The following is a 71332-nucleotide window of genomic DNA, read 5'->3' on the forward strand; positions in this document are numbered from 1 at the left end:
TTTGATGATCGCTTTTTGTATATTGCCCAGTAACAAAATTAGGTTTAGCTCAATGCCACATTTTTTCCCATAATTATCATTTTCATCAATGTCATATGCCATTTTTCCTAAAATCAGTGCATTTGAGTGTAAATGAATGATTCATTAATTAGCAGGCAATTTTACAAGATGCTAAATGATCTAATCAACATTCTTAACAACATAAAGTAACAAGGTAGTGGAGTAACACACCAAGATCCTGCACAATAATGTATATGCTTTAAGCTTTTATACATTTTTCTCGAGTAGATGTATGGTATTGTGTATTATACTAGTACATGTATAGTGACCAAATCTCATGGTCCCAATAAATACCTGCCTCAAAATGAATTTAAAATTCAGATGTTTATGTACACTGAAATTGCAGTGCCAGATCAATTATGTAAAAAGGGAAAATGAATGAAGCAGATAAACAAGAACCTTGTTTGACCCCGTAATAGAAATCTATTGACATATGCAGGCAGGGATTTTAAATAAATCAACAACACATTAAAAGTAGAAGTACAATAAAGTGTGTTAACTTCCTCTGTTAGTGTGAAGGTCAGCAGCAGCAGAAACAAAATAATCCATACTTTACTCCTTTAGCTAAATAACGCTTTAATATGCCGTGTCATCTAACAATATTCAATAACCCAGATTACACATAATAATCTGTTTAGTTTTAAAGTTTAAACCTGTCATATCTTTGTTAATTTATTTAATCCTAAACATGAAGGTTCAACCTTAAGATTACAAACAAATTTATAATCTCTTTGGTTACACTGAGTGAACAGATTTCTGCTGAAATCTGAAAGATGAATACAGAAAGGCAGACACACTCATGTGAGTTGCGCTATCCACTGGAGATGGACACAGACCATCTACTTAGCTCTGATATAGAATGTGCAAGCACATTTCTCTTTGCTAACCCATTTCCCCAAAACTCCAATGACAAATAATTATTCTTGCTGACAGCCTGCCATCATTCCTGATTTCCAGTGGACTTTACCAGCATATTTCAATTCTGTTTGGATTAAGCAGCAGAGAAGATGAGGTCCAAATCAATTTTCCAAATGAAAACACAGGGCCCTGTTTCCTAACTCCCCACCAAAGAATTATTCCCATCCATCTGTTTAGACAAGGTTGTCCAGTGTTGCCTGCAAAGGTGACTGAAAGAAAATAAATCCCTTGCCACAAAGCATGGCAATAAAAACATAATGCTGATTCTGGTCAAGGATAACACAATTTCTTAATATTAAATCGAGGAAAGGAATCAAATAAGTCTAAGTCAGTACACTTAAGATAACACATCGCTTCAGCTGTAAGAGAAGCTCAACATTTTGAGTAAAGCAGCAAAATAATACTACTGATTATATGTTTTATTTTATTTTATAATGGCTGTTTTATATTCCCTGGTCTGTGCGGACTACTAAATACAGCAATGGTAATGCTGACTTGTAAATACAACAGCTTATAGAATAGGAAACAGAAGCACACTGAAAGGAACTGCTACAGAGTGCCCTCCAGTGGAAAAAGAAATCATGAACACCAGGAGAAAAAGAATAGTTTAAAATGACTATTATAATATTGTGACAATATCAATAATTTCCTTAATTATTTCTGGGATATTAAATGCTTGGATGAATTATACCTAATGGGTTCTAAAGGGAAACCAAACGGGTTTTTTTTTAGTTGAAAACTTGAATTTTCTCCAAACATGTTCCAGCATTTATGCCTTTAAATAAAGTTCAATTCAATTTAATTTGTAAAGTGCTTTTAACAATGGACATTGTCACAGAAATAAAATTTAAGTTTTATAGTAATCCCTAATGAGCAAGAGAGAGGCAACGCCGGCAAGAAAAAACTCCCAGAGACAATCAAGTAAAATTGTAAGATGAATTTCAAAATATCTACTCCAATGATGACTCAAAAGAGAACGTGCAAAGAATGCCCCAGTGATCACTGATGAAACGACCACATGTTAATCTCTTCAGGCCCACCAGTGTCATGGTGTTTGGCTGTAGTTGAGCACCCTCTCTAGCTGCTCTCATGTAAACGCGGTCGAAACGCAGCCGTGCAGGGAAAGGGAGATCATTGTTATTATTATTTACAGTGTCCCAAGTGTACTTGCAGTCCTCGGGCTCTCCGAGCATCTTCCATACATCTGTAATACCATCAGGGAGACCTCCTAACTTCTTCACCTAATACACAAGACAACACATGCCACATACCAGGGTTAGAGACCTCAAGTTACAAACAATGCAAACACAAGTTTAGGCGTTATGCTATTGTTGTGAAGAAACAAGTGCACTCTAAAAACGAGACACAACTACACACGCACACACACACACACCTCCCAGTCTCTAACGTTGGTGTCTCCTCCAAATATAACCGTCTGGCTGTCTGGTGCCTCCCTCATCCTCTTCCAGACCCTGCGCAGCTGGTTCAGGCGCTCCTGTGAGTTGGCCTTCATGCTCTCCAAATGAGAGGTCATAAAACAAAGCTGATGGCCTGAGAAGTTTACCTGGGTACACACACACACACACACACACACCTAGAGATAAGGGCCACGTTGGGAACACAGCAGAAGTAAATAACAGTTCCACCTGTACCACTTTCTAAAAGTATAATTGTTTGCTTTAGACAAGGAGTGTTTAGTTGCAAGCTAAATTACAGCTTTTATTACAGTGAGAGCAGTAATAGCTCTACAAACAAAACAATAAAGTATAAAATGACATTAGCCAAATGTCAAAGCCTTGTGTTTTGTTTGTATATACAGAGTAAAACCATCCCCAAAAAAGTTGTTAAGAACTGAAATGAAATGCTTTGTATAATAAATTGTGTCAGTCTTGCTGAAACCTATAATACATCTGTCTAAATTGTTAATTTAATAGAAAAACGTGTAATTTCACCTCTGTAGTGCCCCTGTGGTTCAACTATTCTATGTTGATATACCATAGCACCCAATTACTGAAATCCACATCTTTCAAGCAGTGTTATGACCCTGCAACAGACCTTTTGCCTTGTTTGTACAAGAGCCACAAGCACACCAGTGGGGTAAGAACTCATTAGCAGACTAATAACAATATGTATAGCTGTAGCGCTATTGGCATTACTGTGATGACTAAATACTCTTGTCCCTACATGAACCCAAATATTATTGCTTATGGAAGATGTACAAACTTGTAGCAAAGGGAAAATGTCTTGTCATGGAGAAATCCCCCTCACTCTAAAACATGATTATGTTACGTTCATTTATTTCATTTATCGCTGATTGTCACAAGGTATTAAAACTCAAAATAAACCATTGTCTTCATTACTGTTAGTTACTGTTAGTTGAAACAAAGATTAACTTTAAGTTTTACTCACATATCTAAAGCGTTTTCTAAAGTTTAAACAGCAAAAAATAGTGCAATGCGCTAGATTCCATAGTATAAAGTTGGCAAATTTATCATTCATCAGCCATATAAACAACCTCTAAAATAATAATCTGCATAATCTGACATCTCAGTATTTGTGTGGCATTAAACATCGTCTGCAATTACAGCAGAGTTGACGAGAGGAGCACTACAGAGACAGAACTACAAATTGTTTTAAAATTGGTATATTCCATGTTTCAGCATTACTAATGTGATTTATTCTTACAAAGCATTTCATTTCCCCTTTAAACTTAGGGGACATTTTAAACCCTAAAATTCTCCTTTTAAACATTTAGGTTGTGATTACAATTTAAGAGCTTTTTAATTGCCAGGTTCTTGAATCACACTCCTAAATGCATCCCTTTTATGTTAGTTTTACTAAATAATTCATTGACATTACAGTTTAATATGCTTTAAAACAGATAACTGTATATTAAGCAGAGACCGTAAGGGGTTACACCTACAGCCAGAAGACTCCTTTAAACTAAGGCAAACATTGTTCAAGGCCTAATATTCAATTTCAAACATTGTTCAAAGGTCTAAATTTTCTGTTCTCATATCTCTAAAGACATTATATTGTAACCTTATTAGATGGCTCAAGACAATAAATGTGAAACTGGCATGCAGCATGTAAAAGATAACATGTTGTATACATTAGTTGGTTTAAATAACTGAAAGCTCACCTCAGCCATTAACAGATTCCTCTCCATTTCCGTAGTGGGATATTTCACAATGTTGCTCGAAACTAATTTCATTCTGCACCTTCTAAGCAGTATTCCAGTAAAATAGCCATCATCATTGCCTAAAAAGAAAATTCCATCAAAATCATCAAAATGACTTGTATATCACACAGATATTTCATAAATGCAATAAAGAGTCTCACCTGCCAAAAACTCATAATCTGTCATAATCTCTTTTAGAATCTTCAGGTAAGGTGGGACAAGCTCTTGCAGTAGGACCACATCTGCACGGTACCTTAAAAATATGAAAAACAGCTAACAGCTTTATATGATCTTTCAGCGAATGACTCTGTGGATGACTCTGATGTGAGAGCATTTATCTGCATAAAGTAAGAATGAATACAGTAGTCAAACAATACTCACTTTCCTAAATTCATCAACAGGCTCGGGAGCCGTTCTCTGATGTCTTCAGGATCTAGGCCGTCTATGTTCCAGGTGAGCACAGTTATCTGCTCTGGGTTTCTGCTCTGATCAGGACAACCATCGTTGCCTTCATTTAAAGATACCTGGCCTTCATACAACTGTTTATATGAGAGCCTGGTGGTTCGTGTCTGGGTTGATTTCGATTCAGTAGGCTGTGCGACAATGTGCTCGAGTGATATAGTTTGAGTAGCCTGGTTCTGGGTCATGTTTTTAGGAGTCTCTGTCTGGGTCGACTGGTCACAGTTGGTTGGAGTCAATATGTGCTGGACTTTCGAATGCGTTTTTTCTTTGTCAGATGGCTTTTGAGATGTGTTATGTTGTGTAACGACTTTCTCAGTTGATGTCCGTTCAGCACTTTGCTTATTTCTCACACGTTTTTTCTTCTTGCCAGCTTTTCCTTGACTTTGGCCAGCTTCAGGAGTTTCATTGCTTTCTTTGTCGCCTCCTGCTGGACTTTCCCTAGATGCAAAACTTCAAAGAAATTGAAGCTATAAGAAATTGAGTATTTTTCATTAAGAATGTAAATTCAAGCATTCTCTTCAAATAACAACTCAACTCAACAAAATCAACTCACAACTAAGTCCTAATTTATAATTGTTCATTTCTGAGTTTTGATCAAATTTATAAATGCAATTAGGTAATGACAGAAGCAGCCATATGTCACAAACTAATAACTAACAAGTTGTTCGTAGGTAAAATAATTAAGTCCTAACCTTTGTTCAAGGTTTTGCTTGTCCTCCATTCCAAGATATATATACAGTGAAGGATAGGTTCAAATATCCTTGGCTATGAGAAAAGAATTCACAAATAAAAGAATAGTAAACAAGTGATATGAGTATACATGTATACTAAAATACCACATATTATCAGGTCAGCTGGTATAACTGGTATATCAGAGCTAATGACTATAAGAACAATCATTGTATTTAATAAAGTTATTTAAAAGTATTAAAACAACAACAACAACAACAACAACAACAGCAGAAGCATAGCAATCTCATTTATGTTTCTGTTTCTGAGGAAGGAATTTGGTCACACCCACACTAAAGGTTTTATATAAAATTATAATCCTCTAAAAACCAAGAACATATTCTATTTAAATACATCTCAGGCATTAGCTCTACTAGGATAAAATACACAAAATTAGATAATTCTTTATAAAATTCAACAAACTATACTAAGTGTTGAATTAACACTGACAGTGTGGAATTACCTCCTGTTGTCTTGGATTGTCTTGGAAATGTAAAGTCTTGTTTAGGATTTATATAAAAGCACTTTAAGTAAGTGTTATCTAAATTTATTAAATATTATTTGTTAGAAGAATAAAAGTTTATTTACTACGTAGCCCAAATGATTAGGTTTATGATAGGTATAGATAGTTGTCTTACCTGATCTCACTGCACAGCGCAGATGGTGTGTGTGTGTGTGTGTGTGTGTTTTGGGGGACGGGTGGTGTGTGAGCGAGTCTTCTCTTTCTATTTCCTGAAGCTGTGACGGAGTATTGCATGGGTTCTTGGTTTCGTTTCAGGTTTTTGGTATTAAGTACTACACCACTGCCAGCAGATGGCGCTACATTGCGCATGGTCAGAGCAGCCGACAGCAGGACAATGTTGTCATCCAAAGTGTAAAATAGTATTTTGGCCATTTATACGGTTTAATTTTCAACCTGTTTTTCACCTATTTGACCTTTTCACCATTTTGCTTGCCTACAAAACAAATTTGGTCTAAGAAATAATTTGTATTCAAGTCAAACCGGTCAATAAGAGTGATAATGCTAGCTTCAGTTAATGTATAGTGCTTTTAACAATGGACATTGTGATTTGAATTGTGATTTGTGTAGCAATTTTAGCAATTTAGAATTTCAAGGAAAATATTATTATTATTATTATTATTATTATTATTATTATTATTATTATTATTATTATTTATTTTACTTTTTTTGTTATTATTATTATTATTATTATTATTATTATTATTATTATACCATTTGTTATGCCTTGTTATGCCAAAAATAATGTAGATTTTCTTATATAACATCATATCATATAATAATACATTTATTGTTTTATAGTAGATAAAGTGCATTACTGTTGCTCTATATTTAAGTATATTTTGGTATTATAATAACTAGTAATTATTATAGTTAGTAGCTGATTCGATTCTTGTATCAGTTGAATTGATACATTATTTTATTGTTTTATTAATTTTGCCCAGTATAATAATAATAATAATAATAATAATAATAATAATAATAATAGGGACAGTTGGTGTTTTTTGAAGGAGGAAACAGCGTAACGACACATGAGACGCATCGCAGTACTCTCTCTCTCTCTCTCTCTCTCTCTCATGTTTCCATGATGTGTCCTTCCGCACTCCATCACCACTCCCTCCATCCGCACTGTTCTCATCCCTAATACCCCCCCCCTCTCTCTCTCTCACACACACACACACACACACACACACGCTTTCGTCTCGGCGCATCTTCATCTGCGCAGTCCTGCCATGTCGCTTTATCCTCATCCTCCATGTATACACTGGACATGATGGTAAGCCACTGAGGGATGTTTGGAAATGATGTCGCGTTGTATCACTATACTACCTGTGAACTGTCATATCCTGATCTCGGTACTGTTTATATCTCATTTATTATATTGCATCAGTTTATTTAAATCTCAGTTTAGTTACAGTCTCTTGACTCGGTGTAGGAGCTCTTAAAAAAAGGATGCCAGCAAGAACATATGGTCGGTGTTGTTATAAAACATCTATTACAAGCAGGTATAATTAGGTTGGTGTTTATTTTTTTTCCCATAATAAGATGAAGACTCGCTGTGTTGGTTACTTGTAACAACAGCTACCTCATATAACCCTAATCAAACTAGTTACTATAGCATACAAGGAAATGAAGAGAGAAAACGGTAGCATTTATTAAGATAGTTAAAAGATTTCTATCCTAAATATCCTTGTTGTAGGGTAATTCAGGGTGGGGCTTTGTTTATATAGCGCTTAACTGTTTTGTATATGCTCGTAAGTTATGTATTTAAGGACAGATTTTATGTCTACCAAAAACAAACAAACAAACAAATTGTCCATAAAGTTCATAGTTCAAGATGACAGAAAAATTGCAGGCAGCTTTCCCAAGATGGCAGATGGCTGGATCTCAGTAGCAGAGGCTCAGTGTATTGGTTTTATAGGCTTTGTAAGAAAAAAAAAACCCTCACTAAACCATGAATAAGCTACCCATGCACTCAGAACTGTGTACTAAAGCCTGGTGTGTATTTTTCTTTTTTCTTTTTTAAATCTGCCTATCATGCCCTCAGTAGATCTGAGATATTCCTGTGTATACAGTGAGCTGTTTTAAATGAATCTGCCTCTTTTTGACATTTTTAAGAAATCAGCGCATTGAACTGATGATCAAACCCTCTGAGGAAACTTCATCGTCATAATGAACTTTGCACCCATCCTTTTGCTGTACCTGATCCTGCACAATATAAGAGGTAAGAATATTGTATTTTTTCTTTGTTGTTGTTGTTGTTGTTATTTAAGTAGAAAGTGTTGATTGGTGGAAGGTGGAAGGTGTGAGAACACACCCATTAATTTCAGGGTTCATAACTTTGAACAGTTATGTTAGTGTTTCTCATCTTATTACCCTGTTGGTGGTTTACTCCACAAAATTGATCTTTGACAATGAAATGGAGCTGAATTTAGGTATTTGTTTGTTGGGAGATGCTCAGGTTAATGTGTTTTCAATAATGCAATGCAGTTTGTTCAATTGATGCAGCCATCTGGTAAGAGTTATGAGTCACCTGGATAAGAGTTACATAATCAGCACTCACCATCAGTTAGCATTGCATGTACATTTATACATTTAGAATTCTGTGTGATCTTTTTCTGTTTGCAACAGTTTTTTTTCTTACTGTTGCGGGTAGCATGTTTATGGAATATGGCAAGATTTAAATGCTGAAGACTAAGGTGGTTGAATGCTGCTTAGTGCATTTTAACGATATATAGCAACTTGTAAATGACAATTTCTTGTGCTTTAGATGTGTTAACAGGGCAGTGCTGGCAGGGGCCAACGTATTCTGAGACGGTAGTTTCTCCCGAGCTAAGGAGCAGCAGCATCCTGAGAGTTCCCGAGGTTTTGACTCTGGCCCAGTGTGTAGGTGCCTGCTGTGATCTTCCAGGCTGTGACCTGGCCTGGTTTTTTGATAGACGGTGCTATATTCTCAGCTGTCAGCAAAAAGAAAACTGCCAGCCAAAAAAGAGGCCTGGGACAGACTCACGGTTGGCCTTCCTACAGCGCAGACGCCCACAGACTCTGGTCCTGCAGTCACTGGTACGGGGCGAGCCTTATGCCAGTCACTGGCGTCCGTTGCCCAGACGCAGGGGCCCAGAGAACCCTCTGAAGGACCTGGCTTTACTGGAGGACATTCAAGATTTAGACAACAATGCAATGGAGTATGATGAAAGTTACAAGACTGTGGAAGATGACATCAGTGAAGAGAGGACTGCTTCAAAGATGGAACAGGAGAAAAGACAAGGACTACTTGACTGGCCTCTTGATGAAAGAGATGGATTTAACTTCTCAGAGACAGAGGGAGGCAAAATAAATCTCTCTGTAATGGAGAGTATTGAGGGCAGCCAGGTCACTCCCAGCTCCTCTCTAGCAGTGACAAATGAAAGCAGAACATCTGTGAGTCCAGAAGAACCTTCATGGAGTCTTTCAGCTCTGAGTTTACCTACTGTAAAGGTACATGTTACTGATCAGTTTATAAATTAACATTTTATTGGCTACTGAATGTGAATTGGGACGTAGAACATCAGACCAAACTAATTTACCATACACAATGGTCCTGCCATAATAACCATTAGAATCTCTTTATCCTTGGTTGCTTTTGTTGGTGGTTATTTCTTCTGACCAAAAAAATAATAATAATTGTATGTTATTTGGAAAATGACACTGTGCTGATGCACTGGATCATAAGAAAAATTTAGATGATCTAATCTGAATAGATATTGTCTAATTTAATCACATCTCTTGATAATTCTATCCCTGATTGTTAGGAAGCTGGGGTCAGAGCCATGATACAGCACCTCTGAAGCAGCAGAGTTACTGATGTTGCTCAAGGGCCCAACAGTTAAAGCTTGTTAGTGATAGGATGCAATGCCAGTCAGAAAACTGTATAGCTTTAATAGAGGAATATAATACTTACATTGGAGTTGCACTAAAATGGAAATGTAGACTTTAAGAGCATTGGACATGGACTTGGAGAATTCCCTAAACAACCTTAATAGGTCTTCATTAACATGCTGACTCAGTCTTCTTGTTGTCTTTTGTGATGTTACTAGAAATCAGTGGGAAAGAAGAATACAGCACTTAGGGTATCTGTTTGGTCTTGTGGCTGAAACTGACAGTTTAATTACATTTTTTTCAGGATGAGGAAGACCCTGCATATCAGTTTAACGTCTCCTTCACCGGTTTAGACCCAACAGCCATGCCAGAGATGATAAGTGAAGATCTGTCCAAACTGAGCCCAGTTAGCAGCTCTGTCCCATCTCCACCTAACATGGGCTCCACAACTCCCAGTACCCCTTCACATCCAGGTACACTAGTACAACAAAGATGTCACATGGTTGTTTTCTAAAGTTCAAAAGAATAAATAGTTTTCTTTTTATACACATTTAGTCAAATCCTCATGTCCAGCCATGCATTAGACAAAATCATGCTTCTGTTGCTGGTGTTGAGCTTCAGTTCAGACATAGAAAATATTCATGTTAGTCCATTATTTACATTAGTATTAGTTAGCTAGTAGTATTATTCATCACATTTGCTACAACCTTGGTACAGGGGTGGAACTTTTTACTTCATTTTTTTTCTTACAACTTGGTAATTTGCTATTCCCATCTTCTAGCTAGGTTTCTCTGACACAACAGCTTTGCATGTTAGAATGTGCTTCCTCTGAGACATGTGAATCCAGCCATCACATCTTGTAGAACTGCTGCTCATGGGGCAGATGAACAAAATCAGAGGAGCTGCCCTGTTCCTTATGGGTTCAAATACCCCCACCGGCGGTTGTCATTTGAATGGAGGAGTGAGGAGACAGAGTAATACCATCCTTTCCCCAGAGAGCACAGCCTCTCTTGGCCTCCTGGCCATGGATGGCTATAGCTTTGGCACGATTCCTATGAAAGAGATGTTGGGCTAAAGGGGACAACTAGATTTATAGAAAAATTATATAAGTTGTACTGATGTCTGGTGCACAGCTCTTAGTATTATTTTGGATAATAAACAGTATTGGTCTTCGATAGAGGTTATGTAGGGCTTCATCTTAACTCAAAGATATTTTCTAGCATGTCCATAAAAATAGTACATAATCCCCATAGTCATCATATGCGGTTCTAACATCAATATTTCTCTTTCAGTAGAAGCACTGGTCGTGTCCATTGAAGACGTTGATGATATAACGCTGCCTAAGAATGCTGTAGAACTCACTGCCTCAGTCGATTCATACACTGAAACTGGTATACTGACGTTTGTATTTTGTTCAAGCAGGAATGAGGGATAAACTGCTATGTCTGAAGACATATTGTCTTTTACCTTTGTGTTTACTCTTAGAGAACCCTTATACATATGAATGGAGTTTTGTTAGTGCACCAGTTGGACATCCAGGCATGATGGAGGGAAAACACACGAGGACTGTAAAAGTCTCTGAGGTATGACTTCATGCTTGAGATCCAGGATTTTGGTACTGGATGCATCTGCTGGCATCTTAACATATTAAATGGCAGTCTGGTTTTCATTGTTGTTCTTTAATACATTTCCCTACATGTTGTAGCTGTCTGCAGGTGTGTATGTTGTCAAAATAAGTGTGACAGGGAAGCAGGCCTATGGGGAAAGTGCTGTAAACTTCACAGTGCATCCTGGTAAAAACGTCTCTGTCTTGACCATATTTTTTGGCATGCACTTAGTATCATTTGAGCATCTTTCAGCAGCTGTTCCAGACTGCTGAATTCCTTTTTCTCTTCAGAGGTTAGCTTGAACATGCCCCCCAAATCCATTGCTCTGCCCAAACACCAGGATGTATCTCCATCTGTTGACAGCATCATCTTCATTAATGGCAGCCGTATGTTCTTCTCTCTTTATTTAATTTAATGACTAAGAAAGTCATAAATCATGTTTATATAGGGTGAGTAACCAGTGTTTTGATAAGATTTTATTCTTCTCTCCATTGCCAGAGAGTTCTGATGATTCAGGTATAGTCAGTTACCTGTGGGAACAGGTGGATGGACCATTAAGGACAAGTGATGGTCCTATAAACACACCTGTACTCGCACTGCAGAACATCTCTCCTGGAGACTACACATTCAGGTAGAAGACTCACATTTTCATAAGCATAAAATCCATCCACATCAAGGGTGCATTCTTGAACTCCCTTCCTTAGATGTCTCCCCAAGTCTGAATTTATGTATTTATGTCACATTCTGTATTCCGGCCCAAACAGGAAATGATGTACTCAGGTTGTTCACTATTTGGTCAGACCACTTTTTAGCCACTCATTTGTCCGTGAAAGCTATTAACAGTGACTCACTCTCTGGTAGATTCACTGGTGACCCACTTAATTTGTACTGCATTGATTAGCTTATAGGTCTCTGGTGCCCTGTCCTGATATTTATGTTGTCCTGGTTCAGGCTGACAGTTGTGGATTCTGAGGGACTGAGTGACTCCACCACTGCCACAGTGAGAGTCAGCAGTCCTAAAGATGAGCCTCCAGTGGCTATAGCAGGCACTGACCAGGTCATCAGGCTTCCTCTGAACCACCTGACTTTGTGGGCCAATCAGAGCACAGACGACCATGCTATCAGCAGCTTCCTGTGGAGCCTTCAGCCCAGCATCCCAGCCAAATCAGCAACGATGCAGGTGAAAAATTATAAACTTATAACACATGCTATCCATATTTGCTATTAACTTACTTAAGTTGAACAATCATGGTTTATAAAAAGTAAACTGATTTAAGATCTGTGGTTCGGTGCCTAGTAACAAACCTCTCAACAAAAAATAGCACACAATATAATAAAACTACAACAAATAAAATGATTAAAATACTGTAGATGCACATGTTTTACTATCTCTGGGTTTGTGTCAGGGTGCCAGATCCCCAGCTCTACAGCTCTCTGATCTCCAGGAGGGTCAGTACATTTTCCAGCTCACTGTCACTGACTCCAGTGGCCAACAGGATTCAGACACAATCTCAGTCACTGTGCTTGCTGGTAAATACTGGTTTAAGTTTCCTTTATGACCTATCAAAAGAAAGTAATAATTTATCATTAGAACAGCACACAGTCCAGTTCTGTGTTGATTCTCAGAGAACAGAGCTCCTGTAGCTGTGGCAGGTCCTGACAGAGAACTGATTCTTCCTGTGAGCAGCATCACGCTGAATGGCAGTGACAGCACTGATGACCAAGCTATCACCAGCTACCAGTGGGAAATCCTGAGGTACAGCCAGCCTAGGATCCATTATCCTAATGCATACTGTCAAGTGTTTTTTCTGCATTCCTGTGCACAGTATATGTTTACATGTACAGTCTAAATAAGATAGATAGATAGATAGATAGATAGATAGATAGATAGATAGATAGATAGATAGATAGATACTTTATTCATCCCGATGGGAAATTTACAATTTACAAATTAAATACAAATAAGAAAAATACAAATAAGGGTAGAGGTAAAATAGAGGACTGTAACAATGAAGTTAATGTCCAGTTTAATTTATTTCATATTCAAGTTCAGTTGAACAATTCAGTTTCAATTCAATTTTTTTCCCACTTTCAATAGCACTTTAAACAGTGGACATTCTCACAAAGCAGCTTTACAGAGTATAAAAGAATTGAGAATAAAAAGTCCAGTTGTTTCAAAAATATTATCTTTATATTTTATGTATACACCACTTTTTTAAGATGATTAAAATTTGTTAAAAATCGTTTGTCTGAATAATGATATATATACATCATTTTATATTTCAAGTGGCCCTTCTGGATCAGAGATAAAGGATGCCAGCACAGTCGTTGCACTGGTAACAGGACTGCGAGCTGGGACTTACAGGTTTAAGTTGATGGTGCAGGATGAGCAGGGAGCATCTGACAGCGCTATTCTCACAGTAACAATCAAAGAAGGTGAGCGGAGTTTTGCAGATCATTATATTCATATACACCATCCTCTATAATTTCACTAGAAATGAGTCCTGCTTTTGTAATGTGTGTGTTTCCTACAGTCATAAAAACTTTTAAATGCCTTGGTTTCACTGACACTGGCATTATAGCACTGGACAGCCATTTAACAATGGACTATTAGATATTATTATTTGTAGATTTTTATCATTATATTGCTATTTTTCTTCATCACATACATGCAAATAATTAATTGCTCATTTCATTCTTTACCTGTTTACTCTGCATATGTATAAAAGTTAGTGTTCCCCACAGCTGAAAGCCTGCCTCTCACCGCCCATGCAAGTGGTAGTCACACACTTACCTTACCCAATAACTCTCTGGTGCTGAGAGGCTCTGTGTCGAACTGTGGCTCCACAAATGTGTCCTTCCTGTGGGTCAGAGACGAGCAGAGTCCAGCTGCAGGGGTGAGTCGAATTCAGATTATTCACACTATTTAGCACAACCTCCATTCTCTGATGCACCGTCTTTCTCTCTGCAGGAAATTTTGTATGGTTCAGATCATGAGGCCACTTTGTACCTGGCCAACCTTGTAGAGGGCACCTACCTGTTCCAGCTACGAGTCAGTGATGGTCAGGGTCACTCCAGCACTGCTATGGCCACAGTGGAAGTCTGTCCTGGTATAGTGATTTTTATCCATTGTTAAACCGCTCATCTTGTGCCAGTGTTTTTAGTATTGTAAGTTATTCTTACACTGCTATACATATATGCTGTCACTGTGGACACTTTTCACTAAATAATATATGCTCACTAGAAACACCTATACACTTCCTTAATCATGTAATTATCCAATCATCCAATCATCATCAGATCTTTTTCCACTCTTTAACTTTCCAGTTTCGGTGATCTTATGTCTACTGTAGCCTCAGATTCCTGTTCTTGCTTAACAGAAGTGGAACCGGATGTGGTCTTTTCTGTTTTTCTACGTGTTGTGTGTTCTGTTTGTGCTTTTCTGCTCAACACCATTGTAAAGAGTGGTTATTTGTGTTACTGTAGCATGAACTGGTTTTGCCATTCTCCTCTGTCCTCTTTCATCAAGAACTGCACCACTCTGAAAAACTCTAGAGGCTGTTGTGCATGAGAATCCCTAAGAGATGACCAGTTTATAAAATATTCAAACCAGCCATCAAAATGCGAGACAAATATGGTACAACCATGCCATGAAGAAAAAGTCCCTGAGATATTTTTCCTCCATTCTGATGTTTGTTGTGAATAAGACCTGAAGCTATAGATGTGTATCTGCATGATTTTAGGCATTTTATTTCTGCTGCTTAACTGTCTGATTGGATAATAGCATGAATGAGCAGTTACAGAGGTGTTCCTATCAAAGGGGCCAGAAATTGTATATTAAAAACTGTATTAGATAAAAATGAAAGACAAAAATGATGAGTGCTAACAACTTTTATAATGGGTATATTTGTTTTTGTGTGTAGATGTGCGTGAGCGGGAGGAGGTGGAGTTGGAGCTGCAGGTCCCCTTAGCTCAGGTCAGTCATCAGCAGAAGGAGTCAGTGGTGAGGCAGCTGGCTGCGCTGCTGCATGTGCTGGATGCAGACATTAATATGAAGAGCCTGCATGGGCAGTCTGATATCAGGTACAAAAAGCTAACCCTGTTTTATTTGCTCTAAATATTACATTGTTTTGTCTTCTCTGACAGATTGTTGTCCTCCATCTCCAGTCCCATATGAACAGAGTATAGCTGTCTGTTTAGTGGAACTTGTGTTTTCAGCATGAGAGGGTGATCATATAACGTGCTTGCCATTTCAGTGATCAGTGTTAGAACACTGTTGCTTAGCAACTGGAAAATATGGAAATGAGACAAACCTGTCCTGAATTTCAGCATTTTCCTAAAACATGAAGTTATAATTATGTAGAATGTAATTATAAGGATTATTGTTTAAAAAAAAAGGAATGTAACTATGCTTGTCATCAACTACAAAGTAAACCCTCCTAAGGGCTTTTCACACTGCGCATAACCCCGTGTTAGCATCATTCTAAACCCCAGGTAGATGAACCACTTTTTATCTGAAGCACCACTTTTGCGTTACTAACCATGCATTGTGGTACCATACGTGTGCACTGTGAAGCGATGCAGTGTTAGAATTTTGTGGCTTCATGCTTAGCAACAGAGACCCAATCAGTAATTGGAGGATTTATGTGCTGTCATTTTTTCCTCACTGATGCAAAATCATTAGGCAAGCTGTTATTTCAACTGGTCATGCAATGTATTTATCCAATTATGGTTGCTAACGTCACAAATATGCAGATTAAAACGTTAACCCAGGGTTTTGAGAATGAACAGTGTGAAATACAGTGGCGGGCCGTGCATTTCACACCTAGGCCTTCACTGGTGTCTTTCCTGAATTAATCCACCATCATTATGACGCCACGGCAATAGATACTAATCAACCGTTAAATAGCAAAGTAAAAAAGAAATTAGGCTACAGTATTTCACAACTCACAAGGAATGGTCAATTTCATTACAGTCCGCCTTGAAAATGCATTTGTAAGGATGTCTGCAGCCAAATCGATTTCTTCTCCTCTGACTATGACTACTCCAATTATCCAATCAAAGGACAGGAAATTGCTGACGTAATTGTATGCCTGCTAGATGGCCCCAGTTACCTGGTTAAGGTAACAATTTCATTGCCACTTATTTTAAGCTATGGGCGCCTGCACTATTGATTCTGAAGGCCTTAATACAGATTTCTTTCACCCTGGTAACACATGATGTCAGCCACTGGCTGAAATATGATTGGATAAATACTCTTATTTTAAATATACACTACTGGAAGCAGCACAACCAAGAGAAAAGCTATGAAATGTACAGAATAGACTATTGGGAATAATTTAATACACATTCATGGAAAAATATATTAAATATATTAAAATGCAAGTCAGTGATTCAGATCACAGCAGAGAAGGCTTGAAAAGCTTGAAAGCATCTGAGTGTGTATGTGTATGTGAACAGCACCGTTTTTAGGTTCTCAGTGCAGGGTTCTGATGGGACGATTCCTGGCCCAAAACTGGCCCGTCTCCTTAGGTATCAGCTTCTGAAGGAGAAAACAGATTATCTTCTCTTCAAAGTCCTCAGAGTGGACACAGTCAGTAAGTAGCCCAAAGCAACATTTCCTCCTATATATTAATCAAGTATACCTCTGTCTCACCATGATCTAGTCGTACAGACACAGATGAACTATTTTCACTGTCATTTCTTGTGGCAAATCTCTGCAGTGTGTTTGCTGCTTTGCTCTGGTCATGGTCAGTGTGACCCTGTCACTCGAAGTTGTTCCTGTGATCCTCTATGGATGGAGAACCCCTTTAGACACTTCCTTGATGATGAGAGCAATTGCGGTGAGGAATCACTGTCATGTTCAGATAAAATTTGTAGATGCATCATTGATGTTCAAGCAATAAATAGCAGTTTGAAAGTTCTGTTAAATAGTGGAAACACAGTAGTGAAATGTGGAATCAAATGATTCTTCTCCAGATTGGAGTGTACTGTATGTCACAGTCTGCTGTGTGGTGGTGATCATTTTTCTGGTGTCTTCAAGCTGGGCCTGGTGTAAAAGGTAATCCTGATCTCATTCCTCATCTTTGTAATCTTTGACACGTAAGTAAATGTTTTGAACAGAAAATGTAGGTTAATGAAAGATTTTTTGTTCACTTACAGATGTTCTGTTGTGTAAGTAAGTCATATGTTGTTGTTTTGCCATGCCCAGGAGCCGACGTACAAAAGTAAGAAAGAAAACCAAGTACACAATCCTGGACAATATGGATGAACAGGAGCGAATGGAATTACGGCCAAAATACAGTATGTCACTAAGTTTGGAATTTAGACTGAAATGCAGAAATGCTAAGTATCCCAAAAGTCTCCATATACAATGCAAAATTGTTGCAAAATGTCTTCCAAATTGTTTCATAATTTCATGGTTTTGTACTTGACAAAAGAAGGCCATGGTGTTCCAGGGAAATTTACAGCACAAAGATCATTTAAAAGAATACACTCAAAACCCAATTACATGCATAACACTTGAGTTCATCATGATTGGGAGAGATGACAATGTGTGTTTCAAAAGAAATTATTATAATGTATTGTAAATAAAGGATATATATATAGCTACATTTTGCTAAAAAGCATTCATTTCTGCTCTGTATGGAGACTTTCAGGACACCCTGTAGTTTAAAAAATGCATTGGTCTCTTTCAGACATCAAGCACAGGAGCACAGAGCACAACTCCAGCCTGATGATGTCAGAGTCTGAGATTGATAGTGACCAGGACACTATCTTCAGTTACGAGAGGATGGACAGGGCCAGAAACCGAGCTAACGGTGCCGTGATGAATGGAGACACGTACAGCCTGCGGCCCGTGGAAGGATGAGACTTTTCTTTTTACTCCGAAGGAAACTACATTGCACAGGGCTGCTTTAGAATCAGACTGGAAAACCTTTACAGGTTACAGAGAATAAAGTTTTCACGTTTTCTAAAGAGCACCGACGGTTGAATGTAAATAGTCTTTGTCATTATGCAAAGCCTATTCTTTGATGGTGGCAGGCTAATCCTTATTTTACTCTTGCTTAATTTAATAACAGCTAATGGGAAAACACCAAAAGCTGCAAATTATTTTTTTAGGTATTTGATTGCATGATTTGGCCTAAAAATATAAAAGCATCCCTCTGCTGTCACACTGATTAAACTAATTCTCATAAAATTTCCTTCATTAAATATTACATGAAATTTACAGTGATCTTACATTTGATGGTTTTAGAGCAAAACAAGAATCACACAGACACACTGAGTTCTGTTTGTGAAAAATTGAATGTAATGGTAACTGAATGGTGTCGATGGCTCCCATCACTTGTCGGATGCAGTTCTTAATGATGTTGGATATGAATACAGATTTGATCAGTCAGTAGAGAGATTTAGCTCTTTTGTTAAAGACTGATGATTTTGAAATAAAGTGTACTTGTGTTTACCAAAAGACTGTAAAGGATTTCTGTATCAGGTCATTGTATTTTAACCTAGGAGCCAAACACACAGGAATCCCTGTGTAATCCTTTTTACCAGTACACTGGCGTTCCATTCCACTGCCAACAGATATTTTCAATCAGTAGAAACAAATGAATTATTTTATTGCCCCAAGTCTGTTATAAAGTAAGTCAGAACGCTGTTGGCTTTCAGTGCGAGTTGTTTTCACCTCGGTTTGGACACAGAATGTTAGTGGTTGACTTCACCTTCAGTACCTTATATTCTTATAAACTAACATTTTGAACATTTCAGAGAGCAGAAATGGGTTTGAGCTCAACATTTACTTTGAGAATATGAACATTTGTGTGAAAAACAGTTTTTTAGGTTTTGTTTAGAACCTTTCTATGAATATATTGCCTCTACTAAGCTAGGTAAAGTAATGCATATGAAAAACTACACATTTTAAAAGGCCTGATTGTGTACTTCCTATAGTACATTAAGCACCACTGTGGCACGTGACATGATAAAGACATTAAATGCCGAACACGGACACCGCCAAAACAGATGGAATTTCAATTGTTGGGTAAAAACAGTTAGATCCCAACCTTGTATTTTCTGTTACACTCAATATAAGTAGTTCCTAAGGAAGGACCAAAAGTCTCAAGAAGGAATGCTGATTTAACACCAGGCTTTCTTAAATCCAGGTGATGTTTTTAATATTTTATTAAAAGTATAACTGAAAGCAAACTGATTATGGATTATGGTTGAAGCTATATCTGATCTAAATATATAAATGTTAAGCTCAGATGTGGTTCATATCAAGCCTTTGCTTGTTATAACAGCAAGCATATGTTCGAGTAAACTCACAGCGCTCCATTAGTACTGTTAAAATCGGGTTTATTTTTCATGTCGTTTTTTGTTTGCAGTCCGACCGCCATATTCTTTTCACCTGACAAAGGATTCTGATTTGTGAGAATCACATGACACTTTTTCATTTATGGACAACATGTAGAGATATATTAATACAGCAAATCACATTTAAAGAAAAAAGGCACAAAACACTTCACAGATCCACGGCACTTTAAGAATTTTTGACAACACAATATTTCTCAGACCATAAATATTATATTTTTTCTTATATATATTAGTTCATCGCTGTTAGCCTTTTTTTTTTATCAAAAGGTAGTAAACAATTTTACGAAAATAAAACCCTTAATAACAATTGTTCACAAGACTATTAGCCATACAACTGCAGAAACACCATTTAACAATGATTTTAACTTGTACATTTAATAGGAAGATTATCCATATTTTTATAAAATTCTCAACATGTCTTGTGCCTTTTCACTGTTAAGTAAACCTCATCAGGGATTCAAAAAAGAGGAATGTATGAAACTATGTATTTAGGCTCGGAACATATACAATCCAATGCAGTTTACTTGGTGAATATTAAGAGGACGAAGTGAGATCAGTACTGCGGATGTGTTTTCATCATACATTGTGCTAAAAAGTATTTTTCTTCCTATTTGTTATTAGCAGAAAGATCATAAACATATACGAAGGAAAATTTGTACGTTAATGTCCTGTTTCAAAAAGGTGCTTTTCACTTGACACATCCTAGTAATCCCCATTTATTTTATTCTGAACACAACTAATGGTTTGAGTCACAGTGATCTAAGTGATGTGCTTTCATTATTGCCTTTTATTCAGCAAGAACAAAAATGAGCAGAACCACGCTTAGATATTAAGCCCACCAAAACACATGTACTTCACTTCCAGATATTCATCAATGCCATATTTAGAGCCCTCTCTGCCCAGGCCTGATTGTTTAACCCCACCAAAAGCGGCTTCTGGTGTAGAGAGAAGAGCCTCGTTTACCCCAACCATTCCCACCTCCAACTGCTCAGCCACGCGCCAGATCTGACTCAGGTCCTGAGAGTAAAAATAGCCTGAGGAGAAAGAACTTGCTGGTTGGTAATGGCTTCCACACTCATTAAACACGCAAGAGAATGTATGGTTAAAAATATTTGATGAGGATTTCATTGTTTATATACTTCAAATAAAAGTCAAGATGAAGTTTACTAATTAAGATATTTATTTATTAAATATACTTATTAAGACAAACCTGCTAATCCAACCGACGATGCATTAGAAATGGCAAGAGCCTCCTCTTCTGTGTTGAATCTAAACAAGCACAGCAACATCAAGATGAGCTTGAAAAGGCTTTACTAGTCATTGCTGAAATCCGTGACTATAATCTATGATGCTGTATTTAAGGTCAACCTCATCAATAACATACAGTACTGTGCAAAATCTTAGTTACTGGGCTATTAAAAGGTTAGTTCCTGTTAAAACTCACCAGCCTCTTTTTCTCTCCAAGTTAGTATGACTGAAGAAATGCAGTTTGTCATATTACATGAGAAAATGAAGCCCTTTCATGTTGGAAAACTTATAGATATTCAGTTCTGACTGTTACAAAGCACTAACACTGGACACTCCTTCCAAATCTGCTTATACTGCGCATTATGTATACAATATATAAGAACAATATATAACCTGCGATTTACCTTGCAGATGAGACGACAGAAATTTAATGAATGCCTACTGACTAATCGTAATCACAAGCAATCAACAGCAGTTTGGTTTAAATATTGTAAACAATGTATAATACACTAAAACTCACCTGAGAACTGGTATCAGAGGACCAAAAGTCTCCTCTTGCATACAGAGCATGTCACTTGTGACATTGGACAGCAGTGTAGGCTGCATGAAAGATCCCTCAAGTCTCTTCCCACCTTTCAGTACTACAGCCCCATGGGAAACAGCATCTGTGATCTGATGTGCCACCTGAGAGGAAAAAACACACCCATGATGCTCCCTGCATTCAGCTTTCTGCTCTAAACGTTTGAGGGAATGTAGAGCTGCTTCCGTTTTATTCACTTCTCAAGAGCTTATATACTCACTGAGCACTTTATTGTACATTTACAGCACTTGTTCATGCAATTACTTCATCAGCCAATTATGTGAGAGCAGTGCAGTGCACTGGCTAATGTTCACCTCAACTACCAGATTAGGGAAAAATGCAACCTCTTTTGACCATAGCAGGATTGTTTGTGTCTGATGAGCTGGTTTAAGTGTTTTGGAAAAAGGAGTATTTTCTGATTTTCATGCACAACAGTCTCTAGATATTACAGAGAACGGTGCACAAAAATAAAAACATCAAGTAAGATAATAGTTCTGTGGATGGAAATACTTTCTTGTTGAGAGGTCAGAGAAAAATGGCCCGATTCAAGCCAAAAGAAGCGATACATTAGTTCAAATCAAACAGACTCACAAAGTGGAAAAGGCACAGATTAGGAAATCGCCTGTTCAATCTTTAACTGTTTAAATCTGGTGATCCTATGTTCAGTGTAGTCTTAGATTTCAATTTTAGGCTGACAGACATGGAACCCAAAGTGGTCTTCTGCTGCTCTAACCTCAAGGTTTGATGTTTTTCTGCTCACCACGGTTGTATGAAATGCTTATTTCAATTACTGTATTCTTCCTACTGGCTTACACCATTGTGATCACTTTCCACTGACCTCTCTCATCAACAATGCATTTTTACACACAGAACTCATTCACGCGATGTTTTCTGTTTTTGTGCACTATTCTGTGTAAACTCCAGAGACTGTTGTGTGTGAAATCCCAGGAGATCAGCAGTGTCAACAACCATGCCACAAAAAAAATCTGATCCAAGTGATTTTTTCCTTTCTCCATTCTGTTGTCTGATGTGAACATTAACTAAAGCTCTTAATCTGCAGCTACTGGGTTATATACATTGTTCTGCTGTCATATGATTGTTTAGATAATTGCATGAAATCGTAGCTATATAAGTGATCTTAATAAAGTGTCCGTTCAAAGTAATTAATTGATCTATATTTTAGAGCTTCTTTCAACATGAAAGCTGTATTTGTTCCATGGCCACCACACTGATCCACTGCCAGCTTCCCCTTTAACAAGCATAGGCACAATATAATGTCAATTTCTAACAAACGTGCATATTAATTCTTTATTTGAAGAGATAAACAAATGAGACATGTCTATTGCATCTGTTTAATTAGCAACTATTCATGCTGAAATGTCAGAGTTTAAGGATTAAAAATCTATATTTATATCTGGATATGTTTAGCTGCTTTGTGACTAATCATAAAAAGCTCTACATAAATAAAACTGAAGCAGTGAACTGATTTGAATTGACACAATAATTCACCTGAAAAGAGACTTTTCCCCTCACACCTAAAAACAATGAAAGAACAGATTTGAGACTCATGATGTGGAAAGTACCTTCTCAGCAGCACGGCTGTTGATAAGAGGCCCCTGTGTGGTTGCCGGATCAAACCCATGGCCCATGCGCAGCTCTGCATCCATGGCTTTCCCCAGTTTCTCAATAAACACATCATGGATCCCACTTTGCACCAGGAAGCGGTTGGAGCATATGCAGGTCTATAGCACACATAACAGATCAGCAGTGAGTATTGCTTAGAGGGTTTGAAAGCAGGAAAATTAAAGTAATAGTCAAATTATTATTTTTTTAGTGCCTTACTTGGCCTGAGTTTCTAAACTTGGAGGCCATTGCCCCGGCTACAGCTTTGTCCACATCTGCACTGTCAAAGACGATGAAGGGAGCGTGTCCACCCAGTTCCATTGACACTTTCTTTACGGTTTCTGCAGCATGCTTCAGCAGTATCTGCATTCAATTCAATACACATACATTATTTTAATGTGACTCATTTTATTTCTGTTGAAATCCTTTTTTGGGTCATGTTCGATTTAGGACACTGGGATAATAAACAAGTACAAAAATTAGTCTTTTGTATTGATTATAATTTGCTACTGTGGGTGAGCACTGTCTAGCTTTTTTTTAGTTGTGAAGAGCTTCCAAATGTTAAGGATTAGCAAAGCAAGCTAATCGTCCTAGCTACCAAAAATCTCTGATACTGCCTTCCAAGCATTATTTTTCCTTATAAAAATATGAAAATACAACCATCAGCTTTCCTTTTTTTTTTTTGCAAAACAGCAAAATAATTGCAGGTTGCGACTAAAGCTGTAAGGGCAGAAACAAAGAACTGTCAGGTCACACATGCCCCAGCATTTGTCCAAGAAATCATTCAAGCCAATGCCATATCTAATTTGCATAAAACTGAAGATCCCAACTCAAAAGTGGCTTGCCAGTGTTGATAAAAACATTGGCTCCATGTCATGCATATATGTAGAAAATGAATAGTTACCTGTGGCTTAGTAGCTTGCTAGTGTGAATGTAGAGTTAGGTCTGAATTAACTCATACTAGTTAACTGTGTCAGTTCATATGCAGTACACCTTACTGTAACCACAGCTGTGCAAATGAGTTGGAATACCTTGCCAGTGGCAGTGGAGCCAGTGAATGAGATTTTAGCCACCAGAGGGTCAGTGCAGAGGATTTCGCCAACAGAAGGGGCCTTCTCCCTGGAGCAGGGTACCACATTAAACACTCCAGGAGGGATTCCGGCCTGTGCTGCTAGCTGCACAAATATATCCAGTTTCATTCGTTGACAACCTTGCACAAAAAACTGCTACAGGTTTTAACACATTAAAAAAACAACTACATATAAAGACAGCAGTACTAACCTCAGCAAGTGCTAGAGCAGAAAGGGGCGTGTCTTCAGCTGGCTTCACCACTACAGTACAGCCGACCGCCAAGGCCGCTCCCACCTTTCTGGTGATCATGGCACTGGGGAAGTTCCACTGCGAGTGGAGAAAAAAAAGATGTCAGCTTGCCAGAGCTGTAAACTGATATAGCCAGTAAGTCACAGCTTCCACAGCTAATGCTAAAACTGAAAGATGAGCTACTCACTGGTGTAATTATAGAGGCTACGCCCACTGGCTGTTTAAGCAGAAGTATCTTGCGGTCCTTGGCTGCTGGTGCCACGATGTCCCCGTAGACACGGCGAGCTTCTTCAGAAAACCATTCAAGAAAAGATGCAGAGTATGCAATCTCAACTAGTGATTCCTTCATGGGCTTGCCCTGGAAATGCATGATACAAAAGATCTGTACTTATTTTACCAGCACGCTTCTACGTTTAATAAACATGCATCAATATGTCTGTGATTTTGGAGGAATATCCTGGTGGACTGTAAATGGATCAGGAATATGTTATTTTGAGAGAAATGTAAAACCAGTATTATGTGTTCTCCTCTCAACACAAATTTCTCATTCCCCCTGAAATTAATTCCTGTCTACACCAGCGGTCAAAGGTGAGTGAAGCTGTATAACTTTCAACACAGCCCATAAAGATAAACAACACCTTCAGCAGCATGAGCATTAGAAGCAAGTGTTACAACACATTTGTGAAGGTGATAGAGTTTCTATTAAATATTAATGGTGCGACTGGAGTTTCTACCACTATACAGTATACACAGTCAGGCCCATAAATATTAGAACCTTGACAAATTTATGTCAAGTCTGCTACAGCAGGGGTGCAAAACATACGGCCCCCGGGCCATAACCGGCCTGCCTGATGATTCCATACGGCCCGCGTGCAATGCAGTTGCATATTTGTGCAATTATCCACACACATGCATATATCCACGAGAGGTCCTCTTGTCAGCATCGTGCCTACTGTTGGTTATTTGAATTGTTTTCCTACGTAACGTGAAAATGTGTGCAATGTGAAAAAATGTCTCTTTCCAAGAAACGGAAGGTGGATTCAGAACGCCAATATATTCGGAATATTTCTTCTGGGAAATAAATAAAAACAGTTTGTTTACTTTGTTCCCAGCAAGTGGCTGTCCTTAAAGAATTTAATATTCAACGACATTACAATACAAATCATGCGAAAAAGTACAGCCAGTATACTGGTCAGGCACGTACAGACAAGGTACAAGAATTGTTTGCAGCAGTCTGTTTTCACTCATAGTAGAGAGATTAATGATGCTGCTGTAAAGGCTAGTTATATCATTGCACAAGAAATCGTAACAAAATCAAAACCTTATTGTGATGGGGAATTTGTTATGACATGCATGCTGAAAGCTGCTGAATTGGTGTGCCCTGAAAAGCGTCAGAGTTTCGCAAATATAAGTTTGTCGAGAAAAACGGTAGCAGACGAAGTCGGAGAACTGGCACGAAACCTGGAAAGTCAACTGAAAGAGAGGGTTAAAACTTTTACTTGCTTTTCTATTGCAGTTGATGAGAGCACAGATGTTAATAGTGTCGCTCAGCTTGCCGTTTTTATAAGAGGAGTTGACAAATGTATGAAAATCACAGAAGAATTTGTGGGTCTCATTCCAATGACTGATACGACAACTGCTAATGACATTTTCAATTGCCTGGTCGAGTCTTTGGACCAACTGGGAGTAAACTGGTCTTGTGCCGTTTCCGTGGCGACTGACGGAGCTCCGTCGATGTACGGAAAGAAAGCAGGGGTTGTGAGCAAATTACGGGAAAAGGTGAAATCTTGCGGAGATAAAGAGTTCTGGGGAATTCACTGTATTATTCATCAAGAAGTGTTATGCAGCATGTCCCTAAAAATGGACCATGTCATGAGTTTGGTAACTAAAACTGTGAATTTCATTCGCGCGAGAGGACTGAACCACCGTCAGTTTGATGCCTTGCTTAGTGAGCTGGATATTAGCCACGGTCTCCCCTACCACACGGATGTGCTTTGGTTAAGCAGAGGGGCAGTTCATAAGCGTTTTTATGAATCGCGAAAGGAAATTGGACTGTTCATGAAAGATAAAGGAAAATCGCTGAGTGAGTTGGATGAACCAGAATGGATTAAGGATCTTGCCTTTATGGTAGATATGACTAATCATTTGAACATTCTCAACACTAAACTGCAAGGCCGAGACAAACTTATAATGGAGTATTATGACGATGTTCGCGCATTTCAGCAGAAACTTAACCTATGGGAGACGCAGCTTTCAGAGAACAATCTTGACAATTTGCCCTCTCTGGAAGACACCACCAACGGTGGCAACATTGATTGATTCAAGCTAAAATTATCAGAACTAAAGACTGAATTTCAGCAGCATTTTCAAATCCTGAATGAACTTGAGCCAAAAATCTGACGTACCAGTCGATCTGCAGATGGAGTTGATTGACTTACAGTGCAATTCTGTGCTAAAAGACACATTTGCCCATGTTACATTTTATCAATATCTTGTTCCACAATATCTAGCAGCCCAAACTAACAGAACAGGCTTTCTCTGTTATGAATGTAAATAAATCCAAACTGCGTTCTCGCCTGGCACATGTTAATATAAATGACATTATGAAAGTGTCAATTGCTCAGACACTCACTCCAGACATTGATAAGTTGGTTAAAGCCAACAGATGTCAGGTGTCAAGCAATTCTACACATTAACCCTCAGGTGTATTTGGTTCTGTTCTTGAATGGATTTTGTTCTTAATTACCATCCAACAATGTTTATATTCACGCTGTTGGTTTTTTTTTTTAGTATTTTTTTTGCACTTTTGACATCTATAAGGAGTCTCAAAAGTTGACTTGTTTACTCAGTCAATTTTTTTGACAATGTGAGATTTTCATTGTTTCCCTTTTATACATTGTCTGCTCTTTTTTCAGAGTTATTCTACATGCTGTGTATTATGTACCTAATCCTGCCTATTATGGCTGTTATATTAAAATGTAAAAACATGGTAATTAAAGTGTTAAGTGAAGAGTGTGATTTTTTTGTTCTCGGCCCGCAAAGGTGACATTCTAGCCAGTGTGGCCCTCTACCTCAAACGAGTTCCCCACCCCTGTACTACAGTATAGAGGAGGACATCACCAGATGCTAATGTTCTTTGGGAGCCCTCAGAAATCCATTACAAATCCATTAAAAAAGTCTTGGGTTACTTTCAAAGCTGCAGGGAAGCAGGAGGCTGAAGCATTTGGCTATGATTCATGGGCTTCACTTTGAGAATAATGGTTATATAATAATTAATGGTTTTCTATACTACATAAGATGCTGAGCAAAAAAATGCTGCATGTTATGCACATCAAGAAATATAATTATTATAAGAGTGAATGGTCCATACTTTCTGTTGTGTGTGTCCAAACAGAGCACAACACCATTTACAAGCTTAACATATGATCAGAAACTGATACGGCTATTATAATAAAACAAGTATTATGGAAAACAAATGAGCTTTTTTATGATTTGATTTTGGCACAGAGATTATAGGTGTGGTCAGCACTAATTTCTAATATCACAAAGAGAGTGCTCATGTACTCCAGTGTCACTCACACATTCTGCTGTAATAAGCTTGGCCAGATCCTCCTTGTTCTGATTGACCAAATCAAACCATTTCCGTAGCAGAAGGCTCCTTTCCTGAAAATTACATGAAAAAGAGGTATGAGCGCAAAACATTCATTTAAACAGTGAATAAAACTACAGCTCTGAAAAATGTTAAAATGCATGCAAATGAAGAAAACTGGTCAAACTGATGGTTCAAAAACAGTTACAGGATGTGTACTGGGGGTGGGAATGTCGATTCTTCCGGGGCATCTTATCAATTTATAGGTTTAGGATTATATATATATATATATATATATATTTCTTTTTTCAATCAATATATATTTACTTATTTTGGTGAACTTTTTCTGAACAGAGACGACTAAAAGTGTGTTAGCCTCTGCCTGTCGGCCACCGTAGACTTTGAGTCAATATGTCCACATACACTCGGAACGGTGTGAAGCGCCTCGTCTCTACCTTTAAATGTTCAGTATTTATAATAATCCATAGCAGTGTACGCTTTAGAACAGTTAATATACAGACTTGTTTCACTCTATACCAGAGGGAACACTAATGGCTGTATGAAGAAGACGGTCATTAACATTAGACGTTTAGCTTGTTGCTAACGCTAGTCGCTGTGCTGCAATTTCAGTCCAAAATGTTTAAAGTTCGTTATATTATAACAGTACTAACATCCACTCAGGGCTGCAACAGTAAAAATGTGGATAAATACGCTTTTTATGAGCTCCGAAATAACGTTATTACAACTTAAAAATGAACAACAAGGCATCAGGAACGCTGCATATACTTTTATAAAGATATACAGCTTTTGCACACATAACCTCCAGTACACGGTATCAGCGCTTAGAGTAATGAAGTTCACCTCACTCAGGTGTTAATGCCGGACCACTGAAAGTAATGTCTTAAACTGTACAGAGCAAAAAGATAAAAAATATATATATATATATAATACGAATATTCGACCATTTATTTACCTTTGCAGTCTGAGTTTTCCATGAGTGAAAAGCTTTATACGCGGCTCTAACCGCTTCCTGAGCTTGCTGAGGTCCACAGTCCGAGACCTGGGCCAGTTCTTGTCCAGTGGCTGGATCCAGCACGGGGAACGAGGACGAGGCCGAAACCCAGCCGCCATTGATGAAGCCCTGAGTCCGCAGCAGCTCGGCGGGAATATTCAGGCTGTACTGGCGGCTCAGCATGCTTAGAAAACCAGGAAAAATCTGTCGCACAAAATGTCGGCTGTTTGCAAGACAGAGGCTCCCCATTGCACGAATCGGCGTATATGATGAAGAAACCCGTGAGCGTCAACGGAGCCGCCTGTCAAGTGTACCGCGTTATCACTCCAGGCTTCCTCAAGATATCACAAGTTACGCACCAGCTAATTTGCATATTTAACAGAAACCATGTCTGCTCTTTTACCCGAGTGAAATACGATAAAATTTAACAGGATATGAAATCTCTGAAACGCGAGTGTCCAGTGCTATTAGCAAAGGCCTTGTGTGGGTGCAGGCTGTACTGACATCCAAGAGCAGCTGATTAAAGCCGTGAAATCAGTTACGGCTACTGCTGGACTGGAATGTAAAGACTGCACCCATACACTTTGCGGTTAGAAATGGACACCCCTGTGTTTCAAAGTATCCACATAAGTGAATAAAGTACACTATATTGCCAAAAGTTTTGGGACACCCCTCCAAATCATTGAACTCAAGTGTTGGGCTTGGCCCCTTAGTTCCAGTAAACTCCGAGGAACTCTTAATGCTTCAGCATACCAAGACATTTTGGACAATTTCATGCTCCCAACTTTGTGGGAACAGTTTGGGGATGACCCCTTCCTGTTCCAACATGACTTGGCATCAGTGCACAAAGCGTCATTTATGAGCGAGTTTGGTGTAGAGGAACTTTGACTAGAGCAGACTATGTGCCAGGCCAAAAGTGAGACATCTGCCATTACATGCACATGAATGTAATATGGAGTTGGCCCGCTCTTTGCAGCTGTAACAGCTTCAAATCATCTGGGAAGGCTTTCCACAAGGTTTAGGAGTGTGTTCATGGGAATTTTTGACTATTCATCAGCATTTTTACCACAAGAGAACTTCCAGAAAGACATATACACCCACTGCTATGCCACTATACAGACAATTCTCTTTAAACCAATTTCTCTAATAAATACAATAAAGGTAAAAAAAAAAAAAAAAAGAAAAGAAAAGAAAAGAGGGAGGACTCGATTTAATAAAAAAACTTTTTATTTCCTTGATTCAGTTATGACAATTCTTTACACATACCCAGTAAAGAAGTGCATACCTAAATTAAGCCAGAAAAAAAAAAAAAAACAATGTAATTTTGAATTACACATGGCAGCAAATTCCAGCCAAAGTTAATTTGTTTACTACTGAAAATGTGTCCTGTTAAATATAAAAACCAGCTTATTTTAAAAAACGAATGGGAAAGGATATTCACACACTAGCACTCCATCTGTGATGTTAGTTGAGCAGTTATTTGCCTGTTCATACCAGAAAGTCAGACAAGTATTGTAAACAATCTGCAGAGGAAAATACTTAATCATTGATCTATATTCAAAACACACCAAGAAAATAAAAGTCACATATATAAACCAAACAAACATATGCAAGTATGCTCTCTCTCATACACAGAAAGAAAACAGAAGGGTCTGGGAAGTCAAATTTACACTTTACCTTAATTTGATCAGGTAGGCCAATCACATTCTGAAATCATTGCCTTAAACCATGATAATATCAAACAGATGACCAATTTGATCCACAAATCACTTGTGGGTTGTTTTTTTAACCCCTTCAAATGTGATATTTAGACATCTGTCAGCTTATTTTAGTAAATTACTATTAATAAAATGTCACATAACTCTATAAGCTAGGATTTAAAGAGTGTAATGATTTCAGCTTGCTTGACTCTAAATTAATGGTCAGAAGCTTCTAATACTCTAGTGAAGAAATAAAACTTTGCACACCATATTGGCTGATCAACTATATTTGTAATCAGGTGGAAGTTGTGTAAATTTGATTTCTCTCCCTGCGCCATTTCTATAATAAGAAAAGCAATAAATAACAAAGAGGTAAACTACAAAAAGAAAACACAAAAAAAGCAGACCACACTAAACAAACGGGGAAAACAAAATACCTGTACATTGATCAAACACAAAATTAGCACTCAACCATTTTTAGATCAAAGTAAGATGTTTCTCTAATAGTAAAAAATACATGTACATCAAAATTTAGGGCAAAATGTTGGGGTTTTCTGGGGGTGGGGTATTTATATAGTACATTTGAAACCTTATGTACTATATAATGTACAGGTACTATACAAAATCCATGTATTCTCAAATATAAAGCTATACAAAAAGGATGCACAAAACATTTCATAATTCTGCAAAAAATATGATAAGACAAAATAATGAACAATTGTATTTATGAAAATAGGATGACTATACACACTCTTCTGTAACTCTGCACACTGTTCTTCACACAAAAAAAAAGAAAAAAGAATGGCTTCCTCCTGTTAGGATATTAACTGGGGGGGGAAAGAAAGTAAACATTTGACTATGTTCAAATAATCAGAAATATTGCATCAATAGAATAAGATAAATCCCATGTTAGAAACTGCTCTTAGCCCCAAAATGAACACAAAAGGACTTATAACTAACAGCACCAGAATGCCAAGCTGTAAAAATGTTACTTTCATTTACTTACACTCTTCACCGTCTCCTTGATATAGTCTTTCCTGGGTGTCAGGTCAAAGTCTGGATAAAGGTCATACACCTAAAAGAAAGTTATATATACACAAAGTTACATATAAACCTGTAACAAGGTGTGCTATTAGCCAACTCCATTTTTATTTTTCAGTCAACGTTTAAAATAATCACTCTGAATGATTTGCACATTAATCCTCATAGATAACACATGCTCTTAAAACCCATCAAAACATTTTTTTTTCTTATGCTGCCCAAAATTACACCATAGCAGTACAAGTGGGATTTGGCCCTTTGTTCATCTCTACATAAAGAGAGACATGTCGAAACTCTTCAGTCAGTCTAGCTTTCTCGCCTCCTCATTTGTACACTCTGCTCATCAGCTTCCAAAGCTTCAACTTTTTCTGTGCTAACTCGGTGGTGAAAACCATTGCCATTGACAGAAATGCCTAAATCCAGTATTTTCTATTTAAATCATTACACCTGCCCATTTTTCCTGCTTCTAACATCAACTTTGAGGACAAAATGTTCACTTGCTGCCTAATATATCCCACCCACTAACAGGTGTCATGATGAGGGGATAATCAGTGTTATTCACTTCAACTCTCAGTGCTCATAATGTTATGTATCGGTGATTGGTGTAAATGCCCACTAACCCTATATTAATATGTTAATATTATACATTACTTGATATATCATGTATAATTCAACAACAATTCTTCTTTTCTTGTTTGGAAATAGAGGACAGATCAGTAATTCAAAAGGAATCTAAAACTACACAATGTGCATGAAAGTGCACAACGTGAACAACCACAGAGTCTGGACTATGCATCAACACTCGTGATCAACATGATCACAAACATAAAAGCACCTACTTGTGAAATGCAATGAATTGTTCCTGGATCTGTAAAGTCTGCTGTATACAACCTCAACATGGCACCAATGCTTACTTAATAAACGCATCATAGCCAAGACAATGCAGCATAGCACTCGTCCTCCTGAATATTGCTAAACTAGCTAAGTATTTGCCTTAACTCAGCAAAAAAGGGTTGTCTAGCGGCATTGCACTCTAAAACATTAATCACTAACCACATCACATATTTCAGTATTAACATATTTAATATGTTTCAGGGTGGAGCTTTAAAATCTCACCTGTTGGCAAATCTGCTTCATCGTCACTTCCTCTAGGTTTGCATCTTTCAGTAGGTCTTTAACAGCTGATTTTAACTGTTCATCACTTGGTGGCTTTTTAATCATCTTGATCAGAGGTTCATCATCATCATCATCATCATCTGAGCTTTCAATCTTCACTGAAAGAAGTAGAAACATGACAAAGTCAATCCTATAATTCTCACGCTTTTAAAAAGTGTGTTCCAAATGACCACAAATGATTCTACCAACCACCCTAAAATGCATATTTTTTGCATTACAGTATCAACACTGGGCATCAAGGGAAAAAAAAAAATTCACTATAGCTTTCAGAGGCTACAGACACTACAACTTGTGCAGGGGTGACTCAATGGTTAAGCTCTGCGGTCAAGGACAAAACATTATGAGCACTGAGAGGTGAAGTGAATAACACTGATTATCTCCTCATCATGGCACCTGTTAGTAGGTGGGATATATTACACAGCAAGTGAACATTTTCTCCTTAAATTTAATGTGTTTGAAGCAGGAAAACTGGGCAAGCGTAAGAATTTGATTGAGTTTGTAGTCAGGATTTGAAATTGTGATGGCTAGACCACTGGATCAGTGCATCTCCAAAACTGCAGCTCGTGTGGGGTGTTCCCGGTCTGCAGTGGTCAGTATCTATCAAAAGTGGTCCAAGGTAGGAACAGTGGTAAACTGCCGACAAGGTCATGGGTGGCCAAGGCTCAATTGATGGACATGGGGAGCAAAGGCTAGCCTGTGTGGTCCGAGCCAACAGATGAGCTACTGTTGCTGTATTGGCAACACAATATTAGGCATAATGTTATGCCTGGTCTGTGTAAATTCAGTGGGGTTGTGGTCAGGGCTCTGTGGAGGCCACTTGTGTTCTTCCACTCCAAACTTGCCTAAACCATATCCTTATGGAGCTCACTTTGATGCTGGAACATGTTTAGACCCCTTAGTTCCAGTCAAGGGAAAACAATGCCACAGCATAAAAAAACATTAATTGTGCGCTTTTAACTTTGTAGTAACAGTTCAGGGAAGGAACACGCGCAGGTATGGTGGTTAGATGTACACAAACCTTCAGGGCTAGCCATAGAGTGTATTTGTTTGTTACATTAAAGTCTGTTGTCACAGAGGCTGTTGTTTTTGCCCCAGGTTTGGATGGAGACTAATGTAATTCACTGACGTGGAATTCACATATTCTAAAACAGTATTTATTAAAAAAATTAAATAGTGAGCCTTAAAACAATACATCATAAAAGCAAAAAGATGTCCTATAGAATTACATCTGCCAAAATCTACATTTTAAAACCCTGAGAAACTTACATTTGGTCTTGCTTGCAGCATTTTTCTTCCTGTTGCTACTGCTGTCTGCTTTCTTTGTTTTAGGAGCGGGTTTGGCCTTCACTTTCTTCTGGGGAGCTGGTTTCTTTTTAACCTTAGAATGCCAAATAAAGTCATCCATGAATATGTAGCCTGAGCAAAACTAATTCATATACACTGCAAATTAATTTATCACAGCTAACCTTTTTTGGAGGTGTGTCTTCAGCAGATTCATCATCATCATCATCATCATCATCATCATCTTCTTCATCTTCATCTTCATCTGACACAGCCTGGTCAGAATCATCAGCCTTCTTCGTGGTGAGTTTCTTTTTACTACTGGTTTGCTTGGACTTTGGTGACTGGGTCAAATAAAAAGGCAAAAAATACATAATTAATACTGACAAGAGGATAACAAAATTAAACATATGCACAATGTACAGGTCTGATTTATTAATCATCCGTCATGTTTATATGTATTCTGGGAATGTAAGATTTGATATAAGCAAGGAGCAGCATGGCAAAATTCTGGAAAGAGCAATTTATACTCCCTTTATGCTTCCTGTTTTACAACCTTAAATTTATTTGTTACCGTTCATGATCATCCTCAGTCTTCTTGAATGATTTTAAACTTGATTTTAATGCTTTCAAGCCGAGAAACATGTAAAATATTTACCCACCTCATCATCCTTATCATCTTCTGGTCCTTCATCTGAATCAATGTCCTCCTCTTCTTCAGACATGCTTTCATCACCTTCATGTTTTTGACTGTCTGACTTTTCACCATCCTTGTTTTTAATTTTATCTTCATCTTCTTCATCAGCGTCGTCGCTGCTGGAATCAGTAACGATTGCTTTAGACTTTCCACTTTCTAATTGCTGCTGCTTGCTCTTAGATGAAGTTTTCTTCTCTCTTTTGGCATCTTTTGTAGTTTTCTTCTTTTTTTTCTTTTTCAGGATTACTGGCTAAACAGAGAAAACCAGAAAAACTCAAGTCAGGTTTGTTCACACTACTTATTTAAAATATTCTTATTCGTATTTGAACATTCACCATTATATATATATATATATATATATATACACACACACACACACACACCTACATTAATCTAAAATATTCAGCATGCAGGTCTTACCTTGCCTGAATTTGTGGGGTTTATGAGAAACTGCATAATCCTATCAACCAGAACACTCTGAGTGCCACTTCTCTCAAGATCAAGAATTTGGCAAATAGTCCTGAGTTGTATTTTAGGAAGTCTGCAAACAGACAAATAATGGGCTTCAGATCTTGTTAAAAACCTGTTCACCTGTTATTAACACAATACATATATTCATATGTTAATAAAGAACAAAGATCTGATTCAATACTTTAACACTTTTTCCTTCTTTTTGTTGTAAGGGTCACTGTCGAGCTCAAATGGAAATCCATTGAACAATCGAAGGTGTTTCCTTAGTGAAGATACCTGTTAAAAGATTTTGAAAGAACTTTCAGTATTGTTTTTTTAAAAACTAGGAAATTACTTATGTAAGTGATACAGATATAATAATTCAGTGTAAAAAGCTTACTGCTCCTGGACGATCGTATATAATCTTGTGAAGAGGTTTTAGCTGTGGGGCTTTGAGCTTTCCGATGGCGTGATTCACACGAGCAATGTCTCCCAATTTGTCCCCGTGGCCAATACTCTCAATTTTTAGCTTTTCTTTTGGTTTACCCATCTGCATATTAAGTCTCTGGACTGTCTTCTTCTCTCGTTTTCCTTCAATGATTTCCCCTGAAACTACAAAGAGGAAAGTGAAAAAGTGTTTAGAGGCAACAGGTAAGTTTTAGAAACTGCAAGACCAGACTATTCAACTGGTGACTCACAGGCCAAACACTGCCCTTCGGATCAGTTCTGCTTACTATTGTTTTTGTTGCCTTTTGACTGCTCCCTGTTTAGGATCGCCAAAGGAGATCATTCGATCAGCATATTTTGATTTGGCACAGGTTTTTGCCGGATGCCCTTCCGGACAACCCTCCAATAAAGTCTTCCAATAAAATATCTAGCCTGAGCTTTTTCATATTCCATCATAAACAATGAATCCAGTCTACCTGTCTCTATCTATCTATCAGAACCAACAAAGAAAACATTCAATTAACTATCAATTCACTGAAACAGCAGGGGGGAAGCCAGTGTGTTGAACAAGAGAATTTAATGGAAATACTGTGAGGTAGTTTAAGAAATCAAAATAGGCAAAAAATAAAAAAATAATTTTTTAAATTCACCATGAATATGATACAGATATTTATTTAAAAGTTAGTCTTATTTTTGTGATGACAAAGATGCAAATGAACATAAAATAAAATGATAAATAAATAAATAAAATACTTGAAGACCTACACATCTGATTTGATTTGAGTTTTTGCAACAGTGCAAAGTAACCATTCTTAACATGTACATGTTAGTGGGTTGTGTCACTGATTCTTAACAAAAAGAATAATAGCACATACACTATATTGTCAAAAGTTTTGGGACACCCCTGCAAATCATTGAATTAAGGTGGTGTTTTTGTTGTTTTTTTTTTTTGTTTGTTTGTTTGTTTTTTTCAAGGGTTGGTCTTAGCCCCTTAGTTCCAGTGAAAGGAACTCTTAATGCTTCAGCATACCAAGACATTTTGGACAATTCCATGCTCCCAACTTTGTGGAAACAGTTTGGGGATGACCCCTGGAACTAAGGGGCAAAGCTCAACCCCTGAATTCAGTGATCTGGAGGGGTGTCCCAAAACCTTTGGCAATATAGTGTAGAAAGAAACGAAGTTAAATAGCTCTGCTGCTGCCGAATGTTATTTCTTAAAGAGGAGAAAACCTTGTGGATGTACATACATATCCTGCTCTTGGGTTTGTGTGAGCCTGACTCATCTTGCTCCTCTTTAGTGGATGTGTCATGGATGGATTCATTTGTAGCATCTGACTTCATCTCAGCCTCCATGGTGTCAGTCATCTCAGTCCTGTTTCAAGACACAGAGTGAAATGAAAACCGCTTTATTTGGGCACTGATCTGGTCCACACCTAAAGCTAAACATCAGGATGATTTATTAATCAAGTCCGGGAGACGGCTACTTTAAACAACACGGTCTTGTCATGTGTGTGAGGAATTAATCTGACCGACTTGGTGGTCCATCAGCACACAGCACAGTGCACGGAGCTCAGTTCTCTTAAACGCAGGAAATTAGTTTTTGGTGTTTGTAATAAAACCTAATGCATATAACAAACATTATAAACTATAAACGCGTGTTAAATTGAACACACTCGCTTTGAAAACTCGCAATACTAAGTACGCTTAATATCGCTATAAGGCTGTAGCTAGCGTTAGCCATCTGTCTCCGCGTTCAAAAAAATTTGGCGCGAGTACCTAGCGGGGCCACCAGCTCTCTCTGCTGCTTACATAATAACGAGAACAAACAGCTTTTAGTCTGGTTATTACCACAGGAGCTGATATGCACAGGGTAGTGTTAAATTACTTGTAAACTTTTACCTTTATTACACCATGATTCTGACACTGTGCTCAGGCATTTAATCACAACTACAGACGTTTAGCATAGCTCACTATGCTAGGTGGCTAACAAACTGTCCCGCCCACAAACCTAACCAAAACAAATGATATAGTATACTTCACATACTAGAAATATATCACCAAAAAAAACCCCGCAAACAACTGAACTATTAAAATTATAATGTTTAAATAACACGTTCTGTAGAATTTAATGCATGTTGATAAACAAAAAAAAAAAAACACTTACAGACTAGGACTGGACATTCTGCGGGGGGAAAAACCACTCAAACTGAACTGAGGAGATCTGCAACATGGCGTTTGAAAAGTGTGGGCGTGTGATCACGTGACCTGCTCACCCCCGGGACTGGGGACAAACATGAAGGCGGCGTTCCAAATATCTCCTCGCTCCCTTTACGAGCGCGCTAGGTAGGGAACAAAGATGGCTTCTAATACCGTCTGTAGTCCCCTAGTTGTAGAAAATGAACTGGGATTTGGTCCATGTCAAACCCTTCGAAGAGGAATGGATGTAGGTTAGCTGAATGAACGTCACAGAGAAACTCCTAGTGAAAATGGGGGGAAAAAATTAATAAAAAGATATACAGAATAAAAATAGATTATTGGTGCAGCTCTCGGTATATTTAAATAACTACAGGTACAAATAAAGAGGGGAAATTCTGTAGAAATATTAAGAAATCATTAACATTTAGGCCACAGATCAACTGTGTAGCTGAAGAAAACTTTCCAGGATGTTTGTCATTTTTTAGGTCAAAAAAAAAAGTCGTTGTTAATGCCTGATTTTACACCCTGATCAAATCATAATGATGAGGGTAAAGTTGCTAGGTTGCTTGGTTACAGCAACTGATGTGATAACCTGACAGTCCATGCAAAAATTCCCATGCAAACTCTAGTTAAACCACCGTGGGTTCTGGGGGTCAAGCTTTGTGTACATTAGTGCAGTGTTTTTTCAACCTTTTCTGAAGCATGGCACATTTTTTTTACATTAAAAGAAAAATCCCACGGCACACCACCAACATCTTCGTTGTGTGTGTTTTCATTAAATTTGCCTGTTTCTCAGTATGCAGGTGTACAAAATAGTCTGCGTTCTTAAGCTTGCTCGAGACCATCGCACACTGTTGAATAGCTTTCCCCCAAGCATAATGAAGTTGTTGTAGTCAGATCCCAAGTAAAAGTAAATCCAAACAAAAAATAACTTTCACTGTAGTGCCTTGAGCTTACCATTATTTGCTTTCTTTTGACCAACACTCATACTAGGGCTTCATCATTTCGTCCAGGGCCTGGTCTGGAGCTTGCACTTTTACTTTTCAAATGAAATGTCACCTTTTGAACACACATTAAGTCTATTGTCGTGAATTAATTGTTGTGGAGGAGTACTTCCATTACTCTGCTAGTCACTATATCGCAGACACAGGCGCTCAACAATTGCAAATTATTCCCAGTAACCAAATCATCATTTTTTGGACCAATTAATTGTAAATGGATAATTTCACACGGCACAACTGACAATCTCTCAGCACAATGGTTGGAAATCACTGCATTAGTGGAACATGGAAGCAGACTCAAAGGATTTTATTCAACTCTTTACAAAATCCTATTCTCATTCTTTACAACTGTGGTGAGCAGAAAAGAATCAAAGAAAGCACAACATATTAAACCTTGAGGTGGATGATCCACAATCCAATCCACAGCAGATGAACACAGGTTCCAATCTTGTCAGGCAAGAACAAGGATCTGAGGCTTTTTGTAGGCACAGACCCACCAAAACTGCACAGCTAGAGACTAGAAAAAGACTAGGTGAATTTTTTTTCTAGTCTTAAACTGTCCAGTTTCTGTGAGTCTGTAACTATGATAGCCTCAGATTCCTGCTCTTGGCTGACTGCAGTGGATCCTTTTGTGGTACTTTGCTGCTCATCCACCTCAAGGTGTGATGTTTTGTACATGCTGAGATGCTTTTCTGTTCACCACAGTTGCAATGAGTGATTATTTGAGTTACTATATGAGTTTTATATTAACAGCAGTTCACACAATGACACTTTCCATATACTGAGAATTCACAATCAAGATTCAAGATTCAAGAAGCTTTATTGTCATTTCAATCACATATAGCTGACGCAGTACATAGTGAAATGAAACAACGTTTCTCCAGGACCTGGTGCTACGTAAACATACAACATAAAGATCAAACACAAGAACAACACAGAGCTAGGACTGAAAGTTCGTCCAAGCCACATAAAGTGTAAGTGTGCAGCTAGGTGCAAACAAAGCAACGACAAGGCAGTGCAAAAATAATAAATACAAAAAAGACAACACAAAAACACAGGACATTTAGCACCGAAAAAAAGAGAAAAAGAACGTGCAATGAAATGTAAATGGAATGTAATAAAATGAGATGATGATGACCTTTGGGGCCTTACAACATGTATAGCAATGGATGTCTTTTCACTTTTGCTGAATTGTGTGGTCAATACAGTTTGTAGCCTTTCATTGTAGTATTGATCATGAAGAACCAACCTGCTACAGTAGATGGCGCCAAAGAACCATTTAGTAATAGTATCTGTGGCTGTTGCTTCTTGCAAATGAATATACTGTATTGTATTTTTGCTTTACCACCAAAGTTCATTGTGGTGTTACTCTCTGACTAATACTTTCCTTCCCCATTTACTGACTGCTGCTGTATGGCTTAGTTTTTCAGGGAGAAATCATCTCTCTGAGTAGTTAATAAAAGTGACTTCACACAAAAGCTCTGGCTTTGGGGCTCCTTCTGGCTATGGGACTCCTTGGGCCTCTACGCATGTGCCCTATAGGCCAGTTCAGTAATACATCTTCACTAGCAGTTATATCATAATCTTTCCCTTTATTAATAATAGATTTAGTGGTCTGGATGTATTTCTAATCAAATGAAAATACTTTTCCAGAACTTTGTCCTGGACTCTTTTTTTTTATACTGATATGGTCTATTAAGGGTGATTATATTGAGCTCATGTGACACTTCAAATACACACAGGTTCACTCCATTCAAATAATTATACAGCTTCTGAAGGCACTCATTTGCACCAAAACTACACTATAGGGCGAAAAGTATATGGACACATGACTATACACATGACTACTTTTCATTATTACCTGTGGAGCACATGCTTTATGAACGGGGCACTGTTATGCTGAAACATGGTCCTCTAAGTATATTTAAATAAATTTCAACAAAATTACAACAATTTTGTATATACCTTTTTGCTTATTGACAATGTGCACTCGAGCTGGCATGGACTCCACAAGTTTGGCAAAAACTTATGATCCTTTTTAGATCAAATCCATTGAAGCCTTATCTGAACACATGCTTCAATTGAAAAGGTTAGGCATGAGAAAATTTTGACCTCTTGTAGAAGAATTGGTCAATAACATGGTCAATATGACAAATTTGCTTATATTTAAATAGGGACCTAGAAATCACTAGATCTCAGACTTGATTCGATTTAAATAGAAACCTAGAAATAGTGCAGAATTGAATAGTAAAAATGTGGTCTCAGATATTTGGACCCCACTGTAATCCCACTTGCTTGTTGTAACACTCCAAAAACATGAAAAGGAAGGGTTAATATTTATGCAAGGCACTATAACCCTACCCAATAAAAAGACCAATTATAAGGCAATATAAAGCCGCAGAATATATCAGATATCAGGAAATGTTAGGGATGGAATGTTTATACAGATACATATAAGTATTTTATCATAATTGTGCTTGTTTTAGAGAGTAGGGATTCGTAGGTTCGTCTAATGCACATAGAGGAGTCGTTTAAAAAGCCTGACTCGTTCATGAATCACCAATCACGAGCTCGCGCTCTCGCCAAACCTTTAAACTGCGCGTGGACGTGAGCGCGCGCGGCACAAGTCTGCTGCTGGCTTGGCGCACAGTTACACGACTCAACGCTCTCAGATCAATGGCATGAACCTGCAACTCTGCCCTGGAATATTTTGAGCAAAATCCCGTCTCGACTAGTCACACCAGGGAACAGCAAAGAGGAGCATGAACTGTGATCATCATACCTTTAACCAAAACATCGACTTCTGTCCAAGTAGGCTGAACAGTACTTGAATTACTTTTATTATTATCTCGTGTGCAACTATAATCTACTTTAAATACTGGTGTAGTTTATTGACGTTGTGCATGTTCTTAATATGAACAATCTGTCTTAATTAATGAAATAATCTTCACACTTTTTGAAGCCTATATGGCATGCATATATATATATATATATATTTATATATATATGACATAAAGCAGGACTCAGATCAGCTATCAATTCAGCAAAATCGTTGCATTTTAATGCATTTCAATCTGTGGATATATTATTGACTGTGTTCAGACGTCCAGCAAAGATCATAGAGCACTGACCATTTTAAGATGTTCAGTTAAATATTTCAAAGTGTGGACGGAGTTATGTCAAAGCACATTTAAGTAATGTTCCAAAAATAGAAAATACTACTAATGCTACTACTACTGCTGCTGCTGCTACTGCTGTTTGAGTTTGCATCCAAATGCTGGATAAATAAATGTAATCAACTTGCAGGACATCTATGTGTTCTCTATGGCATGGGACATCCTTCATGCTCTTTCATGAGATCTGATTAAAAATGCAAGCCTCAAAATTACTATCATGACAATATTATAGAGAGGAAGTTACCCAGGAGAATTAATGATTACAAGAATAGTAGCATTAAAGCAATTCATTAGGAAGGACAGCTAAAATATTTAAATCTCATTGAGCAGCTTGGAAGAAGTAGGGCACTGCTAAGAGCTTCTTCCCTCCCTCAGTGCGTAATGTGTGATCACTCAGTGATGGAGGTGGAGGAGGAAAATGTTTAGGGGGCTGTGCTCATTCAGTGAATGATGCTCTATTATACATGAGAATTTATATCTTTTTTTCCCGTATGTAATTTCCCGTCAATATGTGCTTATACACAGAGTAACATTATTCCAACTAAGAATTTTCATTTGTAATCATTTTAATGCATTTGTTTGATTCATTCATATTCTGTTTGCAGAGGCTTTACACTATCCAGAGCACTATGATTAGTGATGCTTCAAGTGCAGCAGAGTTCTATGGGGACAGTGCCTCAGTGGTTTCTCAGGACTCCAGCGTGTTCTTCAGTGAACCCCCTCCACAAACTGACAATCCTCTGGACTTCTTCATCATTAATGTCGGAGGAAGCCGCTACATTCTCTCTCAGGAGTTGCTGGCGTCTCACCCAGAAACACGCCTGGGCAAGCTGGCACTCTCCACGCGAGATTCAGCTTTAGACCTATGCGATGATGCAGACTTTCTGGAAAATGAGTACTTCTTTGACCGCAATTCCCAAACCTTCCAATACATCATGAACTTTTACAAGACAGGCCATCTGCATGTTAGAGAGGAACTGTGTGTGTTCTCCTTCCTGCAAGAAATTGAATATTGGGGTATTGATGAGCTTCGCATAGACCACTGTTGCAGGGACAGGTACTATCGCAAGAAGGAGATGAAAGAATCCATAGATGTCGAAATTGACGTCGAAATGAATGCCGTGGAGGATGATTTCAACGGAGTACTGTGTGAGGACATTCGTCGGCGTCTCTGGGACCTCATGGAGAAGCCAGATTCGTCCAAGGCAGCAAAAACTTATGGGACGTTGTCTATGTTCTTTGTGATTGTGTCCATTGTGAACATGGCTCTGATCTCTCTGGATTTTACTATCCTTGGCGCACCTGTCTTGGATATTCTTGAGTACATCTGTATTGTGTGGTTCACTGGGGAGCTGGTGCTCAGGTTTGTGTGTGTGAAGGACAAATGCAAATTTAGCAGGAGTGTGGTAAACATCATTGACCTGCTGGCCATCCTGCCTTTCTATATCACCCTAGCAGTGGAGAATCTGCATGGCGGCTCAACAGAATTGGAGAATGTGGGACGGGTAGTGCAGGTCCTCCGACTGATGCGGTTTCTCAGAATGCTGAAACTTGGACGTCATTCCACAGGTAATATCATAGCTGAACCATGTTTAGGGGTAACATGTAAGTTTCATAGGACACGTAGCAAAGATCAGAATTTTGTCTTGCGATACGTTTTAGATAAAGCTGAGTCTGCTTTTATAATCGAAATGCAGTATATGTATTTACACATCTATCATGAGTTAATTTGTTCCTCGTTATGGAAAATGAGATCAGAATATCATGCAAAAATAGGTCAAAGTTAATCTAAACAGAAAAAAATGATAAAATATATTTACAGTAAATTGTATTAGAGAATAGTTCCTAAATAGGAGTGTCCATATTTTCCTTGTAGATTTATTCTCTCTTGAAAGTGATAACACTCATTAAAAGTTCCATAGCTGTAACATGTGTGCATATGGGTCACTAAGTAATTCTGAATGACCTAGAACTGCTATTACACCACCTTGAAAAACACAACTAAATTGAAATTGAAATGGAAACTATTCAGAAATTGCCCAGTTTGCTCTCTGTAAATTAATGTCGGTGTTTGTGCTCCTTATAGTGAAATACGCTTTCTATTTAGCTGATATCATTGTTCATTATCTTTTTCTCTTTTTTTTTTTTCAAACTATCTGGAAAGAGAGAGAGAAAGAGGGAGCAAATTTATTCATTCATTTACATTTGGACATTTTCCCATAGAGACTGGCAGGAGAAAGCTATGTGACAGAAAAAAGTTTCAGAGCGCTTTTTTTGATCTTGTGCATGTCGTGGTGAGAGGGTCCTGAGAGGATCCTGAATAATTAAAGAAAATTATATTTCAGAGCAGATGGAAGTAGGTACAGCAGGGACGGATGCATGTAGCCTGAATTAAACCAAAAAAAATTGGTTTCATAAAAAAAATCGTAAAATGCATGTTACTAGATGAAAGTACAAGGCTGTTTTAGATATATTATGAATATAATGCCAATACATCTGCAATTTTACATTCAGCATACTATTTTATCATTTACCTATGATATCCGAACAGTTTTTTACTTGATGAAGTAAGAACCCGTTCCAGTCTCAGCTTAATGTTTAAGATCAGGCATTGTAAAATCAGCAATGACTACAGCCTGATATCTCACAGTAAGAACAGCAGCCAGCATTATTTCCATGACATTTTAATATTGCGTGAGGTTATATTCACTCTACTTCGCACAGGCTGTGTTTGTCCTTGGCTGTGGTTAATCTGATTATGGAAACACAGATCATATGGCAGCCAATAAAGGCAGTCTATTCTGCAGTATATTTGAACATGTGTAAACTAGTTTTATTCCTTTACAGCCACAGTGCTTAAGACACCAAATATGAGTGAGGAAATATAATTCAAGACAGATAAATGATGATAATTACAAATTAAACCGGTGATGTAGGACCTGATTTGGAGACTAGAACCTTGAGCTCTACACATCTATATAAGCAGGCTGACAAATGTACTCTACTGGATGATATACTAATTATTAGTTTCCATTTAAGTGGCTCTCAGGTGGCTTATACACCTACAGCAGTATTATACACCATTTCAGGGGTGATTTCAGGGTTGAAATATATACATATAGGGCCAAGTTGGCTACTTAAGTATAAACGTTATGACACTATTTTTGTGGAAAAAAGTTCCATTTATTCAAAGATACTGTCTATACCGATCACCTGCCTTTAAGCCTAAGAAAATCAGGGATAGAAAATGTGGACCGAAGAAGAAAATAACTTTTTTCCTGTAAAATTGTTGTCAATATGATGTAACAAAAGCAATTTATAAATGATAAATATATAAATGACTATGATATATGACTAGAAAGATGGCTAATATTAAAATAAATATTAAATAGGAGTATAAAAATATTACTGCAACAGTGTCAAGTAGCTCATTAGTTTCATTTAACAATATGGTTTTCACTGTTATTATGTATAAGCTCATAATATAGCACTTGGTCCAGCACATGCCATTATTGTGCAAGTCCAGGCAGTTATTTGTGCACATAATTAAATGCTATTACAAAATATTAAATTGAGCTCATGGTGCACTCCTGTAAAGAAAACATGGCCATTGTTTGAAGGATAGGCTGAACAAGCATTCATCTGTCATGACGAATTTACCCATGACAGTTTGATCCTTATTATAAGCAGTGTCTCCAATTAAGATGGTCTGCTCCAATGTTCACAATGCAAAAAAATAAAAATAATAATGATTAGGCTTGTAGTTACATCTGAACTATGACTGTAGTTGCGCACAATTTCATTATTAAACCTTTGCTATAGATGTGTAACTCAGATACAAATAGAGCCAATAGTTAGTACTTAGTTTCAGCATCTCAGTTTTTATTACTCTCATGGTTTTTTCCAGAAATCATGTTTAATGGCTGCATTATAAAAAATGAAGTGCTTCAGATGTTTCAAAAACATGTGGTCTGAGTGTAAACTATGACATACATTTTTCATCAGGTTTGAAGTCTTTGGGCATGACGATCGCACAGTGCTATGAAGAAGTGGGCCTGCTGATGCTCTTCCTCTCTGTAGGCATTTCCATCTTCGCCATGGTAGAGTATGCCATTGAGCATGACATGCCTGAGACTACATTCACTAATGTGCCTTGCGCCTGGTGGTGGGCCACTACATCCATGACCACAGTGGGTTATGGGGACATCCGCCCAGAGACGGCCATTGGCAAAGTCATAGCTTTCATCTGCATTCTTTCAGGTATCCTTGTCCTTGCCCTTCCCATTGCCATCATCAATGACCGCTTCTCGGTCTGCTACTTCACCCTGAAGATGAAGGAGGTAGCGCTACGGCACAGTGAGGCACTGAAACGTCTGAAGCGCAACTCAACCTCAGATGGGATGCAGCCAGCTGTAGGGCTAAACCTGCGTGATGCCTACGCTCGCAGTGTGCTAGAACTGCTCCGGCTATATGGCAGGGAGAGGACAAGTACACGCAGCAGTGCAGGAGAAGATGTCTGGTGATAGTGGGACACAACTTACTAAAGTGAAAGGTCTAAAATGTTTGTTTAAAATGTACTTACTAACTTCAACTTATATGTAATAAATCTAATACATTCTGCATACAAATGTGGCATAGATTGTTTTCAGTGCATCCAGTGATGTTGAGCAAGGATCGATAGTTCATTTTATTTTATTTCACTTGTAATATTGTGTTTGATCTCAGTGAGGCACAACCTCCATTAAAGAGTCAGCTTTTTAAATGCGCCCTCTTTTACGGGGACACACTCTTGATATTTATAGATTAGAGGCAGATTGGTTTCTGCAAATTGTTGGACATACAGTGCAAAATACTGAGACCGCTTTTTTCACAGTTTTTTTATGATTTGGAACAATGAAGTGAATGAAAAGTAGAATCGCAATTTCTTTCAGTATTACAGAAGTTCTTAGAATTTGGTACTCATACATACAATAAATAGCATGTTTTCTTTTCTTGTATCTTTTTTGTTTGCTTTGTAATTTTCCTGCTCCACTTCATGTTATACAATCCAGATATTTACTATAAGACAGATCAGAGGATGCTGGATGAACAGGCAGACTGCGCAGGTTGAGGTATAAATAGAATGCATTTGAATGTGTTTGATGCACATAAGGGTTTATCTATTCCCTGGATGGCTAGCTTCTACTTCAACCTGCCTTCTAAGCAGCACCAAAAAGAGAACATTGACTATATAATTAGAGGATGCTGGTCATCTGGATTTGTACATGCATATGCACGAAAGAAACAGCAAGACAGAAGAGACAAAAAAGGAAGAAATAGTCCGAAAGGGAAGGAGAGAAGACCTCAAGGGGGACACAACATGATTCAAGCTGTTGTTCAAAAGGATTTTCTCTTTGTCAGATTATTCCCGGTTCTCACACAAGGAACAGACCTGACCTAGCAGACTGTAATCTATGCTCCTGTCTTTTCCCTATTAGAAATTAAACAGACATCTTTTTCTGTCACTGTAAAGAATAACAATTGAATGCTGATGCCACAAATAAGAAGCACCATTCGTTTTTTTAAAAGACAGCAATGAGAAAAAGAACAGTAAACAATTGAATATAAATGGTGGGAATCGAAGCAGGAGGCAAGACACATACTTTAATGGTCATGGAGCAAGGATTGATAGATTGCAGTATTCCCAAGTCTTAAGTATACATCTTTAAATCACTTATACATATCTTGAGGCTAGCAGCTGTGCTGACATCATAGTGAATAACGGCCGGATGAAAATGTCTTTGCGCTCTACCGTATTTTAAAAAATTTCCATTTTGTCTGAATGCAACAACAATAAGCCAACAGTGTGTTAAAGGGGATGAGTCCAGGTAGCATACTAAAATATTAAAGAATGTTCAGACAACAAAGATGGATCTCTTTGTTCAATTTTCACATAGATAGATAGATAGATAGATAGATAGATAGATAGATAGATAGATAGATAGATAGATAGATAGATAGATAGATAGATAGATAGATAGATAGATAGATAGATAGATAGATAGATTCACAGCTTTCTTAAGGGTCTATGGAGGCATATCCTTCCTATGGTAAGTGAAGGACATTGTTCAAGCTGTTCACTCTTCAGAGACCAGTGAGACTGAATGTGAAAAATGAGTGTTAGAGCAACCTATGAAGCAATGTGGTATCTCACATATAGGTCAGAGTGGCATGGAGGTTGAAAACAGTGTGTCCTTGGAGACTCAGCTACATGAGCACGGAATCTATGAGTGAAGGGAAAGATGTAAAGATAAAGCTATTTTTATGCAGTAGTTATAATAATAATAGAGACAGTTATTGAATCAGATCTATTTTTAATAAGGCAAGATTTTTGTCATGCTCTTTAAAGGATGTTCAGCAGTATTGTATTGAATTATATGCACAGGTTCCAGCTGGAAAAAAAGTTGTCCTTGTTTACCTTTTGAGTTGAAAAGCTTTACAAAAATCAGTATTTGATTCACCTTGATAATGCTAGACCTTGATGTGCTCATTCAACAGCCTTTTCTATCATATTTATACCTCCTCACGACTGTAAGAGAATAATGTACGTCATAGACTCAACTATAATTTAATACATGTTAGGTACAGGGAGCTTGTTCAGCAATAGTCAGTATTTTTTATCTAAAATTAAAAATGCTTCAGGTGAGTTGAAATATGCTCAACATCATAAAACAAAGTAACTTGTAAATGGACATGAAAGCTCCCTCTTCTCAGGGTTTCATCACATTTTTGGAAAAGAATTGAGCACCATAAAAAGATTTCTGCAGTGTGACTGCAGCAAAGTCAAAATAGAGGCCAGGTGATATCCGCAAAGGAGCGAGGACAGCAGAATGCAAGGACGTTTTACACTAGGGGTGCTGGAACTTTGACAGGAGAGGTGTGACGTACGTTATCTATATCATTACTATCATTCTTTTAATTTATTTCTATTGCAGCTGAAAGAATCCTGAAAGTGAAGAAACGGAGTGTTGTAAATCCTCAGCACCACAAAAACCCATGTCCATCATCATAGTAAACACTCTGGTCAGGGTTGCGATAGATCCAGAGCCTATCCCAGTAAAGCTGGGCATAAGATGGGAGAATTCATCCCAGCTGGAAATGCTGTACAAACAACCTGTTGTAATAATGGTTTGCTATTATTATTAGAAATATATTTACAGCTGCACCTTATTAAACAGACATATTACAGAAATCCTATGTAAAACATTCAGAGAACATTAGTCACACTAAAGTGTACTAATATCATTATTCTAAGCTAAACGTATTAGCTGGGTTGTCTTTGAGATTTCACTCTAATAATCTTTTTTTTCAGCGCTGTAGATGGCCTTGCCAAATGCAAGCCAAAATGATAAAGTCATGTTCTTGAAAATTTCAAATATTTGACCAGGGGGTGAAATTCATATTGCTCTCAGTCATTTCTCCAGCTGAGCAAAAACTTGGATGTCGTTCTATAAATGAATACTGGTGCCATGTGGCACTTTTCATCTCTAAATTCAAATATTATGGGGTTAAGCAGTGGTCCGGAAGGATGTGTTCTCATTTTGAGTTATGCTTTATGCCCCTGATTGGGATTCTGTGTCACACTTTTAGCGAGTTTTAAATACAAAATAGATTTGCTGCATTTGACACATTTTTACAGGGCATGGGCTAAAGCATTGACAAGTCACTGAGGAAAGCAAGCAGCAGAGATTGTCTAGTTTTTGTGCCAGCAAGAACTACCCATTAATGAGCAGCATTTTAGTGTAGAGCACACTCTCGTTCTTGGCACGTCAACTAGCTCTCATATAACTATTTGAAATATTTTTGGTCCAGATGCAACGAATGAGACTACACAAAGCTTTAAACCTTACAGGGTCCTGAAGATTACATTCTTCTGCTGCCTCAATGTTAATACCAAATTGTCGGCCTCAGCCTTGTACTGGCTCTCCTGCATCATACTGATGCTTGTGCCTCAAGGTATTCAACAGACTGAGTGAAATCATTTTTAATTATATTATTATTTAATATCTTCCCATGTCTGTGATACCGTCATAGACCTCTTTAAAGATTTTGGTGAAACCTTAGTGTCAAGACTGATGCATAACTCATGACTGATTACTGAATGTTTGTAAAACATAAAACAACCCATATAGTATTATAAAAAATTACACCTTTTCTCATGTAAAGAAAATAGCTACACCGATCAGGAATAACATTATAAGCAGAGACAGGTGAAGTGAATAACACTGATTATCTCCTCATCATGGTACCTGTTAGTGGGTGGGATATATTAGGCAGCAAGTGAACATTTTGTAGGAAAAATGGGGAAGAATAAGGATTTGATCAAGTTTGACAAGGGCCAAATTGTGATGGCTAGACAACTGGACCAGAGCATCTCCAAAACTGCAGCTCTTGTAGTGTGTTCCCGGTCTGCAGTGGTCAGTATCTATCAAAAGTATCCTTTATGTCCTGCAAGTCCTTTAAGTCCTGTAAGTATCCTTTAAGTCCTGTAACTTAGATGATCTGTTGCTAACATCTTGGTGCCACAGCACACAGTCAGGGATCTAGTGGAGTTCATGCCTCGGTGGTTCAGGGCTGTTTTGGCAGCAAACAAGAGACCAACAAAATATTAGGCAGGTGGTCATAATGTTATGCCTGATTGCTGTATGTATACACAACATTTTCATACAGATACAAAAGGAAGTGAAATTATAGGATGAATATTTGAGTAACAAATAGATTTAGCCCCTTAGTAAATTTAATGTTTATCTTGTACGTAATATGAATTTCAAAACTCCTGAAAGGACCCACAAGATCTTTCTCATGGCCCACGTATTTGCCAAGACATGTGCCAACAACCCAAATAAGAAATTTACAGAGCTCGTGTGCTCTGTTTGCTTATTCCATATTTGTTCTGAGTAAATTTGTAAATTCCTAAGTGATTCAGAGTAATTACTCAGGACCAGTTGTTCTTTGAACAGTCTGACAAAACTGGCAAATACTCTATATGTTATCATTAGCAAGACCCAGTGAATCCGGGAGGGAGTATGAGCAGTCTGGATTACGTCTCTAATGCACCGGGTGAAATAAAACATTAATAGGCCAGAGAGCCTTTTATCCTTTATCTTCTATGAGCAATTGTCCACTCTCTGGATTCTATTGTTCACCGACTGAGTCTGGTGATGACACTAATTAACTTTTCCTTTAGTCCCACATTAGCACACTGAATTGCTCTTGTGTCCCTGTTGCTCACAGGTGTGCCCTCGAGTGGCCTCCTATCTGATCAGAGCCAGAAGCATCACACAATAGGCCCTAATTAGACGTGTGCGGTCTGAGAGAGGCAGGTGCTTATATAACCAAATTTATGAAATTCACTCATACATCACATCACATCACTTAGTTCAATCCAAATATTACATTTATTTATTTATTTATTTATTTCATTTGAATGTGACATTTTAATATATAGTTTTATATGAGTTTTACATAAAAATACTGTACATGTATACGTGGGTGTAAGTATCACTTGTATAAAAAGCAAATAAACTAGCAGGGATAACCTTTAAGGCAAAAACAAACCACATGCTGGTATAATCGCTCAAATGATCGATTAGGCAATTCAAGCACACATTAGTCTGCAAGCTGATCTAAAATAAAAACAAACCAAAACAAATGAACAAACAAAGAACATAGCATTCTTCCTACAGGGAAGTCATACATAGTCATATAGCCCCCGTTACAATAACTTCTGTTTTGCACAGATCATTATTAATTTCAACAACCGCCCTTTCAAGGAAAGAGTGATTTTTTTTATTTGCTCAGTTCAAGGAAAGTTTGCATAATTCTTGTATGTGGTAAATACATGTGGCGGATATGAATGAGTCAGGCTGAAAAAGGTGAAATAATTACACTCAAAATAATCAAAAAACTGTTTCTTTAAAATCTATTCACAATTGTAAATACAAATCCACAGGACACGTGATGTCTGAAAACAACAAAATATTCTGTTCAACATAATACCAGAACACTTTCTGGACTTTTTTTTATTTAACTTACTATTATTTAACATGGTGGCATCTTTTCCACAAATGAGAAACATGCTATTCATATTTGTTAGATGCTATACAACCATTACTTATATATCATAAAGAATATCTACTACACTATCAAACTTGGATATATAGTTTGTGTAAGACAGGCAGGATGCACAATGCCTACCCTCTGTAGGAATTTACTAAAAATCAGTCTGCTACTAGTCTGCTTCTATTTTATCAGTAATAATAAACAATTTAATGTTTAGCTTTTATGCTGCAATGTATATGCTGCTCATCCCAAATTAGCTTAACTGTCACATTACTATGACAAGAATACCCTGCAGTCCTTGAGCAGCTGATGTACTGAGTCTCTTCCCAGTTCTGTATAGCCACAAACCTACAAACAAAAAGAGCAGTGGTGTTGCCATCCACCACTTACATTTATATCTCACTCCAGGTGCACTGTCACAGAGTGTACCTGTGTGTGGTTAGCGGACATTCTGCAGTTCCAAATAGGAGCATAAATTATATGGTGGATGGAGTGGGTTTTGGTGTTTTGGTAGCAAGGACTGTTATTGAATCCCAGATCCCAGTCTCTCTCTCTCTCTCTCTCTCTCTCTCTCAATAGCTTGCTCTTACTCTTACTTACTCTCACTCAGTTTTTTGGGGATTTCTTTTCTTGGCAGAAGCATGGCTAAATCCACTCATAATTCCTTTTTGTTTTTTTCAAGGATCATCATATTTCATGGCTGATATTGGCATTGATATGAGTTAAGAACAGTCTGTATGCACTGTCTGACATTTCAGACTCACTGAAACTTGCCAGAGCATGAAAACACCAGATAGGGGCTAGCAGTAATGGCTATCAACAATGAACATCTGCTTCTGGCCCTTTACATGATTTAAACACATGTTTAGTACATTTATATTTATATAATAGTGTGCCACTTTACAGAAAGGTAATAATAGTGCAACCTACAGAAAAGGGCTTGTAGAAGAGGCCTTTATTTGTCACATACACATTGCAGTAAAATTCTTTTCTTCACGTAGCCCAGCTTGTTAGAGAAGTTCAGCCATGATACAGTGCCCCTGGAGGAGAGAGGGATAATCTCTCTCTCTCTCTCTCTCTCTCACACACACAGGTGCAAATATGGTAACACAATGCAAATAAACATGAAAATACGTCTACACCAAAAGCAACTTGCAGCCATCACTACAAGATAGTCAATTTGAATAAATGAATATATATGTATACATTGACCAACTGGACATAGTCTGGCCACCCAAACTTTTCACAGGTAAATATCAGCACAACCTGTTAAAGAACTTTTTATGGCCCATTCAGTACCATCTAAGAATATTAAGCACAACAGCACAAATATCATTCAGCTGCTGCTGATATAGCTGTAGCAAAATTTCTGACAGTGCCTATAAACAAGCCATGCAGGAACTTACACAAAACAGCACAATATGAGAAGGCCCACAAATGATGGGGTCATCATGACACCGTGCAGAGCTAGAGGTGAGAAAGGCTAACCAACTTCAGGGGGACAAACTGGAGTGCTTCTGGCATTGACCAATAAATTACAATCTCCATTTAGCTAAACACTAACAAGAGCAAGACTGGGTGAGGTCATTGGTTTATGAGCCAGAGAAACAAAACAGTCTTTCACATTTCAGCCAGAAGAATATCTACTTTTTAAAAACAGTAAGAGCAACTTACATTTCATAACTTACATTTATTAGCAACTAGTAAAGATACAGCTGAACCCGGGTCACCTAGCTGCATAGCAACAGGCAGAATTACTGAAAGACCTTGAAGTGTAATGGACTGTGGAGAAGTACAGAGGGACACAGAAGCTTCACTGTCTACAAAAATGTACACTCACTTTTGACATAAACATAAGAAACTATGAAATGAATAAATAAATGTGAAGCTAAATGTACATAAGCTGCAAAAACCACTGACATGCTTACACAGGTATTATACTTAAAATCCCTCTATTTAACATTCTGTATTAACTGTACCAAGGGGTGTTCCTTCTTGTTCTTCATTTAAGCCGTGATAATAGATCTAGGAGCAGAGGTAAGTTAAACAGCACAGACAGAGCAAACTCATACTCTAACCATAATCTTCACATATCTAGCAGAAAGAGTTGCCTGCTTGTTTAACTTGACCTTGAGCTTGCAATGTGTGTACATTGAAATGATCAGTCTGGCTCAGTCATCATAGCCATTTCTCTCATGCACATCCACACACACTGCTCTCTATTACCAGACACGTTTCATTTAGTTGAAGCTCACAAAAGAAGCCCACCGTCATCTCTGGGTTGCTCAATAGGAATAAATATCTAGAATTCAGCTGCTTTGTGACAATGTCCATTGTTAAAAGCACTATACAAATACATATCAAATTGAATTGATTTTAACTTTAAATTACTGCCTGAAAGCTTCTAAGAGACTGGGGCTGAATCTTCACAATCTCCTCCAAGTTCATCATCAATATATTCTTATATTGTCTGAGCACAATAGACGACATAATAAGATGGTGGCCTATGTAGAGTTATATAATTTATTCTTACAGCAACAACAACAATCAGAGGAAATATTTTTCTAAATCAATAATGTTCTCTAAAATGTAATATAAGATTAAATTAAAAACAAATCACAGAAAAAGTCAATATTTCTTTTTATTTACTTCTTACAATAGCAGCATAACACAGATTTTCTTTTTTTAAAATAAACGTCAACATCAATTTTTTAATTATATGAAAACAAGACAATAGGTTAGAATCCCTGCAAACAAAGGCCTAAGGAACACATTTGCAGGTCTACTTTATTCCCCCGATTATTTAGATGCTTCACAAAAACACAGTTGTATGCACATAAAATCCATCTATACCTTATCTAAAGATGTGGGATATTTTTCATGCATTCATTATATATCTTCACCTTTCCTCTTTCTACGCATCGCAGTTTAAAACTGTCTCAACTTTCCAAACCGTTTAATCCAGAAAATGATGTAATTCTCTTTACATGATTTTAGCTTGTCTGAATTAGACACAGCTGATCACACACCCAAATCTGTCTCTGTAAGTGAGGTGGCACTCTCGCTGCACTTCATTCCTGGAACCAGGCTTTGTTTTTGTCCTGTGCCTACTGCCAGCTCCTCTAATCTGTGTACCAGTGCAGTAAAGCCATTCTCCTCTTCTGTGGGACTGCTCAGTTGAGCTCGTCTGCTCACTTTTGTTCCTACTGCTGCAACATGGCTAGGAAACAAGCAAACAGGAAAAACTTGTTCCAAAGGAAATTGGTCCAGACTGAAAAGGAAGTAGAAGGAAATATACTTCTTGTTTAAAACAAAAAGTTGAGGAGGTATAGGATCTGGATTAAACAGACCTTTAAAGCATTGTGAGATATTATCTGAAAGGATGCATATCAATAATATACAGTACAATCTGGAACCAGGCAACCTATGACATTTTTGAAATTAAAATGATTAAATTAAGGATGTTGTTATGTGATAAGAAATGCTGGAAATAAGGAAAATACCAGCAAAGTGACACTGCTACCTGACTGCTGGTGCTTACACAGTGTGGATAAATCTAGCACTACCTTATCACACTACACTATCTAATATACATGGAGGACATTTATTCCTCGTATTTTAAATCACAGTAATATCCATCTGTCTAAACTTCTGTGAACAAACAATCTAGAGACTGGAGACTGGATTAGATGCCCTAGATTTCATTCTGAGAGTATCAGAGAAAAGTGTCGCTCTCTGATATAACATCTATGGCATTCTTTAAGCTTGTTTTCTGAGTTCCTATTTTTAATCATCATTATTTTGTGATTTAGGTCAGAATATAGGACAGGTTAAAAAAACATTGCACTTACATAAGGCTCATGCATAAAATTATTGTGCCTTACTTGTTGTGACATTTACAGAAACAGCCTTTGGCATGTGGGAAGGTGATGAATGAGTGAAAAATTGTTGTATTTCTGTTAGAACCCCAGGTACAATTTGAGCTATAGTGGGAACTATTAATGAACCATGAAAGCACCTGTAACCTGCAGACAAATAATTTACGTATAGTACGTATAGTATAGTACAACTTCTACGTATACAACGTATAGTACAACTTCTCTAAATGGTTAACACAGAAGCAGAAGAGAACATCTAACTGCAGTGTTTCATTCAATGCAAGTGATAAGTGGGCTAAACTAACCAGCCACCAGACTAATCCTACACTAGCTGGCACCATTTTCTAGTTTAGCTATATGTATAACACTGATTCATTTTTTTCTCCTGTAAAAGTAGCTGTACTTCATTCGGTCTTATACTATAGTTTGTTAAGCACAAATCCACTGCTGATGGCGTGCAAGTCATGACGTCCCACTTGTTAAAAAAGATATGTGGTGATCCATGTAAAGAAACCCTAGTCCATTTTCAGGCAGTATACATTTGTGAGTATGAGAATCTTCAGAATAATGCAGAAAACGTACAGAATACAGAATAATGCAGAGAAACTTAAATTCATTTTTCACCCCATATGCCTTGGCTTGAAAATTGAAATTGGAGTGATTTATGTTACATTGCCCTCTGCTGGAGGTTAAAATTCATGGCCGTTAATAACTATTAATAGCAATGATTTTATTTTATTCATTTCTATATTCAATACCTGGAACTTGTTCTTTGTCTACATTAAACTGTTATCATAATATACAGTAGGTGCAAATTTGAAAGGTAATAGAAATTTTCAATAGAAATTATATCGTACAAAAACGACTGAAAAGTAGAATTTTTTTTTTTTTTACATTTTATGGAATTTGGTGTGTACATGTTTGCTTCAATGACAGTGTACTCAAGCTGGCATGGCTGGCACAAATTTATGCAATCCATTTTAGATCAAATCCATTGGAGTGTCACCTGACCACCTGCTTCAATAGACGTGATCAGGCATGAGGAACATCTGACCTTTTGTACACAGATTTGGTCAATAACATGGTCAATATGACAAAAATGGTTATATTTAAATAGGGACCTAGAAATAGTGCAGAATCTTGAAAACTGAATCTTCAAGATATTGAACATTTACTTTCTTTGTTTGAAAAATGTCAAAATACTAAAATCCTCTGTATATTTCCAAATGTAAATGCAAAAAAAAAGGATTTTTGTTAAGAGTTAAGATTTTTTAAGTGCATAATCTGTATATAAGTTCTGCACAGGTTTCATCTGCTCAAATATCTTATCAAAGCAATACAGAGGAAACATGCAGTAGCTGTTGAAGAGACCTGGCATTTAAACAGAAAGACAACAAATGTGAGAATGGACGAAAGAAAAATGAATATTCATACATTGATTGATCAATCCTCAGACCTAAATTGAAATTGGATTTAGATCAATGATTTTATTTCAGTTTAGGTTATTTGTCTATGTATTTCAAATCAATTTATTGTTAAATATTTTTCTGCAATTATACTTTAATACAGTCATCAATTTATTTCTGCATCATTTTGTCTATTGCCTCCTATAAGGATGTATAGGATGTGTGCTTTTGTGTGTCAGAACTCAATACGTAAACATACCAAGCCATGTCTACAGCTTGTATATGACGCCTGTATAGCAGGATTGTAAGGCCGCATCTCATGGCAATGTTACTGATCTGATCTAAAATACTGTATATATACTGAGTGAATGATTTAAGCCTTAATATGGCACTTATTGCCATACAATTCTTTCAGTGACTTGTTTTTAAGTAGAAAAGAGTACAGAAACAGATAACAGGAAATAGAAACCTAAAGCGTGATAAGAAAGTTGAAGTTTGGGTTTGTATTATATCCTTAAAAGGATAAAGCAACCCAAGACAACCTGCATTTCAAGTTGAATTTTACTGGTTTTTACTGGTTTTACTGGTTTGGCAGCAAACTGAAACAAATAGTCAGACAAAAGACTAAATATTGTAGACTAGCACTGGATATCTACTGCCTACAGTGGGAAATTTCTCATACCCAATGAGAAAATGAAGTCTCATGCACGTCTCTGCACTTTGCCTCATCATTGAATATGTTATTACAAATATTATATTTCCCCCTGAAGGTTAAAAACATATTTGACTAATCAAAGAGTCAGAGCTGGAAGGGGTGGGTGCCTGTGTGTGTGTGTGTGTGTCTGAAACTAGAATGTTAACCTAGTGTGCTAAGTGAAAAACACATGTTCACATATACTTAGTACATATTAGATACTATAAATAATATAGAATCATTACATACATTAATATTCAGGTTTCTTTTCCCAAACTGGTGTATCAGAATAGCGGCTCTATCTGTTAACTTATAACTGCAGCTGAGGTAACAATGGACAATTTATTCTCTCCTTTACTCATTGTGAAAATCTCATTTTAAACATTCATCCTTGTATGGTGCCATTTCATTTTGACAGTCAAAAATAAGACAACCTGACCTAAAGTTAGAGTCGCTTTGGCCACATGTGAACAGGAAACTCCCCACAGAACATGAAGCCACACAAACCTTTTGAGTTGGCGCCTCTGGTGTTGGAGAAATGAACAATGTGACAACATATCTCGCATTCCTTCATAGCACACTAATGAATCTGAAATCTCAACTACATCAGCCACTGGAAATAAGGAGACATTTACATGTGATTGATGATCTATGATGATAATACTGATAACATAATAAAGAAATGAAAACTAATACTGCTAAGTAAACAGCAGAACTACACACTGGGCATTGGTTTGGATCCACTTTTGGAATTTTTTCTAATCTTATAATGAAACATTACTTTCCTGATGGCTGTGGTCTTTTTATACCAATGTTAGACAGCGTTCTCCACCATCATCATCATCAGTCCAACAATCCACCATCATTCATCCCTCCATTTTATGTTGGCAGATATGGTTCCTGCTACATCATGACATATATTAAGGTCTTGGCTTGGTGAGATTACACTGCCCTGCTTTGCTCTGGGTAAACATTCATGAGATGGTATACTATAAATTACTGTATCCGAGGGACTATTTTCAGATGGAGAACAAAACACTGAATTATAAGGCATCGAGTATAATTTTTCCAAACGTGTCCTAGATTTGTGTAAAAGGGCAATGAATACTTGGACCGACTTCCCAACATTAACTGCAAGCATATGACTTTTAAGATTTAAGTCTTGGCATGAGGAATGTATGCTGTGCCAAGACCAGACCACCATTTTCAGTTATTCATGAGGGGATTACTGGTATTAAGTTTTCAGTAGTTTCATAGTTGCTTCCCACAATTTAAGAGCAGTGTGCAGCTTTACACTGTTCAGAGTGTGTTGGGAAAATGTTGGGAAAGAAAACAAACCTTAAAAAAAGGGAACATTGTGAAATAATTTACAATCTGGCACAAGCACTGCTGCAGCTGTTTCGGACAGTGTGTAGGATATAAAGCATGTGTTGAATATTCATGTTTTCCTATAATCGGCCATAAAAAATCTCATGTTATAGTGCAACTCAATTATCGTTACATTTAAAGACTTAATTCGGGGGGAGAAAACATTTGCATTAATAGTTATTTGTAAAAAAAAAAAAAAAAAAAAAAAAAAATCATTTAAATCAAATTCATATGTTCGTAAGCATGTGTGAAACAAAAATGCATGTATTTCATACTGACAAGGCATTAAGATCATATCTGCTGATTCTTGGCTCATGCTTAACACTCTCTCTGGTTATGAAATGTATTTCTGGCCCTGTGCTGACTACAGGATTTTGAAGATTTTTGAATAAAAATATGGTGTGTTTAACATTTGTGGGCACCGAAAGGAAAGAAAACATTTTACCATCTGCATTAGAAAGAAAAAATGAAATGAGTCTGAGATAATAATCTAATGCACAGTTACTAGCGTTAGGGGGAGGGTGATTGATAGAGGAAGTGTAGTCTGCTGGTTGCTACACACGTGGCAGCTTTTCAGAACAAGCTTCTATTACCAGGAACTCGAGGAAGAATGAGTCCGCAGATAGTACATGTCTGCTGCTCACAGCATTTGCCTGAAATAGTCTGAAGATCAGTGAATATCTAGAGATCTAGATACATGTTCTCACCCACTCACAGTTTCATTACAGGAAATTAACAGGAATAAAGGGTACTACCCTTTTCTTTTGTATCTTTAATAGGTAGGAACCTTTCAGCTAGAAAAGTAGACATAGTGTACCTTAAACGCATAAGGAGCAGAAATAGACCGGCAAAAAGCTTAAAACTTTTTTCTTTTAAAAAGTACACTTCGCACATTTCTAGATAAGTGATAAGGAAGAGGTACTCTTGAGGTTAAACCACCCCTAGTGAGTTCAGTTTAGTAACCTTGTTTATCCTGAACGTGCAGTTTCTGTTTGATAGCACACACACACACACACACACACACACACACAAAACCAGTAAGGGAATAAACCACCAAGAGCAACCACATGAAAAAAAAATCCACCGTGTTTATTATAGACCAAACTGCCTGAAAAAGTCAGGGCTGTTAAAATGACTTCGTTACGAAGCATACAGACATTAGAGAGTAAGCAGAGAAAGCAACGAACTCCATACAGGAATTCCCAAAGCACCAGAGTCTGATGTGAAAAAATCTCCGTGTCTCTCTCTCTCTCTCTCTCCCTCACACACACACCTCCCATTACAAAACGATACTCTCTTTAAAATACCCAACAGTTCCTGTGTTTCAGGTGAGACTCGATGGAGAAATCCACGTGGGTGTAGAAAACAGTTCGAAAAGTCCAAGTAGAGACAATGAAGTACCTTATTGTTCAGTGAAAATAGAGATTTTTGGGGGAGAGAGAGAGTGTGTTTGTAAGTACCAGTGGCCCATCCCCATTCCGAGCTACCGATAGAAAGACTGTAAACAAAGGTAGCAACGCCAAGGGCACAATGCTAAACCTCTCACTTGCTACTCAAACATGATGCACCGACCATTTGGTCTACTAGCCTGCAAACAGGAATACCGTTTCAAAACACACAAAAAAAAATGTTAACACAATACTTGTGGAGTTAAGGACAAATAATAACTTGCCGTTTACATTTCACTCGGAAGAAAGACACGGGGTCTTGGTTCTCGTGCTAGTGACAGACCCAGAACGTTTAGTCACGTTTCAAACAACAAAAAAAAGGACAGCGCTAGCTAACAGTCGAAATAACGTTACAGTCTCATCGTGGTTTTTTTCCTTTTTCTTAGTAAAGTTCGTCTGTCATAAACTCCCAGGAAAATGTACGAACGTTATCGTGGTGGCTCGTGACCTCGCAGGCTAACCAGGTTAGCCGAAGTGATCAGATGGCGATCTTAATCCACCACGACATTCTCTCCTGTCCGCTAGCTGGCTGATGGCTCACAACTTTCAGTCGATTTGTTTCGAGAAATCGCGGTGCGACTCGGAGGAAAACTGAAGTCGTCTGACCGCTTCTTTAATGAGGTTCCCAGATAAGATCAGTTCCTGGAGGAGCTGGTGGGGGTCGTCCTCGTTACCCGAACTGTCGAGTCCCTTTCGGTTCCACGTTGCGAAATGGTCCCATTCCTGATCGCTGGAGCCGGGGATGTTGTACGGGCTTGCTCGGGTCGCTTTTCGTCCGCTACGGAGACGTATACAGCAGCCATTTCTCTTTTGTGCGATGGCAGTGCTACTGTTGTTGCTCTGCTTGCCGTTGTTGTTGTTGTTGCTGCTGCTGTTGCTGCTGCTGCTGGTCAGACCATGGAGACGCGACATCGTCTGCTGTGTAGCGCTATTGTTGTGCAGCTGAAGAGCCTCGCCGATTTTCGTTACAAGAGCGTCCACCTCTTTAGAATCGACGGTCACGGACTGCTCCAGGAAAATGTAGTTCTCCTTTCGACAAGGCATTTTCAGGTGAATCTTCGACGTTCGGACACGATTGTATCGAAAGAAAACAAGGGCGCTTCACCGGCGTCCACAGCCACCACGCTGCCCAACGAAAAGCAGCCGCTATGGTTGGTTTGTAAACAATGAATGACGCAACCGTCGGAACGTACCATTTGCGCGGGGAGAGAAGGTCGGGTATAACATTTGCCGTGTAGCTTAACATCAAACAGACGATTATTAAAATTGATTGATTCTCACCCTACATCGCGTTTGTGCCTATCGATAGCTGAACAAGACTCATAGGACAGTAATGTTGAAATATAAATTCGAATTACAATGTAGAACCCCCAGGCTTGACGCCAATGGTTGATACCCATGTCTTCAAACCAAATAGCATTACACAAACGGAACTGCGGGGTATGGGGGCACCGTACACAGAGACAATGGCTGTGTGATCAGAATGATTTATTTCATTTCAGCCAGTTCATTGTTGTTGTTGTTGTTGTTGTTGTTTATCACCTCAAGACAACACCAAATAAATAAAACCTTTACCGTACTTACTGGTATACCAGAAAGTATTGGTTTTCAAATGAACCACCTAAAGTTTATTGACCAAAAAATATGAATGAAATATTTCAATAAATGAGTCAAACTCAAAGGGCACATATTTTCTCTAGGATATTCAGATAATTGTCAATAATGAAATCACCAATAAAATGTGTTCAATCTCACGTTGGAAGCAACACTACTCATTACACCTCTTTCACCACTTCCCCTTCCTGTTAGATGAACAGAACACAGTTCTCGGAGGTTTCCTTAGAACTTAACCACTGTCACAACTCAGTTTCTATTTAGTTATATTTCCTGTCAGATCCATGTTACGTTTTGGCTGTGAAATCACATTTCATTTTTCATTTCACTTACGAAAGGGAGCAATTTTCATCCTTTGCATTAACGTGAACAGAAAGTCTAACATGTTCATTTGTTTATACTGGAAATTCCTGTTCACTGTTAGCTCTTTATGCCTGTTAAAACCAAACCATTATTAGATTTATTTCCTGATACTGCATTCTAAATGACTGTTTATGCTACAGGCTGTCAGCACTATTCATTTGAGATATGGGTGATGTGTCAGATGAATAATATGGCTGAATTCGTGGAAACTTTAGGTTGCTTTGCACATTGCATACACTACAGTACTTTATGGAGCTATGATGCAACTATGTGTGCCAGTCAGAATATTCAAGACATTCCAGTTTTCATCTGGTTTCTGAAACTACGTATACCTGAGGATGCGTAATGTAAACAGGATAATGAATCAATCAATTGTGCTTGTTTATAACAAGGCATTTAGCCCAGGAGCAACCTGGTAACAGTTGGTGTGCTGTTGCACCGTGTTTTGGTAATCAGCACGGCCATGGGGGTTCTGCTTCTCAGTACCCTCCTTCCTGAAAAACAAAGACACACTGTACTCAGACTGAGGTCATCCTTTCTGTTAGCCTGGTTCACTGACTGTGAATGTAGAGACTTAGTGGAATTGTCTTGGTGATTGGAAATAATATTATTAAAAATCTCATATATCTCTAATATTAAATCATGAAAAATTATATACACTTATATATAATCAATGCCTGTGATATATACACAAAGAAATATTCATGTTTCATACATGTTTCATACATAAACTGTCTGGAATGCAGTAGGGTAGTCATCATATACACAATATTATTTGGAATGTTTTGTTGTGTGGGCAAACTGTCAGGCCTCACCATGTAATAATATAGGGTGTGGCAGATGAGTAGATACAAAGAAAGGATTACTCGGATTAAAAAGATAGAAGCAGCTCTGCTTTTCATGACAGCTCTTATATTTGAGAACTTCTGAACACTGCGCTGAGTCAGAGATTTCACTGTTATTAAAGGAGCACAAACTAAACCTAAGCCAAGTAACCAAGGAAATAATCCATAAGCAAGTGTCTATCATGCAGACAGTGTGGAACTTGCCATGACTGGAATGCTGTTTTGCTTGCCAATTTTTTTTGTACACATATCTAACTGTGTAAAAAAAGGAAAGTTTTTTTTTCCTATTCTGTGTTCACAATGCCAGGTGTTGATGATTTCAAAACATTATAAGTAATATACTGTGGTGGAAAGAATTTAGAAAAAGTGTTCTTGTACTGGAAATTAAATGCAACTGAAGGGACGAAAAGGTGCTTGTTTTAGGAACTCCATTATAAAGTACTTAATAAAAGTAGTTTATTAGAAAATTTTATTACACCAGTACTGTCCTTGCATCACATGCTATTATTATTTCATTGCAGTTTTGCTGCTTTAATCGCTACGCTTTAATCATTAAGCTTCAAGCTTGCTTTCAAAATGAAATTTGAGACATGCATGCACTGTGTACTTTGCATGGGACGTGAGCCAAGTGGGACTATCCAGCTTTATCTCCAAGGTTTAAATGGACGATAAGGCACCGGTAAATAATTAAGGCACAAATTGTTTTTTGAGAAGGTCATAATAAACTTTTGATCATAAGGTCATCAGAGCACCCTAAAGTTTGATGATTCCTCTTCCATAGGCCACCACTTCAATAGGCCATTATGGAGTACTTTGGCTGTAAATGGTTTGTGTGAGGGGGAGGGGAGGATGAGTGGGAGTTAGCACTACACTGAAACATGCATTCAAAGTAGCACAGGGGGTCGATTATGTCTGTTTAGGCATTAACTCTCCTTACCAGAAAACAGGGGTTCACGAATCTTTCAGAAGACATTTTTAGTAAAAAAAATTTACATTAACAGGTCTGATTTGTAGGTTGAATTGTTTTTGAGTTATTGAATTATTCAGTCATTAATTCATACATAGTGAATAATTTATTCTAGACATCGTGACTCTGGAGCCAGAGTCTGTTCCGGAAACACTGAACGTGAGGTGGGAATATGACAGTCCCTTGCAGGACAACATACACACAGGAGTAATTTAGAGCAGCCGATTCACCTAGCTGCATAGTTTTGGGAGGTGGGAGGAAACCGGTGAACCTGGAGAAAACCCACAGGGACACATAAAGAACATGCAAAGAAACTCCAAACAGATGGTATCCAGAGCTCAGGATCAAGGAACTTTGAGTCAAGCATGGCAACTCATAACTCTGCTGCCCAGGGATATATTAAAACAATTCAGTTCGATAAATATGGGAACTTAATACATATAACAACACTGATAATGGTGGGTTGTGATTTCCAACACTGGAACAAAACAACAACAACATAGGCCTTCTAGTTGCTTGTTGTCACATTCCTTTACTCCTAGCATTGTGTAATTATTATATGTTTGACTCTGCCCATATTTGTTGTAAAACTTTGTATGTTGTTCATTTACAAACATTCAAGTTCCCTTTTTAATCTGGTTGTTTTATAGGTGGAAGTTTAGACATCCTGATCTTTATGCAGGAGTGAAAATAAACAGGCCCCTGTGTCAGTATGTGTTAGTATTCATTTTCTACACACAGATTGTACGTAAATGATATAAGGTGGTAATTTCCAACCACTCTTATTGTTGACTGAACGTTGTTTGTTTCTGAATGCAATTGCAGTTTGAGATGCTATAATTAATTGTAGATATATTCAGTCAGGTTTTATGTGAAATATAATCTTGCTAGTTAGTCTGAGTGTGAGCTTTACAAAGTGACCTTGCACTTGAGGATGTGGAGTAAACAAATCTTTATCAGAACTTTAAATGCTGTGGATCACATAGAGAAAGGAAAGGAAGAGAAATGAAGGAAGGGTTTTAGGGTGGAGATAACATTTGTTCCAGTCGGTTAAGATTTCCTAGAAATGGAGCTCCTCCTACTCCACGCTGTGTTTGTGTTGTGGACTGCATGAGCACGTGTTTCGCAGTGTACTCAGTGCCCTCAGTCCATGTGTGTTTTTACCACTGAGACACCCCTCCTCCCTCTCTTGCTGGCATGGGTCCATGGGTCTGACTACTGGCTGCTGAGAGCAGAGCAGCTTTAGGAAATGCTACAGTCAGCAGTCCCTACTTACTCTGCTTTTACCACTAGTTACATGTCACCAAATACTTCTACTCTCCCTTTTGCATATCTGACCTAATGCAAAATACACTAGGGCTCAAATGAACAGTGAGCTTCAAAGGGGTGTGTACAGTCAGTTTTGAAATATGAGTAAACAGATTATTTTTGGAAGCACTTGTTGTGTTCAAGGACCAGGCCAGGCAAACAGCTGGCACCTTGGAGGGTGGGACACCATACATGGTGACAGGAGGAAAAGTGGGGCAGCAATGCAGTAATCAAGTACTGAAAAGCAGACTGTTTATGTGCTCACTGTTGCAACAGGTTGATGCTTTTAGTGTTGAACACAAAACATCTGGGCGTCTGTTTACAGCCTTTAGTGTGCTATAGGCCCTGAAGCCTATGATGCTTTATAATGCACGAGGCTTACCATGTGCAATGGGCATGCTCTGCCGCTCTTATCAATTTTCATTGATTCTTCTTTCATGTGGGTATATTTCATATAGGTGCTTTGTTGTGCTGTGTTGTTATTACAAAATGTAAACATCAGACAGAGTTTCCTAATTCAGAATATTAACTGTGGGATTATGGAGTTGGGAAAGGGTTTAGCTAATTTTGCATGCAGACATAAAAAAGTGATATTATCAGTCATTCTCTAGTTTCCTCCCACTGTTTAAAAACATACGGTTTTGTGGGTTGGCAACTCTGAATTGTCCTTATAGTGTAAAAGTGTGAGAATGGTGCCTTGGATTGGACACATCCCATCTGGGGTCTGCCTTGTGCCAAATGTAACCAGGACAGGCTCCGGATCGGCTGCAGCCCTGACCAGGATAAAGTGGGGAATGTAGATGAATGATGTAATGAATGAAAATGAAAAGGGGGCTATGTTTTCTTTGAGTTATTTTTATTTTGGATGCGCTGATCATAAAGATCGATATCACCTCCATTATTAGCTGTTATAGTTCTATAAGCCTCATTAATTGGTAACTTGAATTTACTGGGTTTTAAAGAATGCCTATCACACTAGTGACTTTGTTTTAGCAAGTTGGTCATATCCTTATCTACAGTGCTGTAAAGTATGAGTAATGTTCTTTTCAGTATAAGTAAATGTACAATAAAAATGTAACGATTACTCAAGGTGTTTTTATTTTAAAAACAGACATTGTTTATACACTGAAAACACAGATGAACAGGAGTGTTTTGCTAATGAGTTATTGGTCACAGAGTTTAGTAACATGAGCCAATTACTTTGGGTGTGTATATTTCACATTCACACAGGTTCAAACAGTAACGTCACATTCTGTACATTTGTACATGTGTTGTTTGCAGCCCCAGTTATGGGAAGGCTTCTCCCTTGACTATTATGTTACATTCTTCTTTGAGCAGTAAGGAACGTCTAACATACAGTATATTTTGTAAACAATAAGTGTATGATAACCATGTTTTGACATGAAATGGCTTCTCTGGGCTGTATTCTCTCTCTCTATATATGAAAGGCGCCATTTCATTTCCCACATATTTGCAAATCTTTTATGAGACTTGAAGAAGTTGCCCAGAAATGCTGTGGGCTAAGCACAGAGAGTGTTTCCTGCCTTCCTTCCTTCCTTCATTCATTCCTTCCAGAGTATTCGCAGCTTGTTGAGGAAGCAGCTCCTAGTTTGCAGAACTAACACCTGAGAAATATGTTCTGGGATTCCCAGAAAAATGAAAGAAATGATTCACACTAGTAGAAGAGTGTCTTCAGTCCTCCTCTCAAAACTAATGTTCAGCAGAGCCATACATTTTTTTGAAAATTTCACATAAGGAAATGAATATGTGTACGTTCTTTTTTCTGTGTGTGTCACACTGCTATAGATGTAGTATCTCTCAGTCTACAAGTTTTATATTCCTATTATACATACTGGTTTTTATCTTAGTGTTGCTTTGAAACAGGATGTTTAATTACCAGAATGTCACCTTACTAGTTACTAGTGTAATCTCACAGGTGTTGATTGCTACAATTCACTCTTTTGTTGAAAGCATTTTATCACCGTCTGAGAGTAATCAACATCTAACATGAAATCTCTCAACCTGTCTACTTCATACCAGAATGGTTTGTTGGGTACCTAATATAAATGTTTTAAATCTCAGCACTGAAAATAATGTGTAATATTATCAATAATCTTCATGCTGAGGTTCCTGTGGTCATAATAGTTCAGAGATCAGAGCTCAGGACCCTGGAGCTATAAGAAAGCAGCTTTAGCTATCGTACCACTGTACCACCCCACCCATACTCATTTTACAAAGCAACACTTGCCATAAGTTAAATTACATGTCCAGTAGCTAGTTCTCAAGTAACTTAACGCGTGACTAATATATATTTACACACACACACCTATACTACCAGTCAAAAGTTTGGACAAACCTTTTAATTCAATGTTTTTTGTTTAGGGATTTATTTTCTACATTCTAGAACAATACTGGAGATTTCAACTATGAAATAACACACATGGACTTAAGTAATCCATATGTAATGACAACAAAAAACAGTCAGTTGTTATTTTAAGACACGAAGGTCAGGTGTTCTGGAATAGTTCTTGCAAGAACAGTATTGTCAAGTGCATTTGCAAAACCCATCACGCACCATGATGAAACTGGCTCACATGAAGATCATCTCAGGAAAGCAAGACCAAAACTTACCTCTGCTGCAGAGGAGAAGTTCATTTAGAGTTACCAGCCTCAGAAATCACCAATTAACAGCACCTCAGATTAGAGCCATTATGAAGGCTTTACAGAGCATCAGTAGCAGACATATCTCAATATCAACTGTTCAAAGGACATTATTGTGTATTTCAGCCGCCTTCAGCATTGTTTTACGATCATGCAGTATTTGCAGAGCTTTAATAACTCAAATAAAACAAAACACAAACAATTTGTAATGCTTATGTTAATGCTTTGGCTAAATAACATTAAGAAATTAAGTATTTGGTGGAATAACCCTGATTTGAATGCGTTTTGGCTCCATGCAGTTTTCACATTGCTGTTGGGTAACTTTATACCACTCTTTAAAAGCAAACAGTTCAGCTTCGCTTGATGGTATGTGACCATCCATCTACCTCTTGATGACATTCCAGAGGTTTTCAATAGGGTTCAAATATGGAGACTGGGCAGTATATGTATATATATATATATATATATATATATATATATATGTATATATATATATATATATATATATATATATATATATATATATATATATATATATATATATATATACACTGCCCAGTCTCCAGATTTGAACCCTGGCCACACCAATAAAAAATGTCATTATGAGCATTTGCAATGTTCTTTCTTAATCTCCAAACATTTAAATAAGTGCACTCAATAAAACCTTCACACTCCCACATTACATAATATTTCAAAGAAGTTCCAGTGAGAGTCTAAAGTCAACATTAGTTTTGGCTAAGAGTCTTCTCTTAACACCACGTGTCATCACAGAAAAGCCCACAGAACAGTGTGTTGTTTAAAGCCAGGCCTACATCATTTGCATGAAACACAACTAACCAATGAGGTTCTGTACTGCCAGAAGCAGGACACTATTAGGCAAGCTCATGAAACATGCTCTTCAACCACTCCCTAATCTGGCAATTCCTTGTGTATGGGTTTCCTTGTAGTGGTTTACACGTGCAAGTTCTTTCTTTATTGCAACTCAATGACGCCTGGATAGGATCCAGCATCATTTAAAGCACAGTATTGCGCCATACATTTGAAGGTGCCATGACTTTTTAATGCGCATAAAGCATGGGTTTGAATGAAGTGCACACACACACACACACACACACACACACACACACAATACTTTAAAAATGTTACGAATATATGACCACTAGGGGGCAATATTTAACCAGAATACAACACAAACCTGCATTCAAATCAGTTTCTCCCAGTATAATACCAAAGTCCAGTAAATAGCCAAAGGGCGAATTATTATAATTGTTGTACATATTGCAGTCATAGGATTTATGATGACCACAAGAAGACTCTACACCTTAGTTAAATGGTATAGATTGACAAATGCTTTGCATTGAGTGTAATTCTTTTGTTCTTATTCAATTATTATTAGTTATGTAAATACATAGATTGTTAGAATCCATATTAAACATCATTAGGAACAAGTAGCTGCTACTGTGCAAAGATTTTCATAAAATGTAATCACATTTTACCTTCCTATACTCTCTTCGAGTATAGTAATTGCAGTGAGCTGAAAGTCTGAAACAGCAGACTTTGTTTTACTAGAACTTTACATGCCCCCCTTTGCAGAATATTAAACACAATCACTGGTTGATAAACTGCATAACTGTGTAACCGCAAAGCTGGCATACATTCACTAAGATCCAGCTATTTGTGCATTCACTCTGTGTATTATCTAGCGCTTGTATATCCTGCACCCTACATAGCTTTTGGATGAACCTGCTTGTGTGCCACATGCCTGCTTGATTCTTTGCAAGGTTCTTGGGTTTCATGTGTGATATAACTAATTAGCATTTGCAACTGACTAGTTTGTTTGTGTTGATTGTCTTCTGTCTTCTGAAAGCGGATGTGCCTGAGCACAGCACAGATAGCTGTTGTTTACTAGGACACTAGTCATTTGTTAATTTTAGTTTGACTGCTTTCTCTCTCCCTTACTGAGTAAAGTATTAACACACACACATGAAGACATGCTATCTCTGTCTCAGAGCTGTCTCAGAGCTGTCCATGTTTAATGTAGCATCTCCATGTCACTTGTCACTTCACTCCAGACTAATGATTCTCTGAACTTTTGCGTACTTTTGAAAAAGGTGTCGATTGATGTCTTTTTAGTCTTTATATGTGTAGCCTGTTAGACATATGATAACGTCTCTGCAGCCATAAATGTAGAGATAATGTTCTTTCTGCTCCCATCAATACTGATCCTTGCAATCCTTAAAAATCCTCAGAGCAGGTTCACAAAAGCAGAGAATTTCATAGCAAAGACTTTATGTGGCTTGCCTTCAGCTCTGGAACTTAATGAGACAAAAAAAGAAAGTTTTTTTCCCCTCTGCTACATTAAAGACATGGCTAATTACCTGCTGCTAAAGAATTATAGCTAACTAGTTCTGTAACAAGCATAACTGCAGCCCAT

At 37.7% G+C, this 71332-nt stretch overlaps 6 protein-coding genes across 8 annotated transcripts; 2 read left to right on the forward strand and 4 right to left on the reverse strand.

Moving 5' to 3' along the window:
- Positions 1–454: 454 nt before the first annotated feature.
- LOC131358060 (tyrosyl-DNA phosphodiesterase 2) lies at positions 455–6091 on the reverse strand. Its single transcript, XM_058397594.1, has 7 exons — positions 5989–6091; positions 5314–5386; positions 4541–5071; positions 4321–4412; positions 4121–4239; positions 2372–2542; positions 455–2219 (listed from the first exon to the last, which is right to left on the reverse strand). The coding sequence occupies exons 2-7, from the start codon at positions 5340–5342 to the stop codon at positions 1929–1931; spliced, it is 1233 nt and encodes a 410-aa protein (XP_058253577.1). The 5' UTR covers positions 5343–5386; positions 5989–6091; the 3' UTR covers positions 455–1928.
- A 951-nt stretch (positions 6092–7042) lies between these two features.
- Positions 7043–18898, forward strand: kiaa0319 (KIAA0319 ortholog). 3 transcript variants are annotated; one of them, XM_058396483.1, is made up of 21 exons: positions 7043–7146; positions 7989–8094; positions 8641–9347; positions 10033–10201; positions 11024–11119; positions 11214–11311; positions 11434–11521; positions 11626–11721; positions 11834–11966; positions 12287–12515; positions 12742–12865; positions 12962–13091; positions 13623–13771; positions 14081–14232; positions 14307–14445; positions 15259–15418; positions 16796–16932; positions 17059–17178; positions 17315–17396; positions 17547–17638; positions 18034–18898. In XM_058396483.1, the coding sequence occupies exons 2-21, from the start codon at positions 8043–8045 to the stop codon at positions 18204–18206; spliced, it is 3126 nt and encodes a 1041-aa protein (XP_058252466.1). In that variant the 5' UTR covers positions 7043–7146; positions 7989–8042; the 3' UTR covers positions 18207–18898. The 3 variants fall into 3 exon arrangements, with proteins under 3 accessions (XP_058252466.1, XP_058252453.1, XP_058252460.1); XM_058396470.1 differs by having other exon boundaries at positions 11021–11119; positions 18034–18891; XM_058396477.1 differs by lacking the exon at positions 7043–7146 and adding an exon at positions 7207–7225 and having other exon boundaries at positions 11021–11119; positions 18034–18891.
- A 775-nt stretch (positions 18899–19673) lies between these two features.
- On the reverse strand, positions 19674–29612 carry aldh5a1 (aldehyde dehydrogenase 5 family, member A1 (succinate-semialdehyde dehydrogenase)). Its single transcript, XM_058396495.1, has 10 exons — positions 29042–29612; positions 28059–28142; positions 24667–24837; positions 24441–24557; positions 24191–24334; positions 23379–23522; positions 23120–23278; positions 21477–21640; positions 20919–20977; positions 19674–20742 (listed from the first exon to the last, which is right to left on the reverse strand). The coding sequence occupies exons 1-10, from the start codon at positions 29327–29329 to the stop codon at positions 20531–20533; spliced, it is 1542 nt and encodes a 513-aa protein (XP_058252478.1). The 5' UTR covers positions 29330–29612; the 3' UTR covers positions 19674–20530.
- A 677-nt stretch (positions 29613–30289) lies between these two features.
- On the reverse strand, positions 30290–38143 carry dek (DEK proto-oncogene). Its single transcript, XM_058401750.1, has 11 exons — positions 38037–38143; positions 37120–37244; positions 35826–36037; positions 35628–35722; positions 35396–35516; positions 34941–35225; positions 34464–34622; positions 34264–34375; positions 32938–33095; positions 31787–31855; positions 30290–31607 (listed from the first exon to the last, which is right to left on the reverse strand). Exons 1-11 carry the CDS (start codon positions 38051–38053, stop codon positions 31596–31598), a joined length of 1365 nt encoding a protein of 454 aa, XP_058257733.1. The 5' UTR covers positions 38054–38143; the 3' UTR covers positions 30290–31595.
- A 3548-nt stretch (positions 38144–41691) lies between these two features.
- Positions 41692–48077, forward strand: kcnv1 (potassium voltage-gated channel modifier subfamily V member 1). The gene is made up of 3 exons (XM_058379108.1): positions 41692–41880; positions 42851–43814; positions 46251–48077. The coding sequence occupies exons 2-3, from the start codon at positions 42875–42877 to the stop codon at positions 46766–46768; spliced, it is 1458 nt and encodes a 485-aa protein (XP_058235091.1). The 5' UTR covers positions 41692–41880; positions 42851–42874; the 3' UTR covers positions 46769–48077.
- Positions 48078–60760: 12683 nt separating this feature from the next.
- gbp (glycogen synthase kinase binding protein) lies at positions 60761–62289 on the reverse strand. Its single transcript, XM_058401187.1, has one exon. The coding sequence runs from the start codon at positions 62182–62184 to the stop codon at positions 61687–61689; it is 498 nt and encodes a 165-aa protein (XP_058257170.1). The 5' UTR covers positions 62185–62289; the 3' UTR covers positions 60761–61686.
- Between the last annotated feature and the right edge of the window lie 9043 nt (positions 62290–71332).

This window comes from Hemibagrus wyckioides, linkage group LG01, assembly GCF_019097595.1.
Source record: "Hemibagrus wyckioides isolate EC202008001 linkage group LG01, SWU_Hwy_1.0, whole genome shotgun sequence".
NCBI classification, from domain to species: Eukaryota; Metazoa; Chordata; class Actinopteri; order Siluriformes; family Bagridae; genus Hemibagrus; species Hemibagrus wyckioides.

Bases quoted from the DNA above. Each gene is read 5' to 3' on its own strand.
- LOC131358060 (XM_058397594.1), bottom strand. From the start codon at position 5,342: ATGGAGGACAAGCAAAACCTTGAACAAAG. The intron at 2,543-4,120 runs GTGAGCTTTCAG...GTGTGTACCCAG, and splicing joins GGAATCTGTTAATGGCTGAG to GTAAACTTCTCAGGCCATCA. The intron at 2,220-2,371 runs GTGTGTGTGTGT...CTTGTGTATTAG, and splicing joins CCAACGTTAGAGACTGGGAG to GTGAAGAAGTTAGGAGGTCT.
- kiaa0319 (XM_058396470.1), top strand. From the start codon at position 8,043: ATGAACTTTGCACCCATCCTTTTGCTGTACCTGATCCTGCACAATATA. The intron at 11,522-11,625 runs GTAAAAACGTCT...TTTTCTCTTCAG, and splicing joins AAACTTCACAGTGCATCCTG to AGGTTAGCTTGAACATGCCC. The intron at 11,722-11,833 runs GTATGTTCTTCT...CTCCATTGCCAG, and splicing joins CATCTTCATTAATGGCAGCC to AGAGTTCTGATGATTCAGGT.
- aldh5a1 (XM_058396495.1), bottom strand. From the start codon at position 29,329: ATGGGGAGCCTCTGTCTTGCAAACAGCCGACATTTTGTGCGACAGATT. The intron at 24,838-28,058 runs GTGAGTGACACT...ATGCATTTCCAG, and splicing joins AGCTTATTACAGCAGAATGT to GGCAAGCCCATGAAGGAATC. The intron at 24,335-24,440 runs GTTAGTACTGCT...ATATTTGTGCAG, and splicing joins CTGCTCTAGCACTTGCTGAG to CTAGCAGCACAGGCCGGAAT.
- dek (XM_058401750.1), bottom strand. The intron at 35,723-35,825 runs GTAAGCTTTTTA...ATCTTTTAACAG, and splicing joins TATACGATCGTCCAGGAGCA to GTATCTTCACTAAGGAAACA. The intron at 33,096-34,263 runs GTAAGTTTCTCA...TACTTCTTTCAG, and splicing joins TGCTGCAAGCAAGACCAAAT to TGAAGATTGAAAGCTCAGAT.
- kcnv1 (XM_058379108.1), top strand. From the start codon at position 42,875: ATGATTAGTGATGCTTCAAGTGCAGCAGAGTTCTATGGGGACAGTGCC. The intron at 43,815-46,250 runs GTAATATCATAG...ATTTTTCATCAG, and splicing joins ACTTGGACGTCATTCCACAG to GTTTGAAGTCTTTGGGCATG.
- gbp (XM_058401187.1), bottom strand. From the start codon at position 62,184: ATGCCTTGTCGAAAGGAGAACTACATTTTCCTGGAGCAGTCCGTGACC.